The following is a 72,089-nucleotide window of genomic DNA, read 5'->3' on the forward strand; positions in this document are numbered from 1 at the left end:
GGTTCTGCCGTAAAACTTCGACGGGTCATAACTTCTTCGTTATAACTCGGATTTCGGCGTTCTTTATATGTACGGAAACCTTGAGACGTATTCTATAACTTGGTTAAGATTATTTATTCTAAATAATCTTTTGTCGAAAAGTCGTTTTCGACCCCTATTATCTCTAAATTGACTAGCTCGGATCTACGGACGTTACAATTATCTCCCCCTTAGGATGATTACGTCCCGGAATCATCAATGAAACAGGGCTCAAATGATGACTCCATACGTTATCTCTTCATCCTAAGTCATAACTTTGATGTTTCTTCGAACAAGTATCTAACTCTTAGACTCCTTGACTACAGGCGGTGCTCGATCTTGAATCCGCTCTCTATCTTATGTTAGACTTCCAATCATGATCTTCATGTCACGATCTCGATCTTTATTGGAGACTCCTTATTTAACAAACTTGAGATAGGTTTCTTCCTTCGATTATCATAATAGACCGATAGGTCATGTTCTAATGACCTCTCATCGTATGTTGCAATGCTTAGACTCAGGTCTTTTAGAGTCAAATTCCGGAACAGACTATACCTTCCTTCATGTTATTATCACATCTTAAAAGGTAGCATTTCTAGCTACAACCAACTGTCGTGATACCTGTACTGATCGCTTTGATTATCCTTCATTTCAATCTTCCGACTTAAGTCAGATGCTACATCGAACTTGGTTCTCTGAACCTCGTAACATACTCATCATAGTCGGACTCGATTTGATATGAACACTAGGGTTGGAATAACAATCATCTTCTTAGTCATTACCGAAACAATGGTAATGACATACCTGAACAAAACAGAATCACCTACTAGCTTCTCGGTAACCTTGTGACTTTCCCTGATCCAAGCGTGAGTCCTGTGCTTCCGGTAGTATATGCATCTACTACCTTTCACACCTACTCATACTCGTCCCAAGTATTGTCTCGCAGTCCCCAAGTCACCATACAAGAAAATCACATAACAGTTTAACACACCAGATAACAAAACGAAGGCTTTATTATTTCTTGAAACTATTACATAGGTGTTCGAGTTTACCCTATACTATGCCTCTAACAGGTTACATTATACGATACTATCCCTTGGTTACTTCATAACTCGATCTTTGGATATTAAGCCTTCACTCCTGAATCCTTGCATTGTTATCTGCTTCGTCAAGGATCATTTGAAATGCTCTCGCCTTTGGCTTTGGCGGCACATTTGGCTTTGTAGCCCCTTCTCTCTTTGGGCAGTCTTGCTTGAAGTGACCTTCCTCGTTACATGCGTAACATACCCTTTTGTTGAATGTACACTCGTTGGCGTAATGTCCATGCTTTCCATACTTAAAACAAGTCACCTTTTCACCGCATGTTCCAGAGTGTTTCTTTTTGCACTTCTCGCACCATCTTGCTTCACTTCCTCTTCCTCCTCCAGACTTCAGGAATTTGGTCTCCTTGTTGGACCTTGAAGATGCTTCAAACTTCCTCTTCTTGCCAACTTCAGCTTTCTCCAGACCCTTTTCCCTAATCTGAGTCTCAACATTCCTGGCTGCCCAGATGGCGGCTTTCAAAGTGGTTGCTTGCTTGACCATTGGACCAAAGTCCGTTGGTAATCCATGGGCAAACTTGTTGACCTTGGAGAGCTCATTTGGAACTAGGTAAGGAACAAGCTTCATCTTCTCCGTAAAACTTGCAGCATACTCAGTGACACTCATCCTTCCCTTCTTCAGATTTTGAAACTCATTGTTGATCTTTAGGAGATCCTGCTCAGAGCAGTACTACATTTTCAGTTGCACCACGAAATCTTCCCAAGACATCTTGCTTGCTTCTCCCTTGGGCATCGTGTTAGCTAGTAGCTTCCACCAGCTCAGTACTCCAGACTTTAACAGAGGGATCGTGAGAGCGGTCTTCTATTTGTTGCTACACTCGCAACTCTCAAACATTGTCTCCATCTCGGAGATCCAGTCCATAACTTCCACCGGTGTTGGGCTTCCATAAAGACTTGGGGGTTTTGATGCCATGAAATCCTTGTACTTGCATCTACGTCCGTCATTTCCTCCATCCTGATTGTTTCGTCTAACTATCGGTGGGTCGGCTCGACCAACCGTCCCACTGTAGTTCCCTCCTTCTGACTGCCCATCACTGAGCTCGGGCTGTTCAATAGGCACCGTAAGTTCCTCTCGATTTTGTTAAAGTAAACGCCTTGTTTCCTCCATCTGACGATCCAACATAATTTGGATCATCGCTTGTACTCCGACCATGGTTATTGGCTCAGCAGCGGCTACCACAACCGGTATTTGCTCAATCACTGGGGGTTGGTTTCTGTTCCCATTAGTATTCCCGGCTCCACTGCGGGTTCTTGCCATTTTGATCTATACACCGAATAAGGTAAATCTAGATCTTTATTTAGGATAGTCGTTTAAATCGTCCTTATCACTCCGAAACGTTTACATGTTAGTCCTAATATCGTAGTCGTACGTTTAAAATCCTAAACACATAAGGTTTCCAGATCCGGTCGGCAACAGACCATAGATCCGAACAAATAACAACATATGAGGCATAAATCATTTAGTACATAAAGCATATTAGGCATACTTTCCTAAATAAGCTAGTGCTCACATCTCACAATCATCGCTTAGCATTCTAAGTTTAAGTCTAGAAATGAATCCATATTCCTAGTTCGCTTAAACTAATGCTCTGATACCAACTATGACATCCCCATTTTCACGGCCAGAAAAGACCGATTTTGTTTATGCTTTATAAAAATCAGAGTACTTCTTTTAATAAAAATCTTGCGGAATTTGTTCCCAGAAAAACATGATAAATACATTATCAAAGAATTTCCGAAGAAATGTATTTTTATTCATTTTAAAACATTTGGGATGTCATCGTTAATACAGAAACATAAGCATAAACAGAACTTACATTCATTTACACTAGTGATCTACATCTCTTTTAAATCTCTCAGTGTAATGTAACTTCATATCGACACCTGTGATACAAATAAACTGAGTGGGTCAGGTTGGGAAACCTGGTGAGTACATAGGGTTTTCAACCCATAATAATATAATTATTATGTTTAAACATCAAACAATCAACCCAATTACCCATCCCCATTATCTTCTTTACTCTTAAGGATCTACCCTAAGAATCAATTATTCCTCGTTCATTCATTCCTAAGGATCATCCTAAGGAATCGGCATGAAGTCCATCGTTGTCAATGACACAGCTGTCAAGCACAGCTGCTAGTTCTATCACTTAGGCGCAACTGCCAGAATTGTGACATTCTATGTGAGGCGCAACTACCAGTATTGTCCTTCGAGCACAGCTGCTAGGGTTATCTCATTTATTGACAGTATCGTTTTAGAGAGTCCAATCGCAATACATGTCAATGGGTTTTTAGAGTACACCGGTGAACACATCGTTCACAACACCTACAGGTTGCGAGTCTGCCAGTGTTCCACTGGACTGTCTAGAATAGTCCGTGGTTGTCATCCATACTCTGCTAGATGACGGGGCCATCATTTGGGAAAGGATTCTCATATCGTCCACCTCTCACACTTACCTCATGGTCTATAACACCTCTCAACTCATCATCCAACTCATATTCCATCTATTACATCTACCCATGTTTTACCCAACATATTCTCGTAGATATATATATATACAGTTTAAATCATTTAAAACATGTATAAAATCGTTCATCCAGCATAGATAGCAAGTATACAGATAATATGCACACATAGCACGTACTTTATTTAAAGTACTTCATATCTATGTGTAAGATGAAAGTAACTATGCACTCATTTGAAAAGGTGGTGAATCTGAACTCAGGCAGCGCTTCGCTTCTTAAAAATAATTTCCTTCGACGAAACAGCGGGTTTTATAGAAAACCGGGTTTTGCTTGGAGCAGCGTTCCCGAGCCGAAAAGCTCTTCTTCTCGGAGCCGTCGAGCACTCCAGGGCTTCCGCCTCGTGCTAGGGAGGTTCCCTAGGCTTTTCGGAGGGTTTCGGGGCTAGATAGAGGTTCTAGAGAGAGATTAAGAGAAGAAAGAATGGGAAAGGTGTGAAGAAAATGAGGGTGGGAGAGGTTCTATTTATAGGGTGAAAAATGGTTGAACTTGGTGCCACATGTCACCATCTAGTGGCAAGACTTGGGGAGAAAGCAATGGCCAAGATTGTGCCACATCACCCATTTTCGCAGAGCACACTTCCAACTTCTAAAATCCGTAACTTTCACATACGACCTCCGTTTTTGATGTTCTTTATATCCACGCGTAGGTAAAAATAAGATCTACAACTTTCATTTTGACTCTGTCGGCTAATTCTCGACCGACCTTAAATTTAACAGTACGAGGAGATTATACTGTTACATGTCCGCGTAAAATTCATAATTTCTACATACGGACTCCTTTTTCGTCTGTCTTTTTACCGTTGAGTTCCTATTAATGAGATCTTCAATTCTCCTTTAGGTCACGTAGGCCAAAAACCGCTCGATCTAAAATTCAAGTTTCGGGTCGTGCACTGCTATGCCAAATCGTAGAAAATTCATAACTTCCTCATACGAAGTCAGATTTGGGCGTACTTTTTTTGTATGTTCTCGGTTTAACGTTTTCTATGACTTTCGTTTAGATCGCTAAGGCTAAAAGTCGCTCTATCGTAAATTCACTATTTACGTCTCCCGGTGCCGTGCCGGTTCTGCCGTAAAACTTCGACGGGTCATAACATCTTCGTTATAAATCGGATTTCGGCGTTCTTTATATGTACGGAAACCTTGAGACGTATTCTACAAATTGGTTAAGATTATTTATTCTAAATAATCTTTTGTCGAAAAGTCGTTTTCGACCCCTATTATCTCTAAATTGACTAGCCCAGATCTACGGGCGTTACAATATTATCCTCCACTCATTGCCTTCCTGCTACAACCAGTTCAAAATGACCTACCACATGAACAAGGAAGCGGTCACCCTGAGTAAACTTCAAGGGCTCCTGAGGACTGCTGAGAGCAACCTCAAGGACAAATCTATTGCATCATCCTCTACTGTAGCTGCTCCTGTGTTGGCAATTGGCCAAGGAAAGGGTAAAAAGAGGAAGGCTCCTTCTAAGAGCCACCAAAAGGGTAAGACCCAAGATGGTTCCTCTTCTAGTGGGACCAAAGTAGGTTCTGTTAAGCCCTCTTCTGACCCCAAGGAAGCAGAGTGCTTCTATTGCCACCAAAAGGGCCATTGGAAACGAAGCTTCCCTAAATATCTACAAGATATTAAGGATGGGAAGATAAAGCCCACCTTTGCAGGTATGCATTCAATTAAATCTAATAACTCATCACTTGATACTTCATGGGTCCTTGATACTGGATGTGGTTTCCACATTTGTTTTGATTTGCAGGGGCTAAGAGAAAGTAGGGAAGTGGAGCATGGGAGAATAAACTTGATCATGGGAAACAAGAAGTCATCACCAGTAACCAAGATCGGAGTTTATTCTTTAGTGTTAAGTAATGGGTTAGGACTAGATTTAAATAATTGTTGCTATTCGCCAGATATGGCAAGGAACATCATTTCTTTTCATGGATTATATAGACAAGGTTTCAGATATTCATTTGATAATAGCAATGGTTCTATTAATGTTTATTTGAATGGTGTTTTTTATTTCAATGCATTACCTTGTAATGGGATTTATGAATCTGTGTTGATTGTAGATAATTTAGGAAATGATGTGTTTAATATTGATTCGTCCAATAGTTTGGACAAAGCATGCTTGTGGCATTGTCTCCTTGGCCATGTTAACAAGAAACGCATAGCCCAACTCCAAAAGGATGGAGTCTTGGAGTCATTCGACCTTAGGGACGATGACGTGTGTGAATCTTGTTTACTTGGGAAGATGACCAAGTCACCCTTTACTGGTACATGTGAAAGCGGTGAGGGTGTATTGGATCTCATACATACTGATGTATGTGGACCCTTTAGATCCACCACAAGGGACGCTTGTCGCTTCTACGTGACTTTTACAGACGATTATAGCAGATATGGATATATCTACTTAATCAAGCAAAAGTCAGAAACCTTTGAAAAGTTCAAAGAGTTTAAGAATGAAGTAGAGAATCAGCTGGGCAGGAAAATCAAGATGCTTCGATCTGATCGAGGGGGAGAGTACCTAAGTCTTGAGTTTCATGACTATCTAAAAGAATGCGGAATAGTTTCGCAATTGACGCCTCCTAGAAAGCCACAATTCAATGGTGTGGCTGAGAGACGTAATCGAACCTTGTTGGACATGGTTCGTTCAATGATGAGTCGTTCTTCGTTATCAATCTCATTCTGGGGGTATGCCTTAGAGACTGCCGCCCATATCCTTAACTTAGTTCCCACCAAGAAGGTTGCCAAAACACCTTACGAGATGTGGACATGGAAAGCTCCCTCGTTGGCACATATCAAGGTTTGGGGTTGTGAAGCTTTCGTAAGACGAGAGACTCACGACAAGCTAGAACCTCGTAGTGAGAAGTGTTATTTCATTGGCTATCCACAGAAGTCTTTTGGCTATCTCTTCTATAGACCAAGTGACAATGTTGTCTTTGTTGCTAGGAGAGGGGTTTTCAGAGAAAGAGAACTCATAAGTCAAGGAGACAGTGGGAGTCAGATTGACCTTGAAGAGCTTCAAGAGTCAGGAGATGAAGGAACCTCTGACACTGGTGTTCAACCTGAGAAGGAAACTCCTGTTGAACCAATTGACCAGTCCTTACCTCTTAGACGTTCGAGTAGAGTTAGTGTTCCACCCCAGTTGTATGGCTTCCATATTACTACTGAAGGGGATACGTTTATTAGTGATAGTACACTAATAAATCTAGACGAACCTAATAGCTACAAGGAAGCCATGGCAGGCCCAGAGTCTGCTAAATGGAAAGAGGCAATGGACAGCGAGATTCAGTCCATGTATGACAACCAAGTTTGGAATTTGGTTGATAATGTACCAGGTCGTAAGATAGTCGGGTGCAAGTGGATCTTCAAGAAGAAGACAGACATGGATGGGAAAGTGCACACTTATAAAGCGCGATTGGTTGCGAAGGGCTTTACTCAAACTCCTGGAGTTGACTATGATGAGACCTTCTCGCCAGTTGCCAAGATAAAGTCCATTAGGGTAATGCTTGCAATAGCTGCGTTTCATGATTATGAAATCTGGCAGATGGACGTAAAAACCACTTTCCTAAATGGGAAGTTGGATGAGGATGTTTACATGAATCAGCCAGAGGGTTTTGTCGATGCCAAGCACCCAAATAGAGTGTGCAAGCTTGAGAAATCCATTTATGGATTGAAGCAAGCATCTCGCAGATAGAATCTTTGTTTCGACGAGAAGGTCAAAGAGTTTGGTTTTCTGCGAATCGAAGATGAGTCATGTGTATATGTCAAGGCCAGTGGGAGTATAGTGAGCTTCCTCATATTGTATGTCGATGACATACTACTCATAGGAAACGATATCCCAACCTTGCAGGAAGTTAAGTCCTGGCTTGGGAAGTGTTTCGCTATGAAGGACCTCGGAGAGGCTGCATATATTATGGGAATAAGGATAGTGAGAAACAGAAGTAAGAGACTGATAGGACTCAGTCAGGATACATACTTGGAAAAGGTACTAAAGCGTTTTAGTATGGAGAATTCCAAGAAAGGGGAGTTGCCAATTCAATGCAATACCAAACTGAGTAAGACTCAGAGCCCGAGTACGAAGGCAGAGATAGCTGATATGAGCCGAGTACCTTACGCTTCCGCAGTTTGCTCGATTATGTATGATATGACTTGCACTCGCCCTGATGTGGCCTTCGCTTTGAGCATGGTCAGCAGATATCAAGGGAACCCTGGTAGAGCACATTGGATTGCTGTCAAGAATATTCTTAAGTACCCACGAAGGACCAAGGAATGGTTTCTAGTCCTCGGTGGGAGTGATGACTTAAGGGTACGAGGGTACAGTGACGCTAGTTTTCAGACGGATCGGGATAATTACCGATCGCAGTCGGGCTGGGTCTTCACCCTGAACGGAGGAGCAGTGACTTGGAAAAGTTCCAAGCAAGAGACCGTAGCTGATTCAACGTGCGAATTAGAGTACATTGCGGCAAGCGAGGCGTCAAAGGAGGCTATATGGTTGAAGAACTTCATTGGAGACCTTGGAGTTGTGCCATCCATAAAGGAGCCCATGGAAATTTTCTATGATAATGAAGGAGCGGTTGCCTTAACCAAGGAACCAAGGGATCATGGCAGATCTTGACATATCGACAGGAAATACCATTTTATTAGACATCGGGTAGAAGAGGGACTCCTCGTTGTGAAGAGGGTATCGTCGGAAGATAACCCAGCAGATCCCCTTACAAAGGGACTGAGTAGGGTCAAGCATTTGCAGCACGCTAGGAGCCTTGGGCTAAAAGACGATATTAGTTTAGATTAGATAGGTAGGAAACTTGTAATGGATAATTTTGTATTCAACATTTGATGATTAAATAAAGGTGTGTTATTTATAAGAAAGTTACTATCTTGTGTTGATTATTTATCTATTGTTTCGATTTTGCATGTTTTGACTTCCTGAATAATAAGATTATTCGAACGGTCCACAATCGCTCATATGTTGGAAGTAGATATGAAAGAAGATTGTAATGAATTTGTTTGTAGATTGTCTGAAAGGTTTTAGACAGAGCAAAGGTTTGCTACAAAGTTTATGAGTGCTTATGAAATATGTTTTGAGCATTGGAATAAACCCGCACTTGCTAGTATCGCTTCATGAAAGTTATCACAAGTGATCGCAAGATGATAATATCATATAATCTATAAACCTAGAGATATGGTTATTGTTTGCTAGCTGATTATACATTGATAATGCGAAAACGCATCAGTAACTTGATGTTATAAAACGCATTATTGTGTGTGACTTAGCTAGTAAATGATAAAAGCATATAAGTCGAAGTTTTTCTGTTCCTTTTATTCTAAGAGAATAAAAGTGATATCTTGGCCACTCGATGATTTGGTTTGACTTATGTGCCGGGCCCGGTCAGGATGAAGTTGATGTGTTCAACTGAGTTCTATGTCGAACAAATCAGAGATCGAGGAACAAATGTTGAAAAACTAGTATTGTCAACATGATATCTAGAACAGAGGATTGTACGATCCCTTATCTGAATGACAGATTACTGATCAGAGTTGACAGCGGCTATTGAAAGCTACGATTGCTAATCGGATCCTGAAGTCATGTGTGAGATATAGTTACTAGACTTATCCAAGTGGGAGACTGTTGAATTAGTGTCTAAGTCCGTAACTGTATTTGGTATGTACTTGACCCGATTGTGCATGGTCCTTTCCGATTGTGCATGGTCCTTTTGGGTTGCCTTCACCAAAGCAACTTGATAAGGTAATTTAAGGAGAGAGAGAGAGGATATTATGGTTTATTAATATATTATAAGAATAATATATTAAAGGAGAAATCATATTTGTTTAATTAGTATTAGTCATAAATTAATTAAGAATTAATTTGGTGACTAAAAGAGATTAATTAAATAAAGAGGCTTAAACTGTCAAATGTGTGATAGTTGAGTTTTGGGCTAAGAAACCTAATGGGCTAAAGGGGGAACGAAATTATGATGAAAGGATCATCATATTTTCGTCTAAGGCCTTATTCCAGAAGGTTCCTTGGGCTGCTTGGTGGCTAAGCTGTCCATTAGGGTTTAGACTGAAACCCTAACAGCCTACAGTATAAATAGAGACCCTAGCCTTCAATTTTCGGCACTTGCTTCCAAGAGAAACCCTAGGGCCGAAAAATAGCATCCTCCCTCCTCTCCAAAAGTTGCCTTCTTGCTTGTGGTGTTTGTGACTCATTAGAGGAGTTACAATTGTGACTCTAAGCTCAAGAGAAGAAGATTCAAGCCACTATTTGAAGAGGTAAACATCTAGATCTAATGTAATAAGCTAATTTCGAAATTATGTATGCTAGATTAGGGTTTGCAAGTCTTGGATTCATTGCATGTTCAATAGAGAAACCTAGATCCAAGCATTAGGGTTTGTATGAGCACATAGGATTGTTCTTATGCATAAAACCCATCACATATGTCATCCATGGGTATACCATGCATGACACTATAAGCATCTACCATGTTGACCAATGACCCGTATGTCATCCATGGGTATACCATGACACTATAAGCATCTACCATGTTGACCATTGACTCGTATGTTATCCATGGGTATACCATGACACTATAAGCATCTACCATGTTGACCAATGACTCGTATGTCATCCATTGGTATACCATGACACTATAACCAACTACCATATTGACTAATGACCCATATGTCATCCATGGGTATACCATGACACTATAAGAATCTACCATGTTGACCAATGACCCGTATGTTATCCATGGGTGTTACCATGACACTATAAGCATCTATCATGTTGACCAATGACCCTGATGTCATCCATGGGTGTTACCATGACACTATAAGCAACAACCCTGTTGACCAATGACCCATATGTCATCAATGGGTATATCATGCACTATAAGCCACTACCATGTTGACCAATGTCCCATATGTCATCCATGGGTATACCATGACACTATAAGCATCTAACATGTTGACCAATGACCCGTATGTCATCTATGGGTGTTACCATGATACTATAAGCATCTACTATGTTGACCAATGACCCGTATGTCATCCATTCGTGTTACTATGACACTATAAGCAACTACCATGTTGACCAATGACCCCGCATGTCATCCATGCATGGGTATACCATGACACTATAAGCAACTACCATATTGACATGACTTGTACGTCTTTTATATATAAATTTTGGTTTAAACATAACAACATAAAGATGTATAGTTTATTATTATTTAATTATCGTTTATAATTTTAAATTAAAATTATGCTATGAACACCTCGTTAGTCTATGTTCTTTCTTGACGTTATATATATATATATATATATATATATATATATATATATATACACACACACACACTATAAATCTGGAACTACTTTAATAAATTTGAATTACTAAATATTTAGCGCTAATTAGCACAGCTCAAATTTTTCATTAGCGGAGCTTCAAAATATTTTGCAATTCCTTTCCCTCCAATCTACACACATTTAGATTGGATATTAGGATAAGTTTACTGATTAGAAATAGGGTTTACATTTTCTGTAATCATCATCTACGGCGACTAATTGATCGATATCTTTGTTCATTACATTTGTGCACTGACTTTGGCGATATAGGTTGTCACTCATCTAAAATTTATTTTTATTTAATTTACTATTGTTGTGATCATCGTTTCTTGTTCTCTGATAATCTTCATGTATATTATCAACTTAAATTACAACTAAATTGGTTTTGATTGTATTTAATAGTTTGCATGCGTAGTAATGCCTTCTTCTATAATTTATTTATATTTTTTTGTTTGTTCTCTCTGCTCATCAGTAGTTTATCATCTTTAATACATTGGTATTGACTATAGTTTTTTGTTTATTTTTAAGCAAGAAATATATCTAACTTGAAAGCAAAAGGAGCATCTGGTGTGAAGCCAACTAAATTCATTGCACCACATGTTTTGAACCGAATCAGGACTGCAATTGCAAAATTCATAAGCAAACAATTACAAGATGAATAAATCGACTTCCCAATATCAACAACCACATCCGATGCACCTATAACATCCAACACCAAAACCCCTAAACCTAAATCATTAACACCAACCATGACTACCACTTCCTCAACATCACTTACAACATCCACACCGTCCTTAGCAAATACATCTAAAACTTCATAAACTGGAACAACACAATCCTCAACACTTACATCAATAACCAAAACTTCAGCCCCTACATCATCTAAATCGTCCTCAACACTAACATCCACTACCACATCATCAACACCTATATCTACTACCACAACCTCAAAACCTGCATCTACATTACCATCCTCCACAACTATAGTAACTACCACATCCTCCTTAAGTAAAGGAACTACCACATCCTCAACATATACATCTATCCTAACACCTACCTCAAAATATACCCCATCAACAACACTTATCCCGGAATCTACCCCATCACCAACACAACCAACCATGAATGGATCTGCTGTGGAAAATGTAGAAGGTGAAAACAATTCCTCTAAATATTGTGGACCAGATGGACGTTTAACTGTTCATGTTTGGAAAAAAATGTGAGTTGCCAATCATATCTTACAACTTTTTCTATGTATAAACTTTTGGTTTACACGTACATATCAATTCAAAACTAAACCGATCACATGATTACTTGCAGGCTCATGCCACCAGGCCCTTGTGCATACTTTATTAGTCGTTCCTTTTTACAAAGAGTAGATCCACAAGGGTACACTTGGGGAAAAGTAACCAAAGAAATGCACGAATTATATTGGGAGGAGTTCCAGGTAGTAAACTATATGTGATAAATTGTTGCTTGGTAAGCATTTACATTTAAACTTATGTTTATATTGTTAATGTGTAGAAAAAATGTTGTTGGGATGAAACAATAGACTCGCTGGTGAGGCAAGCTTGGGCAAGGAAAGCGGCACAAAGTTATGGACAATATCTCTACAACATGCGGAGCCCACAAAGAAACCAACATGGCTTTAAACCAGCTTATATTCCACATGAAGTCTGGAATTCCTGGAAATTAAAATGGAAAACATATTAATACAAGCTAAAATCCAACCAGAACAAGAAAAATAGGTGTAACAGTGTGACTGATGGAGTAGCACAACCTACACATAACGCTGGATCCGCAAGTCATTTGAAGATAGCTTCTGATTTGGTAATTTTTTAATGGTACATCAATGTTTATATATGTTTATCTGTATTTTGACATTTTATGGTATTTATGCAGAAGAGGAAATTAGGACGTGCTCCACCCCATAGTGAATTGTTCCTGTATACACACACGAAGAATCACGATGGAGTCACTTTCACAAATGAAAAAGATAGACAAATTCATGTAATATTCATTTCAGTGCAATTAAATTTTTATATTGTAGCTAGTCCATAATATCATTCATAACTTTGATATCTTTTAACTTATATTATTTTTATTTTGTAGGCGGCCTATACAGAAAAACGGGAAGAGTTAGAAGCTGAAGGTGCTGAATTTGAGAAGGACAAGCTATTTTACGATGTTGTTGATGGTCATGACAAAAAAAGAAGACTTTATGGATTAGGATCTTTTGCAAAAGCAGTTCCCAATAGGAACGGTAAAACGGATGTATCTTACATTCCGAAAAAAAAATGATGAAATAGAAGAAATGAGGGAGCTTGTTGCTAAATAAAAAGAGCAAAACGAAGAGCTTAAAGAAATGATGAAGGGCCAAGAAGAACAAAACAATGCAAGAGTCGGGCAACTTGAAAAACAACTTCAAACGTCAATGGGTATTATTAATGTCTTTACAAATAAACAACAATAGTATGTCATAAAGTGTTGATATATGTTTATTGCAAAGTATTTATTTTAGATTAGCAACTTTCCTTTTTTCCATATAATAAATAATTTTTGTATTATTTTATGATATAATGTTATTTGATTTTTTTTTGTTATTTTTGTTTTTCATATATTACTACAAAATAATTTGGATCTAATTTATAAATCAATAATCCATCCGTCCATATGGAATCTTTAATATGGAATCTGATATATAATATACACCACGAAAATTGCTAGGGATTCATGACCACAAAATTTGCTAGGAAGTCATCAAACGGAAGTTGCTAGAGATTCATCACCACCAAATTTGCTAGGGATCCACGACCATGGAATTTGCTAGGGATTCATCACCAATGAATTTGCTAGGGAATCAACACCACAAAATTTGCTCGGGATTCATCACCACGGAATTTGCTAGGGAATCAACACCACAAAATTTGCTCGGGATTCATCACCACGGAATTTGCTAGGGATTCACCACCACAGAATTTGCTAGCGAATCATCACAATGGATTTTGCTAGGGATATACTACAACGGAATTTGTGATGGAATAACTACCACATAATTTGTGATGGAATACTACTACAGAATACACGACGGAATACCATCTACCATGCATTTCATTCCGTTGTCACAATTGCGACGGAATGATTGTTTCCCTAGCAAAGGCTCGCTACAGAGTTTTTTGGGACGGAACTCGGTCGTCGCAAATTCCGTCACTATTCATCCTTTGCAACGGAATTTCAGCTTTTCGCAACGGAATCCTTCCCTAGCAAAATCGCATTTTTATTGTAGTGTACCGATGTTAGAGTCCGATCAGGGTGGTCGTCGATGCTTAGCCACCAAATGGTGGCGGAGGTGGGGGCAACGACGATTGCGTTGTCCATGACGATAAGTGGTGGCGAGGTTGGATAGTAAGTTAGGATAGAGAGAGGCAGAGATGGATAATGGTGGAGGTTGGTCGCTGAGAAATTGTTGTGTGGGAAGAGAGATGGTGGAGACTGTGGGTGTTGCGAGGTTGGAGAGCGGATGCTACTGCTGGTGCGATGGTGGTTTGGGAGAAAAGCGGAGCATCTGATTAGGGTTTCTGTGTAGATGCTGCTTGACTGGTAGTTATCTTTGTTAATTTAATTTAATTAAATTGATATATAGATAATGAATAACAAGCATAACATGATCGTATATTGTGTATTAGGTTTTTTACCTCTTAAGATTCAAGAAATGTTGAATATGCTTTATATATATATATATATATATATATATATATATATATATAATTCTAATAAATGAATAAGTTTATTCTCCTAATGACAAGTGTCACCATATTAGAATTTCTCATTAATATTATATGTCACATGTCAACCTATTAATTATCCATTTTAAATTTGTCACTCTAATTACATTAAATTAATAATTAATTCTTCATTTCAAATTTCAAAATTTAAATTTCACAATCTAATTACATTAATTAATAACATTAGAATAAAAAAATAAATAAATGTTATAAGGTGATATAATTTCATGTATTCATTTAAATCAACAATTATGATTTTATATAACTAAAAAAAATCTCTTAATTATTAATTTATTTAAAATAATTTATTTGAAATAATTGATTAATAATTATTATAAAAGTTTAATTAATTTCATAACCGTGGTTTTCACGGGTTGGAACTTTACGTATTACATGGACCCTAGGAGGTCAGATATATTGTTCGGATGCAATGAGACCAACCGAAATCGACTGTATGGTTTTGGAAAAAGAGGGACTCGGTGAGTCGCTTAGGTGTCTCAGCGAGTCGAGTCGCGGTTTCCACCAAAAGTCATCTGGAAATTGACACATGTTGAGTTGAAGGAAAACTCAGCCTGTTGGGGTTTTTTATGGACTTGAAGATCAAAGGACTCGACAAGTTCAAGGATGAACTCGGCGAGTTCAAGGCAATGTCCCAACCACATGAAGACGGACTTGACGAGTTTAAGGAGAACTCGGCGAGTCATAAAATGAACACCATCATACGGATGAAGATGAACTCGACGAGTTCAAGGATGAACTCGGCGAGTTCAAGGATGAACTCGGCGAGTCAGAAACGACCCAAATTTTACAAAGAAAATTTTTCGTTTTTAATAGTCAACCATATTTCATAAAACATGAAGATCCCAATAGTCATTGTCAAACCATCAACATTACAATATTTTTTGTTTTCAAAACATCAGAATGTCCCCAAAACATATCAGAAAAGAGAGATAGAGTGCACGCTACATCATCACGCCTTGCCTTTGCCCTTGGGCTCCGATGTACCTGAAACAAATCCACAAACGGTAAGCTGAAAGCTTAGTGAGTCCCCCAGAGCATACCCCACACAAACCACATATCACATTAGCTAAAAAGCTACCTCTACCACATATCACATGTCAATTTAGCTATAAAAGCTATCTCTACCATTGGTACATATCAACTAGTTATACAAGCTATCTCTACTGTTAGCCACAAAGGCTATCTCTACGATTAGCCACAAGGATATCTCTACCATCAGCCATAAAGGCCGTCTCTACCATTAGCCACAAAGCTATCTCTACCATCAGCCATAAATGTTGTCTCTACCGTTAGCCACAAAGGCTATCTCTGCCGCATATCACGCATACATACATATCACACACCTCTACATAGCAAGTATACCAACTATCATAAAATGGGCCGACCTTGGTGCCTTAGACCCATTGGTATGGTGAGAAGACTCACCTCTCGAAAGTTGAACTGATAAGCTGAAGTCAAGTATATCCCACACGCTGCTCCTTCTCAACTGCCCATATTCGATGAATAAATAACTCAACATAATCCCAAGAATACCCCCGGGATCAACCCTAGTCAAAGTCTATAGTCAAGGTCAACAGTCCATATTGACCTTGACTCGTCGAGTACAATCGGCCACTCGTTGAGTTCCCTACTTAACTCTTCGACTCGACGAGTCGCTCGAGAGACTCGTCGAGTTCCTTGATGTTCACGGCCGTAAACCACCAACCGTTAACCCTTGGCCATGAACCCTTGGCTGTGAACCCTCTCGACTCGCCGAGTCACCAGAGGGACTCGACGAGTTCTCACGTAATCAGTTCTTTCCAGTGGGATTTAAGGTTTCAAACTTCAGATCCATACTCTCCTAGTGAAGATATCACATAAAGTTGCAAACTTTGCGTGCATGCATAGTCTCATATGGCCATAACAGTAAAACTAACATTCATACAAGGTTCTTATGCATGGAGAGGGAATGAGCTCAATAAAAGATGCAACTTTATGATACTTAGGGCCTAAAAAGGTCCAGATCTGGAACCATATCCTTATGCTAGGTCCAGATCTAAGCTTGCTTCCATTTCCTCAAAGTTGGTCACAACTCTCAAATAGAATTTATGCTTAAGGTAACAGATTCATACCTCAAATCAATGCCCAAGACATACTAGATGCTAGATCTAGTGTTTTCCCCTTGATACTTCTTCTTCAAGCTTGGAATCCTCCCCAAAATCTCAAGGATAAGCTCCCAATGGGTCTTACTTCACTCACAAGAGGGTGTGCGGCCGTAAACGTTCTTCTATGGTGCTAAGGAGGCTACTGGGACGGATAATGACGTTTATATAGGGGGCAAACCCAAAATTTAGGATTTTCTTTAAATAGCTCGGACTCGCCGAGTCGACCTTCGAATCGCCGAGTCGGTCCCGTTCCGCGTTTCATGATCTCACGACCCTACTCGATGAGTTGACCTCCCAACTCGCCGAGTCCATGCATAAATCCTTTCCAATTCAAACGAGGTGTTACAGTTGAAGAAGGTCTCGATGTTTTATTGAAGGAGAACTCGTCAAGCTCTTGCTAGACTCGACGAGTAGGGATGGGGTTGTAGCATTTTGTGGACGTGGGGACTCGATGAGTTGGTGGACCGACTCGGCGAGTCTGGTCAACCAGATGTTTACTTTGACCAAAGTTGACTTTGACCAAGGTTTTGACCTTGACTTTAACTTGGATTTGAGTTGACCCTTGTAGGGGTTATGAGTATGAAATGGTAATTTAGAAAGGATGTTGTGTAGGGATTGACGAGTCGAGAAGAGTTGATTTCCATACCGAGGGCAGTGCAGACACTACATGACATTGAGGTGAGTTACCTTCTAGTAGAGGTGGGTCTACGACCACAATGTCGGCCCACCAACATGAGTTGTCTTTAGATGATTGTCTTTGTGATAATTGTCTAGGTTTGCTACTACCTGATGTGTCTTACGTGCCATCATGATATGTTATATGTGATAGTGGTAGTAGGAGGGGAATAGTCCCCCGACTCGGTCGTTAAGATCGAAGGGTAGGTCAGTACCCCATATATGCCTGACCGTATGATTATGATATGTTATTGTGTGGTAGTGTTAGGGGTGAAATAGTCTTCGTTGCCAGTTGAGATAGACCGGATGGTAGGTCGGCACCCCAAAATGGCCTGACATGGGTAGGTCAGCACCACATAATGGCTTGACATGGGTAGGTCAGCACCCTAGAACGGCTTGACATGGATAGGTCGGGCACCCCAGAATTCCCTCGAAATATGTATGTTGTATGGTATGTGGTATGATAGGGGAACTCACTAAGCTTTGTGCTTACGGTTTTCAGTTTTGGTTTCAGGTACCTCTTCATCAAAAGGGAAGGAGCCGGCAGGGTAGCAGCGTATCGCACACACCTGATTCCGCATTTGAGATCCCTGGGATTGTACTCTGACATTATTACTATTTGACATTATGGTTTTTGAGACATGTAACTATGGTTTTGTGGTTTGATGTGATATCATTAGTGTTTTTCCTCTAACAATTTTATAAGTAGTATAATTAAAAACAAAAATTTTTGGTCTCGGTTTTTGGGATGTTACAAGTTGGTATCAGAGCCTTGGTTTGAGGGATTCGGGCACACCTTCGGGGTTGTATTGACTCAAACCGAGGGCTTGAAAGTTTTTTTTACAAGAAAATAGTTTTCAAAAATTTAAAAATAAGGAGTTTTGAGAAAGAACAAGGTGTGTGATGCGTGCGACCGGCCGAGCTCAAGTAAGTTTTCCCCAAGATACTCATACATGATATGTTATGTTATATGATATGATTATGAGAACTGCGTGCTAGATTAGGGCTAAGGATCTAGGGAGGATGCCTTGTATGTCTGTTATGTGATTATGAGAACTGCATGCTAGATTACGGCTAAGGATTTAGGAAGGATGCCTTATATGCCTATTGTATGGGCTTATTGAGCTATATGATAGGGCTGTTTAGTCAGTAGTATGATAGCCTGATTAGGTTATGCTTGGTTATGGTTACTCGATGCACGAATGTTGCTTGATTTGTGGTTATAGGGGTTCTAGCTAGCTTTAACTAACTAGTAAACAAATCCGTAATTGTATTCGCGGGCTAGTTAGGGAAGGATGGCAGGGACTCCTTGCACAGCTGATGGCCGAGAGTAGGTCAGAGAGTGCCCTAGGACAAGCCTAGGACGATGTTAGGTTGGAAAGCAATATTAGTTAAAGGGACTTGGTGAAGTCGAAGCAATCCTTGAGGAAAGTACGGATAGATGTGGAAGGTAGTATGTGTTGTATATAGTGTCTAAGTCCATAACTATATTTGATATGTACTTGACCCGACCCGGCATGGTCCATTTGGGTTGCACTTCACCCGAACAATTTACGGATAATCTTTTGAGAATAGTATAAGTTATGATTTATTAATATATTATAAGTTCTAATATATTAATATAAAATCATATTATTTAATTAGTGTTGATCTATAATTAATTTAGAATTAATTTAGAGATCAAAAGTATGACTAATTAAATATGGGCTCTTGTATTTATATAGTGTGGGCTAATGCTTATTTGGAATGGGCTAGGCTTGCATGGAAAGTCCATGGATACTCCATGGAGCTTTAACCCATGGATCTCATGGAAATGAAAAGACATGGGTATTAGGGTTTACATGGATGTAACCCTAATCCACCACACTATATAAAGGAGGCTTTGGTTCTTGAAATTGCACTAGTTGATGTGTGTAAACTAAGAGGGCCGATTTCAAGAAGTTTGTGACTATTCTCTCAAGTTTCCAAGTTTGTGGTGATTTGTGACTTCCATTTGAGGCATCCACATTATTGGTGTTAGGCTCTCAAACTCCAAGCAATCAACTACTACTACAAGGTAAGTAATTCTACTAGTTTTATTTGATTCAAGTACCCCATGCCATGCTAGTTAGGATAAGAACCTTGGAAAAATAATTATTTGCATGTATCTTAGTCAAACATAGATCCAAGGTTTCTAGGGTTGCATGTACACCATAGGAGTGTTAGAATGCTGAAAAACCCATCAGTATGAACCCGTACTACTGGAAGCAGAGGATCTGTACTCGAATCAAGGAGGGCTAAGATAGAACCAGGGAACTTTGAGAGTGTGTGAGACCTCTCAAGAGTATGTATGACCCTGACGTTTATGTGTTTTATTTCAAAATAGTGATTACGCGTCGTGGAGCAGGAGGTTCAGGGTCTGGATCAGGATCAGGATCAGGATCGGGTGCAGGATCCGAGCAGGTTGATGACGGGCTACGCGAGTTCATCGCGTATGAGATCACGAGAGGTATCCTTGAGGCGACCCCGGTCATTTTCGGGTCGATAAAGGAGGGGATTATTGAGCTGATGGAGGATCGCCTCCGGACATTCAGGAGTGACTTGGCGTCCAGCTAGTCAGGGACGCGCACACTGTCCTTCAAGGACTTCTGGGGGAGTGGTGTGCCAGACTTTCACGGGGTGAAGGACCCGATTACTGCCAGAAGATGGATCGCAGACATCGAGTCTGTGCAGTTGACGAGCTTCTGCCTGGAGGGTTCGAAGGTTCGCTTTGTTGCGGTTGTTTGAGAGACAGAGCTAGGGATTAGTGGGAGTCGGTTAGTGACTCACTGGGAGCCCCAGCCATCGAGGCTATGACTTGGTCGGACTTTGTGACCAGGTTTAGGGCTGAGTTTGCGCCAGCTGTGGAGCTTCAGCAGCTGGCCAGGGAGTTTCTTGACATGAGGCAGACTACTGAGACAGTGGCGGAGATCACCGCCAAGTTCCGAGAGAAGGCCTTGTTGGTACCTCAGTATGCAAGGGATGAGAAGATGCGGAAGACCCGCTATCATGATATGTTGAGGGCTGATATTCAGGAGCATGTCAGCTATTCAGCCTGCCCGACCCTGGAGTCCATGATTGCCAGGGCGAGGGAAGGGGAGATTTATTTAGAGCACCTCAGGAAGAGGAAGGCAGAGACGGAGCAGGTTACTGGGGTTTCAGGGAAGAAACCCAAGGGATCCAACACTAGGTCGAAGGGCTAGCCGGGCCAGAGCCGTTGTAGAAAATGCGGCAGGCCGCATGAGGGAGCTTGTAGAGCGGGATCATCGGGTTGCTACAAGTGCGGCAAGATGGGGCACTTTGGCAGGGATTGTACTACCCCTGCCCTTACTGTTCAGACATCATACCTGATTTGCTTTCATTGCAATCAGAGGGGCCATAAAAAGGCCAACTGCCCTAGGTTGACAGCAGCAGCAGCGGCGCCAGTGGTGGCGCCAACTCCAGCGACTACTCGAGTTACGGATGGCCGGAAGGTCAAGTCAGAGGCTCCAATGGTGAGGAGCCGAGCTTTCCAGTTGACAACCGAGGAGGCACGCCCCGCACCCGATGTAGTGACTGATATGATTTCTTCTCCCTAACTTTTATTATATGTCGCTTGTGATATTGATGTGCTATGTTATATGTTTTTTTAGGATCGTTCCATGTGAACGGTATCCCAGTTTAGGTGTTGTTCGATTCGGGTGCTACTCGATCATTTGTCTCTCTTGCGCTTAGCAAGAGGTTCCCAGAGTCTTCGGGCATGTTGGATTGCCCTCTAGAGGTCGAGATTGCAGACGACCAGGCAGTACGAGCATCAGAGGTTTTCAGAGATTGTGTTTTGAGGTTGTACGAGGAGTGCTACTTGGTAGACTTGGTTCCCATACCATTGTGGGGGAACAAGGTTATTATAGGCATTGATTGGTTGAGCTCCAATGGGGCAGTGATCGACTGCGCACAACAGTTGGTCAGGGTCAGAACCCCAGGTGGGGGAGAGCTAGTGATTCAGGGCGAGAGGCCACAACATGGACCAACGTTATGTTCAGCAGCGAGAGCTAGGCGCTATCTCCAGCAGGGGTGTGCAGGGTTCGTCGCCTATGTCTTGGATACCTGGGAGGCGGGTAAGGCGACGGTGAGTGACGTACCAGTGGTACGAGAGTACGCGGATGTATTTCTAGAGGAGCTACCTGGGATACCTCCGGAGAGGCAGGTAGAGTTCAGGATCGACCTAGTCCCTGATGCGGCTCTGATAGCCAAGGCACCGTATCGGTTGGCTCCTCCTGGGATGCAGGAGTTGTCTACACAGCTGCAGGAGCTGTTAGACAAGGGATTCATCAGACCGAGCAGTTCACCCTGGGGAGCCCCAATTCTATTTGTGAAGAAGAAGGACGGGTTGCATCGGATGTGTATAGATTACCGGGAGCTGAATAAGGTAACGGTGAAGAACCGTTACCCACTCTCGAGGATTGATAATCTCTTTGACTAGCTTCAGGGAGCATCTTGGTTCTCCAAGTTTGATCTGCGTTCAGGTTATCATCAGATGAGGGTCAGAGAGGAGGATGTGCAGAAGACTGCTTTTCAGACACGATATGACCACTATGAGTTCGTGGTGATGCCCTTTGGGCTCACCAATGCTCCTGCCGCGTTCATGGATCTCATGAACCGTGTGTGCAAACCGATGTTGGATCGGTCTGTGATAGTTTTCATTGATGACATCTTGGTCTATTCCAAGACGCAATAGCAACATTAGGAGCACTTGCGAGAGGTGTTGGATACTTTGAGGAGGGAGAGCTTTTATGTCAAGTTCTCCAAGTGTGAGTTCTGGTTGCGCGAGGTGCAGTTGCTTGGGCACTTTGTCAACCAGAACAGGATTTCGGTCGACCCAGCTAAAGTGGAGGCCGCGATGAGGTGGGAGGTTCCGAGGTCTCCATATGAGATTCGGAGCTTCCTGGGACTGGCGGGTTATTATTGGAGATTCATTCAGGACTTCTCCAAGATAGTCGTACCCTTGACCCAGTTGACAAGGAGAGCCATGGTTTTTCGCTGGGGGCCTGAGCAGCAGGACACATTTGAGATGCCGAGACAGAGATTGTGCAAGGCAGCAAGGCGCCAATCTTAGCCCTGCCAGAGGGCGTGGAGGATTTTGTAGTATATTGCGATGCGTCCAACTCAGGTTTGGGCGCGATATTGATGCAGAGGGGGCATGTTATCGCCTACGCCTCGAGGCAGTTGAAGCGTCACGAGGCAAATTATCCGACACATGATTTAGAGTTGGGGGTAGTTGTTTTCGCCCTCAAGATTTGGCGTCATTACCTCAATGTGTTCCGTTGTACCATTTACACGGACCATAAGAGTTTGAGGTACCTCATGGGTCATCCAAATATGAATATGAGATAGCGTCGATGGCTAGATGTGGTGAAGGATTACGATTATGAGATCCTCTACCACCCGGGGAAGGCCAATGTCGTAGCTGATGCGCTTAGTCACAAGGCAGCCCCGATCAGGGATATTTTGCTTGAGGATGACATTGGTGACTCCGTGCTGTTGGAGTGGTTCTGGGAGGCCCAGTAGGAGGCTATGAAGGAGGAACATCGTAATAGTGAGCGTATTGTGGGTCAAGTTTCCTCATTCGATTATGACAGCCGTGGATTGTTGACACTACACCGTAGGGTGTGGGTCCCTTATCATGGAGGTGTGCGCCATGTATTGATGGAGAAGGCGCACAAATCCAGGTTTTCTATCCATCCCGGGGCAACGAAGATGTACAGGGATCTTCGTCCGGATTATTGGTGGCCCTGCATGAAGCGAGATGTAGCTTGGTATGTTGAGAGATGCCTGGCCTGCAGGAAGGTCAAGGCCGAGCACCAAAGGCCTCACGGCAAGACCCAACCGTTGGACGTCCCGATGTGGAAATGGGAATATATCACTATGGATTTCATCACGAAGCTTCCCAGGACCGCGCGGGGAGTGGATTCGATTTAGGTCATCGTGGATCGGTTGACCAAGAGCTCCCATTTCATTCCGATTCAGGAGAGCATTTCGGCCGAAAAGTTGGCCGACATCTACATCAAAGAGGTAGTGGCTCGGCACGGGGTTCCAGTCTCGGTGGTTTCCGACAGAGATGTGCGGTTCACTTCCAGGTTCTGGAAGAAGTTTCACGACGAGCTGGGCACTCGTCTGCACTTTAGCACTGCTTTCCACCCGCAGACGGATGGTCAGAGCGAGCGGACCATCCATAATTTGGAGGATATGCTGTGAGCATGCATTAGACTTCAGAGGTAGTTGGGATACTTACCTTTCGTTGGCAGAGTTTTCCTACAATAACAATTATCACGCGAGTATCAATCGTCCTCCCTTCAAGATGTTGTACGCGAGGAAGTGCAGGACCCCGATATGCTGGGGTGAGGTTGGACAGAGAGTCATGGGGAGTACCGAAGTGGTACTGAAGACTACAGAGAGGATCCAACAGGTTCGAAGCAGGCTTCAGACTGCTCAGAGTCGGCAAAAAAGGTATGCCAACAAGCGTCGTTCGGACCTGGAGTTCCAGGTCAGGGATATGGTGCTCCTAAAGGTGTCACCTTGGAAAGGTGTCACTCGGTTCAGGAATCGGGGCAAGTTGGGCCCCAGGTACATTGGACCTTTCAGGTTTGTAGCCCGGGTGGGCAAGGTGGCATATAGGCTGGACCTACCAGCCGAACTCAGTCAGATTCACAGTACTTTTCACGTCTCCCAACTATGGAAGTGCCTGGTAGACGATTCAACAGTGGTGCCTTTAAAGGATATTCAGGTGGATGACAGCCTGAACTACATCGAGCAGCCAGTAGCTAGCCTCGACAGGAAGTCGAGGGATCTGAGGAACAAGAGGGTGGAGCTGGTGAAGGTGTAATGGCAACACTGCAAGGGCTCAGAATGGACCTGGGAACCGGAGGATGAGATGGGGAGCACTACCCAGAGCTTTTTCCGGATTCAGCAACAGACTTCGAGGACGAAGTCTAAAATAAGTTGGGGAGATTTGTAACACCCGGTTCTTGGTACGTATTTAAATTCAAGTAACTTCGTGTTTTGCACTGGGACTTGGTGAGTTGGAGGCCCAACTCGTCGAGTAGACTCGACTTTTGATCGGAGGGTTAAGTGACCTACTCGACGAGTAGGGATACCGACTCGACGAGTTGGTCTGTCTGGGCAAAACCCTATTATTTAGGGTTTGTACCCTATTTAAACACCTTAACTTGTCCCAACCCAACCTACATCATCCCTCCCAACCCAGAGAAACCATAAATCGAAACCCTAACATTGTTTGAGTGTTCTTGAGCCATTTTTGTGTGTTTATGTTGGTTGTGAAGCTTGAGAAGGAAGAAGGAGCTTGGAAGTTCAAGTGGAAGCTAGTAGATCCAGAGGTTGTGCCTCATTTCCAGCTCACTTGAGGTATAAAGCTGAAACCTTTACTATCTATCTCTTAGATCTCTAGTTAGGGTTAATTTCTACCTTTTCTAAGCCTTAGAAGTGCCATACTCGGAATTTTGTGGTTCATGGAGAGTATAGCTTCAGATCTGGAACCATTGAGGGTTCCCATGGCATAAAGGTGCCAACTTTATGTCCATGGGAGACCCATGCAACATATAAGCCTCTTTTTATGGCTTTTTGAGCCAAAACCCCCATGCATGGACGTCAAGATTGGAACTTTACGTATTAAATGGATCCTAGGAGGTCAGATCTATGGTTCAGATGCAATGAGACCAACTGAAATCGACTGTATGGTTTTGGACAAAGAGGGACTCGGCGAGTCGCTTAGGTGACTTGGCGAGTCGGGTCGCAGTTTCCCCCAAAAGTCATCTAGAAATGGACACACGTTGAGTTGAAGGAAAACTCATCCTGTTGGGGTTTGTTATGGACTTGAAGATCGAAGGACTCGACGAGTTCAAGGATGAACTCGACGAGTTCAAGACAATGTCCCAACCACATGAAGACAGACTCGACGAGTTCAAGGAGAACTCGACGAGTCATAGACTGAACACCTTCATACAAATGAAGATAAACTCGACGAGTTCAAGGATGAACTCGGCGAGTCAGTTGAAGAAGGCCCCGATGTTTTGTTGAAGGAGAACTCGTCGAGCTCTTGCTAGACTCGAAGAGTAGGGACGGGGTTGTAGCATTTTGTGGACGTGGGGACTCGACGAGTTGGTAGACCAACTCGGCGAGTCTGGTCAACCAGATGTTGACTTTGACCAAAGTTGACTTTGACCAAGGTTTTGACCTTGACTTTAACTTGGACTTGAATTGACCCTTGTAGGGGTTATGAGTATGAAATGGTAATTTAGAAAGGATGTTGTGTAGGGATTGAGGAGTCGAGAAGAGTTGATTTTCATACCGAGGGAAGTGTAGACACTACACGACATTGATGTGAGTTACCTTCCAGTAGAGGTGGGTCTACGACCACAATGCCGGCCCACCAGCAGGAGTTGTCTTTAGATGATTGTCTTTGTGATAATTGTCTAGGTTTGCTACTACCTGATGTGTCTTACGTGTCAGCATGATATGTTATATGTGATAGTGGTAGTAGGAGGGGAATAGTCCCCCGACTCGGTCGTTAGGATCGAAGGGTAGGTCAGTACCCCATATATGCCTGACCGTATGATTATGATATGTTATTGTGTGGTAGTGGTAGGGGGTGAAATAGTCCCCGTTGCCGGTTGAGATAGACCGGAGGGTAGGTCGACACCCCGGAATGGCCTGACATGGGTAGGTCAGCACCCCATCACGACTTGACATGGGCAGGTCAGCACCCTAGAACGGCTTGACATGGGTAGGTCGGGCACCCCAGAATTGCCCGGCAGTATGTATGTTGTATGGTATGTGGTATGATGGGGGGACTCACTAAGCTTTGTGCTTACGGTTTTCAGTTTTGGTTTCAGGTACCTCTTCATCAAAGGGGAAGGAGCCTGCAAGGTAGCAGCGCATCGCACACACCTGATTCCACATTTGAGATCCTTGGGATTGTACTTTGACATTATTACTATTTGACATTATGGTTTTTGAGACATGTAACTATGGTTTTGTGGTTTGATGTGATATCAGTGGTGTTTTTCCTCAAACAAGTTTATAAGTAATATAATTAAAAACAAAAATTTTTGGTCTCGGTTTATGGGATGTTACATTATTATTGTCATTCTGTCAGAATGTTTATTGAGTCGTATTCTGTAAGAATGAGAATGAGTGAAAAACGACGTGTAAGAACAAAAATAAATAAGAATTAGTAAGAATGCATGAAAATATCGATAGTTGTATGAGGTTGAACGTATTCACATTACTAAACAAATTATTCTATTAGTAATTCTTATAGAATAACACTGTCCACAGGTCCGCACAATAGTTGTCCATTTATATTATAACCTAGCCCCATATATATATATATATATATATATATATATATATATATATATATATATATATATATATATATATATATATGGGTTGGATCATTTTACTCATTTATGATTTATCCATTCTGAAATTCAAGACCGAATGATCATTTTTCAAATAAATATTTGGGTCGGTTATTAAGAATAGATAGAAACAAAAAATATAAAAGGATGTTTAATTTTTTCTTTTTAAAATAACATTAAAAAATGGTTAGATTCTTAAAAATATAAGTTTGTTGTGTATTATTTTTTTTAGAGTAAATTACTGAAATCGTCCCTGTGGTTTGGTTAAAATTGCATATTTGGTCCCTAACTTTTATATTGCACTCAGATCATCCCTGTGGTTTGATTTTGTTGTATTTTTCGTTCTTGTGGTTTGGTCAAAATTGCACGTTTAATCCCTAACTTTATGTATGTAAGGGACGAAAAATGCAACAAAATCAAACCACAGGGACGATCCGAGTACAAAAAAAACTTAGGGACCAAACGTGCAATTTTAACCAAACCATAAGAACGATTTTAGTAATTTACTCTTTTTTTTTTATTTTAATACATTCCGTACAAATGGCACACAAATCACTATTGGGAAATTAAAGTGATCTTCCAAAAACTAGGGTTTTAGAAATATTTGGGTCCGGTGGAGGTTGGAGGGGTTCAAGCAGCAAACTGATAGAAGAGGAATATGACGACTAGAATAGCTCCTGGTGTAGGGGCGAACTTGCTAGGTCAACACTCGGCGGAGAGGAACCAAGACGCCACTGCGTACGTCGGCAACCTTGACCCTCAGGTACTTTCACGCTTGTTTTCTATCATCTTTACTGTCGATTTGAATAATTTTTGTACTCGAAGAATTGTTACTCCAATGGCCAAGTCGAACGGGTCCAATTTCTGGAATATAGATCCATCCAATAAACAAAGGAGATACGTTCTGTACATTTAAGTAGATGATTATAATTTTTCCGTTGACCTAATCCTTTTGGAAAAATTCACCTTTAACAAGAACAGCTTTGACATGGTCTCTATAGTGAATAAGCTAAAGCTAGCAGGAAAGGAACAAATAAAATATCAAACGGGGTCTGGTTGTCAAACTCTTATTGCCATCTTCATTTATGTTTGCTTGTCACAATAATCGAACTTGGAACTAAAATTGAATTGACTTGAAATGGAAGCTACATTCACCTATTAAGTTACAAAGCAGGAATTTCAAAATGAACAAGAAGTTACCAAGGGCAATGTTTGATCTAAAAAAAGTCTGAGTGTGTATATCTTTTCAAACAGACGGATCACTTGATTTTTTCTATTTGATGGATGGATGAGCTTTATATCATACTCTTTGTGGTTTTTTTTTTTCTTAATATTCTTAATTTTTTAGTAATATTGATGTTTCTTATGTCTTTCTTTTTTCAGGCAACAGAAGAGCTATTATGGGAGCTATTTGTTCAAGCTGGTCCAGTTGGTAAGTTCCTACTTCCTATCTCTATAGTACCAAAACAAAACACATCTGTGGTTTAAGAAAAATCATTTTGTATTATCTTTTTTTTTGTGTGGTTTAATTAGTGCTTAAACAAAGCATACAAAGGTTAATCTTGAATTTGTATTTATATCTGTTCTTCTTATTCTTCAGTCAACGTGTATGTTCCTAAAGATAGAGTAACTAATCTCCACCAAGGCTATGGCTTTGTAGAGTTCAGAAGTGAAGAAGATGCTGATTATGTAAGTAGTGCTTATTGCTGTAATTCTTCTGTCAATCTAGTTGTGAATGATTAAGAGTCATAATAATTACAAAGATTGGCTAACAATTGGAATTAATATCTAAAGATGTTAAAATTTGCAGGCAATAAAAGTTCTAAACATGATCAAGCTGTATGGGAAGCCAATACGAGTGAATAAGGTAGACTTGAATGTTTCACAAAAGAAATTTCTTTAGGCTTCTTATTCTTTTCAAAGGTGCATAAAAATTCTTGAAAAATGTTTTTATTTTTTAAATTCTGTTTTCCACTGCAGGCATCACAAGATAAGAAGAGCTTGGATGTAGGAGCTAACCTTTTTGTTGGAAACCTGGATCCTGTAAGCTTCTTCATTATAACATGAATTTTCTGTGGATGAATAAATTTTTATGAGTTGTGACTTACTGCAATACTTTTTGCAGGATGTAGATGAAAAACTTCTTTATGATACTTTCAGTGCTTTTGGAGTCATTGTTACAAACCCCAAGGTAATTAATTATACTAACTCACCATGTTGTTTGCTCTTATAAAGGTATACATTATACTAATAATTCATAAATTTGAAATAACAAATTATTTTTTGCAGATCATGAGAGATCCTGAGACAGGGAATTCTCGTGGATTTGGATTCATTAGCTATGATTCTTTTGAGGCTTCAGACGCAGCTATCGAGGTACTTTCTATCATTATCTTAATGTTTTCTAAAATCTTGGATCTTTATATACGACATCTTTGATTAAAATATAGTTACAAAATAAGTATACTTGAAAGCTGATTGTTGCTAATTTTATTTGTGTGTTTTTTATTATCCAGTCAATGAATGGACAATATCTATGCAATCGTCAGATAACAGTGTCATATGCTTACAAGAAAGACACAAAAGGAGAGCGCCATGGTACCCCTGCAGGTAACACTTCCTTGTCCCTGTTTCTTTTTTGATAGCAATGCACTTTATTCCTTCCACTAATATAGGCAATGTACTTTATTTTTTAACCATAATTGCAATTTTTTTTACTGATAATAGCAATGTGCGTTATTTTATACATATAATAGCAATGTATGTGATTTTATACATTTTGTCAAAAAAGTAACACACTCATTTGGTAATAATTGATTGTTTGTGCAGAGAGGACACTGGCAAGCAGTAATCCAACAACCCAAAAAAGTAGGCCCCACACATTGTTTGCAAGTGGACCTCCGACACTTGTTCAACCAACCGGTGGAGCTCCGGTTCCTCCACGCCCGTTTGTCAACGGAGCGGTTCCTCCGGTCACAACTATTCCGGCCATCCGCCCCCTACCACCACCTGCACAGCTCTACCAACCCATGCAAATGTCTGTTCCACCACCACAATGGCAGCAGCAGATGGGCCAGCCTCCTCAAGGCATGCCACCACAACACCTCCAACAGTTCAGGCCGCCGCCCCCACCTACTATGTCACAACAACCTTCAAACATGCCTCAGCAGTTCAGGCCGCCTCCACCGCCAGCAGGTATGTCCGGTCAGCAAATGTGGAGGGCACCACCGCCTCCTCAACAGCTCACCGGAGGCCATGGTCACCCTCCTATGATGCAGATGTCAATGCCGCCACCACCACCCAATGCACAACAGCCACCTCCTCCCTCTGGTTGAAACTTGTATACTAAAATGTCAGATTTTTTTAGACTCAGAGGGATTTGTTTTTTGTTTGGTTCTTGTATGTTATCATATTATATTTTGTTACTATTTTAAGTTCCAAAGGTTTTAGGAGTTTAACTATTTTAGTTTGAGTTATATAACTTGCTTATTCCATTTGAATTATTGCTTTCATAAGAAGAAAAAGGCAATAACTATCTCATAAGTCATCAAAATATGTTATTATGAAAATCTTTACATAAGGTTAAATTGCTAAAAAGTACAGTATTTTAGTTTCAACGGACAAAATATGATCATATTACCTAATTTTGAATCCATAATCAAAATAATTATTAAAACCCCCAACATTCGACGTCTCTTAAATTAAAATCCCTTTTTATTTTCTTTATGTGTATTTGTTTAACATTAATCAGATTAAGTTTAACTTTATTTTAGTTATTGTTTGAGAATTACTTTTAACTTTTATATGTGATTAAACAATTATATTATATAAAAGATAAAAAGACATCGTTAAAAATGACAATAAGCTCATGTGATCTCATCCCACGTGTTGTTTTGCATGCCTTTTGATCACTTTACGTGTCCCAAACCTCTTTACCACATCAAAACCCTCTTTTCTTCTCACTTCTTTTTCTCTCTCTCTCTCTCTCTCTCTCTCTCTCCAAACCTACCTTGAAACCCTCAACAATGACCGATAGAAACAACGTCGTCGGACAACACCAACGACCACCAAGACCCACCACCAGCGGCGATGGAGGACCATTCATCCGCAGACTCCGTCAACACTCCCTCAACTCGACCCAACTCATGGGAATAATGACTCTTGTAATCTCCGGCGCCATCTTGCTCCTCCTCACCGGCGTCACCATCACTGTTGCCGTCGTCGGAGTCATCTTCTTTGCACCTCTCATCATCCTCACCAGCCCCATATGGGTCCCAATCGGCACTCTCCTCTTCGTAGTCGTCGCTGGCTTCCTCTCGGTTTGCGGGTCTGGTCTGGCCGCCGCCGCAGCCGTATCGTGGTTGTACAAGTATTCCAGAGGGTTGCATCCAGTCGGTTCAGACCGGGTTGACTATGCGAGGAGCCGGATTGCTGATACTGCGAGTCATATGAAGGATTATGCGAGGGAATACGGTGGGTACTTTCAGGGTAAGGTGAAAGACGCAGCTCCCGGTGCTTGAAGGTGGTGCAAACCGGTCGGAAACATGAAGAACAGTCGGACAGATGGCTGACCGGATTGTTCGTCTTTTATTTCGTATTTTTACGTTGTGTTTTTTTTTCTTTGTCCAGTGTTTGAAAAATCAAAATCATGTGTTGTGTATGCTATAACAATGTGTACCTCCTGCAGTAAGGGTTGTATATTTGACAAACTTCTTTATTTTGTGGTTAACAAGATGAAATTTGATTGGTAACAAATGACGAGTGGTAGTATAAAATTTTATAAATTGTGATCGATAATGTCATCGTATAATTTGTTCTAAAACTCATTTTATTATATAAATCAATAATAAATTAAACATTTAACCATAATAAAATTGAACGCAGGTAGCTAGGTACTGCGTAATATTAAAAGAAGCGTGTATCTAAGAGACCTTAGTGGAGTTGGTGTAATTTGTGTATATTTAATGAGACACATAAACACTTTGTGAAATTTATAAACATTTTCAGAATTTATGCCTATTTTTACAAAAGAAATAACACGTACCCTAGTTGATAGATTGATAATCAGAGGGTTCATTTTACAGTTTTTACTTCAAAACCTAAGATATGTTTGGATTAGTCACGGTTTTCAGACCTCATATATGCTCAGACTAGTTCTAGTGGCGAGTCTAGAACTGAAAATCACGTGGTTCCCTAACCAAGTTCAAGCGGGCCGATTCAATAGAAAAATCAGGTTCAACAGAGTTATTTCAACCGAAAAAACAACCAATTCGGTATGTATAAAATTGACGGTGAAAGGACCGAGCCCAATCCAGTCATTCCTTAAATTTTTTTTTTACTAAAATCAATTTATATTTAGAGTATGTCGGCTTAAACCATGCATTACCAAGCTTATGGTGTGGAAACGTGAAACGGAAAATAGTTATTTATAATGAAAACACTTCACTACTTTCTTCTTGGAATCGATATGTGACTCTTTCATGTCATAAATATAATATGAGTTATATCGTTTTTAATTTATAATATTTTTTCATCCAAACAAATATATTAAGGTATGTCCCTTAAAATATTTAAGATAGATCCAAAATATTTTTATATATAACTTGTAAAAAGTTTAGGTGGGTCACTTGATATATATTAGCTTCGCCCACTTACTGGTTCTCTTATTGTTTTCTCTATCAGTAATAGTTCCATAATATATAAAAAAAAGCATGTAATGTTTAATTTATCAAATGAAAAAAGAAATATATAAATGAAGGTTATATTCTAATTTATTTATATTTTCATTTTGTTTTCTTTCACTTTGATTGATATACTTTATTTATTTATTTATTTATTTATTTATTAATATAGTCAAACAAAGGTAGAACCCTTGAGTTACATTTGTTACACAGTAGTGGGCACTAGAGGTGCACAATCCTAACCGGTTATTATAACGAGCTCAAACAATTTTTTTAAAACCGGTTAAGCTAAAATTGAAACCGCATATGAAAAACCACAACCGTTTTTTTCTAAAACCCCCGAACTGAATTGGTTTTAAACCAGAAAAAAACCTAATTTTTTAACAAAATTTTATTTCCAAAAACCGAACCATTTATAATCGAAACCGGTTTTCCTATAACCGATATTTTTTAACCAGAACTGGTTTAAAACCGGTGTTGTGCACCTCTACTGGGCGTGTTTGATAACACAAGAGGAAATTTGATTGTACACGACAGAACCATATAAATATTTTAGGGCTATGCTGGAAAATCAATTTAGAAGTATCCTAATGACAAACTAGACAATTAAAATACTTTTATGATTTCAGAGTTATAAGGTAGTCTTACATGTTTGATTCTATAAAAAAACTTTTTGCATCAATTGAACTTTGCTGGAGACTTATGATTCTTAAGCCTCAAGGTTCAACATTAAATCTTCATACAAAAGACAAATTCATGATAACAACTGTTAAAGTCAAGCTCTCAAGTTAGGAAAATCTTCGGTTCCAGTTTGGCCTCATATTCACTCCTAATATTATTACTTTTTGCAATTAATCCATAAAGACTTCTTAATTTATCCATGAAAGTATTTACCATCTCCGGTTGGCATTGTTTTCAAAAACAACAACTGCCCATGCAACGGGATATACTCTATTGCAGGGGCGGACGCAAGATTTCACAGTAGGGGTTGCACAGGAAAGTCAGAGGCTGCACAAGAAAGTCAGGGGTTGCACGGTAGAAGAAAAAATAAAAATTTCGAAAATTTTCGAAAATTTTTCCAATGCGGCCGGAAAAGTCAGGGGTTGCCGGTACCACCATGGAATCCCCCCTAGGTCCGCCCCTGCTCGATTGTTGGCATCCAATCATATTATTTGTAACATTCATAAAAATCATGCCAAATTTAAAACTTTTAAAACATTTCCAAAACCATTAACCATTACAAAACTTGTTTTCAAAATGTATTATATCAGAGTATCCCAGAATCAAAGTCATAAAAAGTGAGGAGCTGTACGATCACGCCTTCGCCTTGCCGCGATCCCCTGATGTACCTGAAACAATAAACTGAAACTGTAAGCCCGAAAGCTTAGTGAGTTCCCCCAAAATACCCATACCACAACAATACACATATAATCATAAACAACATACTATGGGTCCAATCAACCATCGGGTTGGAATACCCCAGGCCCTCAACCATCCGGTTGGAATGCCAACATACTATGGGTCCAATCATCCTCGGGATGGAATACCCCAGGCCCACAACCAACAGGTTGGAATGCCCACATACTACGAGTCCAATCATCCTCGGGATGGAATACTCACAGCCCACAACCTACAGGTTGGAATGCCCAGGTCTATTGGCCTCCACACAAAGCAGATAAACCTCAACCGTTAAACGAACACGTGCACATATAACAGATAATCACATAACAGTCTATAGACAATACTTGATCTAACGGATCATACCACATAGCACATGAAACCATCCTATCTACCAGGATGCCGATCTAACAGATCATACCACATATCATATAATATTATCCTACCCTCTAGGATACTGGTCTAACAGGTCATACCACATACCATATAATATTATCCTACCCTCTAGGATACCAATCTAACAGATCATACTAGCATAACATAACCAGATAACAATCCAAAGGGTCGACCTTGGTGCCTTAGACCCTTGAGTATAGTGAGGATAACTCACCTCACAAGTAGCTCGGAAGGTAGTGTCAAACTCCTCCAGATGTAGCTCCAACTCCAACACCTATATTCACCAATGTCCTTTGCTATCAATATTCAATTTACCAAAATACCCTCAGAAGTCAACTGGTCAACCCTTGGTCAAAGTCAAAGTCAACTGTCACGGTCAACAGTCCATGTTGACCTCAATTCGTCGAGTACCCTTATCTACTCGCCGAGTTCCTTGCATAACTTGCCAACTCTCCGAGTCACTCGTCTGACACGCCGAGCCTAAGGCAATCTTCATCGGACTCGCCGAGTCGTTCATACGACTCGCCGAGTCCCTTCAGTCCTTCATCCATATATATGCTTTTTAAGCTATGCTAAGGCTCCATACTGCAGATCCAAGCTCCTAGGGCATGTTTATCACGTAAAGTTGCAAACTTTACGTGCATGCAAGGTGCTAATGACTTAAATCAAGCTAAAGAAGAGGTTCTAGGTAAAAGAGCTTCACCAACATGCTAAAGACCGAGACTTTATGATGAAAAGAGCCAATATGAGCCTAGATCTGAAGTTGCAACTTCAGATCTTGGTTCATCACTCGAAATGTAACACCAAATGCCCAAAATGGTCCCAAAACTCAAATATAAAAGGGACCTAGCTAGAAGAAGCTCGAGGTGATGACTTGATACCTTCAAATGATGATAAAATGAGGTAGACTTCAGATCCCTAACTGTTCCTTGCTCAAAGCTTCTTGATCTTCAAGCCTTTCCTCACCAAGATCCACCTTTCAAGCTTAAACACACAAGTATGGAGAGAAAATGGAGATTTAGGGTTTCTGGACTCACAGGGGTTGTAAGGGAAGGCTAAGGGGGCAAAGGATCCTTTAAATAGGGTGCAAAACCCCGGGGATTAGGGTTTCACCCTCCAGCTCCAACTCGCCGAGTCACTCTTCCGACTCGGCGAGTTGGTCACTTAAATACGTGGCCCAATCCTGCTCATACTCGACGAGTCAGGGCATCCACTCGTCGAGTAGACCTTGAAACTTGAAATTTAAAGTCATACTATCAATACCTGAGAATCGGGGCGTTACATTATTGGGGATTAACTGAATATGAGGTTGGAAAATAAGATGCCAAAGGTATTAGGTCCAGATTACATCGATAGAAAGAGATGTCAACAATCAAGTATATCACATTGCATGATATTGAAAACAAGGTCAACCGAAAATGGTGTGGACTTTTCTGAATAAATTAAACAGTCTTTAGGGTTTACTTGAAATATATATATATATATATATATATATATATATATATATATATATATATATATATATATATATATATATTGTCTTATTTTTTTTAGAATGACCGGATTTTATTGAAACCGGACTAACAAGAAACTAGACGGGAAAGAAACAAAACATTATATAATCACCATCTGTGTAACATCCTATTCCGAATCAATTTTTAGTATGAGGCTGTGGCCCGAAGACCGGTCATCATAAGGATTAGGGCTTTTTAAAAGGTAAGATATAGGCCCATTTGGGTGCGGGTGATGTATTAGAAGTGATCCGAGTGTTCGGTTCGTGTTTTGAAGCCTAGGGGTATTTCGGTAAAATGTCAGATCGGGCTTTTGTGGATAATGGATTTTTGTTCGGAAGGTTTTAAGAAAGGTAGGAGTTGATAGAAGTGTAGGGCTTCTTGTTACCTTTCCGTGGATATAAGGATCGTCGGAATCGGGTTTATAACGAAGAAGTTATGGCCTTCGGACGTTTTGTGGTTTTCAGGCTTAGCCGAGTACACGGGGCGTACACAAAGCGTACGCGGAGCGTACTAGTGAAGAAGGAATTACGTGGGGCGTACCTTGGATTACGCTGGGCGTACTGACCAGGATGGTCGCGAATGTTCCTCGGAGTACGCTGGGCGTACCGGATGTACGCTGGGCGTACGCTAGTCAGGTCAGAACCCTATTTAAGCTCCTTATCTCATAACCTAACCCTAATATGTTCAGCCTCCACCCCTCTAAACCCTAGAAATCGTCATATATCATCCATGGTGGCATTTTGAGCTTATGGAGTCCATTTTTGGGGTGTTTGGTCCATCTTCAAGAAGATGGAGTTTGATGAAAAGATGGGAATCAAGGAGGAGCTTATGGATCTGGCTTTTAGGACTCATTCTCAGCTTGATGAAGGTATAAAGCTTTGGACTTGATCATTCATCTCTTAGATCTACAATTTATGGGTTTTGGTTCCTTTTTGGTCCCAAGAATGAAGCTTTATGGTTTAAATCCGATTCTTAGGCTTAGGGTTTCCACCCTTGGTGCTATTTGAGTCCCTAAGACAGAAAGTTGTCATCTTGAAGGTCTTAATGGGTTCATGCATGAGTTAGGGTCACTTTTATGGAAGTAGAATGCCATTTTTGGAGTTTGGGTTTGTTTGGGGCATGCAAAGTCACCAAGTCAGTGACTTTATGGGTTTAGACGTTAAGTATAGCTCAGATCTATGATTTGGACTTGTTGGATCAAGTATTAAGCACTTAATGGATTTAGTGCATGAGCTGTTTGTACGCTGGGGGTACTATGAAGTACGCTGCGCGTACAGTCCATTTGCCCAGTACGCTAAGTGTACAGAAGAGGTACGCTGGGCGTACGCTCTCAGGAAGACTTGGGCCTTAGTGGACTTCGGACCTTTGGGCCCTAATGGTTTTGGGCCTGGATTTGTTGAGTGTTGGGCCTGAATGTACTTTTGGGCCCAAGTTGGAAAATTAGGCCATAGGTGGTCCATAAGTGGGCCTTTATGATTATGAGATATTGGGCCATTAGCATGCTAAATGTTTGGACTAGAATATGGTTGGGCCTTAGGGTAAGACCAATCAAAGGTTTGGGCCCAATTTGGAAAATTGGGCCATATGTTGGGCTTTGATTCATAGTTTAACTTTTGGGTCTTTGGATTGGGCCTTGAGCTTGAATCAAGCTAAGATAGGGGTAAAGCAGTCTTTTACCCCAAGAATGGACTTATGGTTATGTGTTGGAACCCAATTATTAATTGGGTATTATTTTGATGTTGACAGTTCGGGAATCTGTCATCCAGTAGTCCGGGTTTTGTCTGCGGGACTTCAGCAGTGTGAGGTGAGTTACCTTCCAGTAGAAGTGGGTCTACGGCCACAATGCCGACCCACTAGTAGGAGTTGTTGATTAGATGATTGTCTTCGTGATAATTATCTAGGCTTGCTACTACCTGATATGTTATATGTGCTAGCATGATATGATGTTGTGTGATAGTGGTAGTAGGGGGAATAGTCCCAGTGCCACAGTCGTAAGGACCGAAGGGTAGGTCGGGCACCCCAGAATTGCCTGGCAGTATGTTTATGCTATGTTATGATATGGTGGTAGTAGTAGTAGTAGGGGGTGAAATAGTTCCCGTAGCCGGTTCAGATGAACCGGAGGGTAGGTCGAGCACCCCATAATGGCTTGACATGGGTATGTCAGGCACCCTAAAATTGCCTGGCAGGCTAGGTCAAGCACCCGAGAATGGCTTGACATGGGTAGGTCAGGCAGCCCAGAATTGCCTGACAGTATGTTATTGTATGATGTGTGGTATGATGGGGGAACTCACTAAGCTTCATGCTTACGGTTTACAGTTTTGGTTTCAGGTACTCGTTTTCAAAGGAAAGGAGCCGGCTCGATCACAACGCATCACACTATGATTTTCCGCACATGAGATCTTTGGGATTATACTCTGATATTATTTTATGATAACATGTTTTGATTACTGACACTTGGGTCTTGACATGTGATGTTATTATAAATGTTTTTATACTGTTGGTTTTATAGTAACTTAATTAAATACGAAATTTTTGGTCTTGAATTTTGGGATGTTACAAGTTGGTATCAGAGCCTTGGTTTGAGGGATTCGGGCACACTCTCGGGTGTGTCTGGACTCAAACTGAGGACTTGATATGAAATTTTTCAAAAGAAAAATCATTTTTATAAAAAGAATTTTGAAAAGAGTAAAAGGAACTTTGAAAAAGAACAAGGTGTGTGATGCGTGCAATCACCCGAGCTCAAGTAAGTTTTCCCCAAGATACCCATACATGTTATGTTATCATATGAAATGATTATGAGAACTGCATGCTAGATTAGGGCTAAGGATCTAGGAAGGATGCCTTATATGCCTATTGTATGAGAACTGCATGCTAGACTAGGGCTAAGGATCTAGGAAGATGCCTTATATGCCTGCTGTTTGTGCTTATTGAACTGCATGATAGTACTGATCATTTAGTGATAGGATAGCCTGTTTAGGTTATGCCTTATTGTATGAGCCTTAGAATCTCATGCCAGTATAGATTCCTGATAAGAGGATATAATGATTTGATTGGAATATGTTGGTTAGATTTTCCATTGTATGAATGCTGCTTGCTTTCTGCTTCGTGGGACTCTTAGTAATGTGAGCTAGCTATTAAGTGAATATGCTAAGTCACATGTGGCACATGCTGGATAATCTCAGAGTGATAGATTTGACCCTATTGCGTAGCTCTCGTTTGAGTTTAACCGTTCTAGGGATGAGTCTTTTACTTGAAGGATTATCTGATCTCTGTTGCATGTGGCTATGTTCATAAGGTAGCTAGTTGATATTACTGGGAATCTTTCAGCAACTGAGGACTGGGTGGGTTCGGGAACCTAGGAAAGCCTATGATATGCTTTAGTAGATTTGGTTGCGCTGTTAGCGAGCATTTAGGGTATCAGTTTGAGAGGGCGACTTGGAGGATTCAGGATGATTCTTGAGGAAAGTATGGATAGGTGTGGAAGGTAATATTGGGCCCGTACTACTGAAAGCACAGGATCCATACTCGAATCGGGGAGAGTCTTGGAGAATCCAGGAAGCCTGTGGGATAAGGATTCTTGAGTATATTCGGATCCTTGGAATGTCAGTTCAGTACGGTGTTAAGCACCCAAGAATGAGATTCAGAATCTGGTTCCGGCTTAGGAGCAGGGCCTGGGCCAGTCGATGCGCGATCACAGAAGTTCATCTCATCGGAGATTACTTGCAGAGTTTTGGAATGGACCTCAGTGGTCTTTCGTTCAGCCAATGAAGGGATTTAGGGAGCTCTTGATAGTCGTCTAGGGGCCGTTCGGGTCAGATTTGTTGTGGGGTAGTTAGGGGCTCACTGGGAGCCCAAAGTCTGTGGATCCTTGGAATCCTTCAAGAAAGTGGATCCTATAGTTAGTTCCTGTCATCGAGATTGAAAGGAAGTTTTGCACCATGTCCTCGGAATGATCGAGGTATCTCAGGAGGAGGTGATCAGGATTCCTCCAGATGTTGCGGGTGTGTCATCTTCTACTGCTGCTAGGTGGATGTCGGGAATTTGTACCACATTGGAAGATTGGTTGAGTTTGGATAAGTTGAGACCCGGGTCGGTTTTCTGCTATTGTCTGGGTTATCAAGGACTGTTATATGCCATTATGCATGCCGAACAGTCCTTGATGAACCTAAAGAGGGACGTACCTTGCGAAGTGGGTTCCACGTGTACCGTTATCATTCCGAATCTTTGTCGGGATCGGTGCAGGAGTATTAATTAAAGGATATTGAGTCAGGATTAGAGCGATAGTTCTCTAGGGAAGTCAGAGTTTGGTGGTTCTATCATTGTTCGGGTATGGGCAACAAATGTCTATGGAAGAACTTCGGAGTTCAAGGCACCACCGCTGCTAGGAAAGGATTGGTAGTAGGAAGATGGTAGTGTTAGTTGTGGGTGTTAGATGCATAAGTGTTCGGTCATTGGATGTTCAAGAGAATTGTGGTTTTGCATGGGCTGCGTTCGGTTAGAATTCTGTGGTGCTGCGAGATTGGAAGTGGGAACTAGGATTCGTCAGCCAGAGTGAAGATTAAGGCCTCCAGTGCCAGCATGGGAGGTGAATTGAGGTGTCAGACTGGACCGGATTTTAGGAGTACTCTTCAAGATTTCAGAGCATGGGCGATCTTAGGGTTTAACTGGTAAGTGATCGCTAGCATTGGTAAGCATAGGAGGTCAACAGTGGACTATTAGGAAACAAGAAGGATTGGGAATCCTTCAATTCTCACGTGCTGTGAAGACTTAGTCGAATCTAAGTGGGGGAGAATCGATCAGGTATTCAGGAACATAAATAGGTGTTAGACTAGGATGAGTTTCGCATCCCCGTCGGGAAGGAAGGCGGCCGAGTGGCCGTCTTGATTGAGGATTGGGAGAGTTGGAAGTTTAGAAAACGTTCCAACTTTTGGGTTCACGTTTTCCTTGGCATCGGATAACAGGTTTTGGGAACCAGATTAGAGCTTCAGTTAGGACTTAGGACTCAAGTTCAGTTGAGTGTTAGTTCGAGTGCGTGTTCGACCCGGTTTGGACAAGTGTTGTAAGACTACAGGGGTAGCCGTAGCATTCACTAACAGTCAGATAGTATGGAAATTGTTGTAAGACTACGGGGGTAGCCGTTGTAAGACTACGGGGGTAGCCGTAGCATTCACTAGCAGTCAGATAGTATGGAAAGTGTTGTAAGACTACGGGGGTAGCCGTAACATTCACTAGCAGTCAGTTAGCATGGAAAGTGTTGTAAGACTGCGGGGGTAGCCGTAGCATTCACTAGTGGTCAGATAGTGATAGAATGTTGTAAGTCTGCGGGTGTAGCCGTAGCATTCATGAGGTTGGAAGATAGTGATAGAGTGTCGTGAGACTGCGGGTGTAGCTGTAGCATTCACTAGGTTGGTAGATGGCATGAGCATGTTGTTAGAACGCGGAAGGAACAATAGTAACCACCAGTTCAGGTGTAGCAGTGAGGGCGTGGCAAATCCACAAATTGGTTTATGGATTTCCCCAGAGGGATTAGATCTGGTTGAGCCAGCGATACGACCGTAGGAATGCCACTACATTTATGGGAAGAGGGAAGCAATGGATCGCATGAGGTCAGGTTGTGATATAAGGCTACCTTTAGTCATATAGCAATCACTTTCAGTCTTGGAGTTGGTGACGTCGGGATTCGACGTATGGATTTGATCGGATTGGATCGCAAAGTCGATAGAGCCATAGTGGCAAGATAACGGATGGCAACTACAGTTAGATGAGGATTTCATTCGGAAGTCGCGAAGGGTGACTGTATGGGAGCCTTTGGCTCAGTGACCAGGTAGGAACCCAATATTTAAGATGTTTGACAGACAAATTGAGATCGGGAAGGTCTCAGTGGGGTTTGGAAAGCAGCTGGGAGATAGTTCAGTATTTCAGGCAGTTAAATGTTTCAGGCAATTCAGTGTTTCAAGCAGATCATCGTTTCGGGCAGTTCCAGTGTATAGGGCAGTATTGGTGCTTTTAGGATTTCATGAACGGACGGAGTAACTGATCGATTGGGAAGTGATAAGTCACTCGTCGTGGGATTAAATAATCTCAGAGTAGTTGATTTGACTCTGTTGCGCAACTCTCGTATGAGTCTAACCGTTGCAGGGATGAATCTTCTACTCGAAGGATTATCTGATCATTCTGTCAGGTGTAAGTGTTCTGTAGCCGTTTATGGACAGTGACTTGCTCCCTTTTCAGCAGCAGCGTGATGGGTGACAGTTTGGTCTGAGAGGCCTGACAGGGAGCCGGACCACTAAGACATTAGGGTTCTGACTCCAGGGAAAGTCGGATTGGTTGTACTTGAGAGATCGAGGAGTCATTCTTCACCAAGTTTGAAGAATTACTCTAAGGATGGTTTTAGTAGATCGAGATAGGCCGATAAAAGAACAAAGTTGGAAGGGTTGTAATTGTTCGACTATCAGTTGAGAGATTGACAGAGGGTTGTTTCAGCAAGGGCGAGCTGTCGGGAAGCCAGGTTATGGTGGGTTTCAGGTCTCAGAAGGTGGAAGTGGGCTGTGATGATTCAGAAGGTTTCGGGTGGAATGTAAGGATAGGTCCTTAGATCTCAGGTTATGGGTTTAGACCCGAGTTATGTATATGGTAGTATTTCAATCTAGGGTATTCCATCGCGAGGATGATCGGACCCTATTATTGATTGGACCTGACGTGTTTGGTATTACAGCCCGAGGGTTGATTGGGCCAAACATGTGCGTGATACGAGGGTATTCCATCCTAGGGATGACTGGGCCCGTCGTAACTCGTAAGCATGCATGGTATTCCAGCCAGGGCTGATTGGGCCATGTATGAGTGTTCATGCTTGATAGCTGGTTGTTTATGTGTATTGTTGTAGGAGCTGAAGGACGCATCATCCTGTCAGCACTAAAAGGGTTCATCTCAGGAGAAACGAAAAGTTGGATCCCCGATACCTTGGATCATCAGGATTGTTGCCAGGGTTGTCAAGTTGGCACATAGGTTAGATCTTCCGTAGGGACTCAGTTAGATTCACAACACTTTTCACGTCTTGCCGTTGTGAAAGGAAGCATATTGGATGGGAAGGCTGTATTTATTCCGGATTATGGAGGTATGGACCAGATTGTTGGATGTGCTGGGAAGGTAAGGACAAATTTCGAGGACGAAATCTAATTCAAGTGGGGGAGAGTTGTAACATCTTGTTCCGAATCGATTTTTAGTATGAGGCTGTGGCCCGAAGACCGATCCTCATAAGGATTAGGGCTTTTTAAAAGGTAAGATATAGGCCCATTTGGGTGCGGGTGATGTATTAGAAGTGATCCGGGTGTTCGGTGCGTGTTTTGAAGCCTAGGGGTATTTCGGTAAAATGTCAGATCGGGCTTTTGTGAATAATAGATTTTTGTTCGGAAGGTTTAAAGAAAGGTAGGGGTTGATAGAAGTGTAGGGCTTCTCGTTACCTTTCCGTGGATATAAGGTCGTCAGAATCGGGTTTATAACGAAGAAGTTATGGCCTTCCGAAGTTTTGTGGTTTCAGGCTTAGCCGAGTACACGGGGCGTACTGACCAGGATGGTCGCGAATGTTCCTCGGAGTACGCTGGGCGTACGCCAGCCAGGTCAGAACCCTATTTTAGGGTCTTGGACCCTATTTAAGCTCCTTATTTAATAACCTAACCCTAATATCTTCAGCCTCCACCCCTCTAAACCCTAGAAATCGTCATATATCATCCATGGTGGCATTTTGAGCTTATGGAGTCCATTTTTGGGGTGTTTGGTCCATCTTCAAGAGGATGGAGTTTGATGCAAAGATGGGAATCAAGGAGGAGCTTATGGATCTGGCTTTTAGGACTCATTCTCAGCTTGATGAAGGTATAAAGCTTTGAACTTGATCATTCATCTCTTAGATCTACCATTTATGGGTTTTGGTTCCTTTTTGGTCCCAAGAATGAAGCTTTATGGTTTAAATCCGATTCTTAGGCTTAGGGTTTCCACCCTTGGTGCTATTTGAGTCCCTAAGACAGAAAGTTGTCATCTTGAAGGTCTTAATGGGTTCATGCATGAGTTAGGGTCACTTTTATGGAAGTAGAATGCCATTTTTGGAGTTTGGGTTTGTTTGGGGCATGCAAAGTCACCAAGTCAGTGACTTTATGGGTTTAGACGTTAAGTATAGCTCAGATCTATGATTTGGACTTGTTGTATCAAGTATTAAGCACTTAATGGATTTAGTGCATGAGCTGTTTGTACGCTGGGGGTACTATGAAGTACGCTGCGCGTACAGTCCATTTGCCCAGTACGCTAAGTGTACAGAAGAGGTACGCTGGGCGTACGCTCTCAGGAAGACTTGGGCCTTAGTGGACTTCGGACCTTTGGGCCCTAATGGTTTTGGGCCTAGATTTGTTGAGTGTTGGGCCTGAATGTACCTTTGGGCCCAATTTGGAAAATTGGGCTGTAGGTGGGCCATAAGTGGGCCTTTATGATTATGAGATATTGGGCCATTAGCATGCTAAATGTTTGGACTAGAATATGGTTGGCCTTAGGGTAAGACCAATCAAAGGTTTGGGCCCAATTTGGAAAATTGGGCCATATGTTGGGCTTTGATTCATAGTTTAACTTTTGGGTCTTTGGATTGGTCCTTGAGCTTGAATCAAGCTAAGATAGGGGTAAATCAGTCTTTTACCCCAAGAATGGACTTATGGTTATGTGTTGGAACCCAATTATTAATTGGGTATTGTTTTGATGTTGACAGTTCAAGAATCTGTCATCCAGCAGTCCGGGTTTTGTCTGCGGGACTTCAGCAGTGCGAGGTGAGTTACCTTCCAGTAGAAGTGGGTCTACGGCCACAATGCCAACCCACTAGTAGGAGTTGTTGATTAGATGATTGTCTTCGTGATAATTATCTAGGCTTGCTACTACCTGATATGTTATATGTGATAACATGATTTGATGTTGTGTGATAGTGGTAGTAGGGGGAATAGTCGCCGTGCCACGGTCGTAAGGACCGAAGGGTAGGTCGGGCACCTCAGAATTGCCTGGCAGTATGTTTATGCTATGTTATTATATGGTAGTAGTAGTAGGGGGTGAAATAGTCCCCGTAGCCGGTTCAGATGAACCGGAAGGTAGGTCGAGCACCCCAGAATGGCTTGACATGGGTAGGTCAGGCACCCCAAAATTGCCTGGCAGGGTAGGTCAATCACCCAAGAATGGCTTGACATGGGTAGGTTAGGCACCCCAGAATTGTCTGGGAGTATGTTATTGTATGGTGTGTGGTATGATGGGGGAACTCACTAAGCTTCGTGCTTACGGTTTACATTTTTGGTTTCAGGTACTCGTTTTCAAAGGAAATGAGCCGGCTCGATCGCAACGCATCACACTATGATTTTCCGCACATGAGATCTTTGGGATTATACTCTGATATTATTTTATGATAACATGTTTTGATTATTGACAGTTGGGTCTTGACATGTGATGTTATTATAAATGTTTTTATACTGTTGGTTTTATAATAACTTAATTAAAAACGAAATTTTTGGTCTTGAATTTTGGGATGTTACAATCTGGGGATTATGAAGCCACCCAAACCAATTAACATCTTTCTTACACCTATCATTACACCAAAGAAAATCTTGAGCAACAATATTATCAAAAACAACCTCCACTCTCGGTTTATCCTTACCAAATAACATGACATTTCTAAAGGACCAAATATGCCACCAACACACATAGAAAATGGCTTCCAAGAAAGTCTTGACACCCAACTAACATCTAAGAGCCTTGAACCACACAAGATAGTCTGCGTAAGAAGCAAGAGAAAGAACGGAGATGCTCCACCATCTAGCAATCAAGGCTCGAAGACCTAAAGCAAAATCACAGCTAAAAACACAAATGAGAACCTATCTCCAAATCTTTCTCGCAAATAGGGCACAACAAGAAAGGCACATCCAAGCCAGGACTATCTAGAATAACTATATTCGGAAGTTTATCAAGAGAAAGACGCCAAGAAAAGACGTTAATCTTGATAGGGAGAATCAGAACCCATCTGGTTGGCACGCTAGAAGCTGGGAGGTAAAGTCCGTAAATATAGGACCGGGTAGAACCCACCAAGAACTCTCACATACCGGATAAAGACCAACACCATCTATCTATAGTAGATGAAAGGGAAGCCGAATGAAGAAGAGCCAATAACCCTTTCCATTAGAAAGTCTCGGCTCCCCCATAGGGTCTCTACGAAAGGAAGGTTGCAATGAAGTTTGCTCCAATTTAGCTTTGACCGAAATAAGCTTATCATCCTCCAAATTAATAATTCTCGGAAATTATATCCTAAGAGAAAAACTATTCAACCAATTATCATCCCAAAGGCTAGTAGAAGCACCATCACCAATTCTTTTTAACACAAATCTAACAAATATACTCCCAAATTTTTAAGATGATCTACCGCGTTAAGAATGTCAATCTACTATCCAAGTAGAACTTCTAGTATTGGACATTACATCACTAAGACCAACTTTGTTACCATGGATTGCCTTTATAACCGAGACCCAAAGACACATAGGGTAGATAGAAATCTCTAAACCCACTTAAAAAGAAGAGTACGGTTTAAAGCAAACAAACTGCTCACACCCAACCCGCCAAGAGATTTATCAGAAATAATTTTTTTCCAACTAACCAGAGTATGCTTCTTTTCATCCATATCAACACCCACGAAAAATTAGTACACAACGTCTCTAACTTGGAGAGAATTCCCATGGGGGCTTTATAAAGCGACATATAATAAGTCAGAACCGCACCCAACACTCACTTAATAATAGTCAGTCTCCCACCTATCAACAAAGTCTTAACTTTCCAATTTGAAAGTTTAGGCATAACTTTTTACACCACTTCTCATCAAGCTTCCAGTCTATGCATATTACCTCCCATAAGAAGGCCGAGATGTCGAACATCCAATCTGCTTAGCCACTTCCTCCACCCTAACAACAGGAACATCAATACCAAGTAACTTGCTTATATGAAGATTAATCTTTAAACCATATGCAAGATGAAAACAATGCAACATTATAACAATATTATGAATATTGCCATCCGTCCATTCTCCCATGAAGACCGCATCATCCACATAAAATAAATGGGAAGAATATAAGACCAAAATGTAAATACTTTTCTGAAAATTTCCCTTCAAGTTATCTATATGACTATACCAAGATAGATAAGATATTTGAGACTTGAAGATACAAATTTATGAAGACAAATAACACTGAGCACTCCTGAACCTGAAAGTACAAATAACACTCTTGGATGACATTAATACACAAACTAATAAAAGGTATAGTATAAGGTTTGAAAATCAAAGCTCCATCATAACATTTTTATTAATTGATTAATTTATTTAAGGATATGCATATTTTCGGTACACAATACGCACCATAGTTGATGATGGATATGAGTATTTCTACTTGATATCGAAAACAAACTTCAAATTAGAGTTGTATATTACATCCCTACAAAAGCTTCTGGATATCAAAAATTAATTATGATTCTATGTTACTAGTAGTTTCATTATTTGTGGTTTAACTATTATTTTCGGTTTAAAATCAGAGTTTGGGTGCTAAAATCTTATTGTGTGTTTGGTTGTGGAAAACTGTTTTTATTTTCTAAGAAAATGTTTTCAGAAAATTGAATTGAGTTCTCATTTTTAGTTTTCAATGAAAATTTTAGAAAACGCGTTTGGTTGGATCCGATGAAGTTTTCATTTTCCATCTTAAAATTTTGAAAAACTTTAGAAAACTGTAAAAATCACTTTTCTAATTTACATACAATTTGGAAAAATAAATTTTTTTTTCATAGAAAACTTTGGAAAACTGAATGAACCAAACGCGTTTTCAAAATTTCCATTTTTCTTGAAATTTTTTCCTAAAAAGCTGAAAATTTTTCTACAACCAAACACACCCTTAGGGTGTGTTTGGTTGTGCAATATTGTTTATATGTTCTAAGAAAATGTTTTCAGAAAATGGAGTTGAGTTTTCATTTTCAATTTTCAATGAAAATTTTAGAAAACGCGTTTGGTTGAAAGCGAGGGAGTTTTCATTTTCCATCTTAGAAATTTGGAAAACTTTAGAAAACTGTAAAAATCACTTTTCTAATTTACATACAATATGGAAAACTGAAAATTTTCATTTTCTTGGAAAATTTTGGAAATTGAACGAATCAAACGCGATTTCAAAATCTCATTTTTTCTTGGAAAATTTTCCTAGAAAACTGAAATATTTTCCACAACCAAACGCACCCATAATTGTTTTCATTTTCTAAAAAAATGTTTTCAGAAAATGGAGTTGAGTTTTCATTTTCAATTTTCAATGAAAATTTTAGAAAACGCGTTTGGTTGAAAGCGAGAGCGTTTTCATTTTCCATCTTAGAAATTTGGAAAACAGTAAAAATCACTTTTCTAATTTACATACAATTTGGAAAACTGAAAATTTTCATTTTCTTGGAAAATTTTGGAAAACTGAACGAACCAAACACGTTTTCAAAATTTCCGCTTTTCTTGGAAAATTTTCCTAGTAAACTGAAAAATTTTCCACGACCAAACGCACCCTTAATGTTTTATGAAAAATATTGTTTACTTTTACTCCTAAACGATTTTTATTTAAATTTTGGAAGGCCCTGGTTGTAGTGAAATTTGAAACGCCCATAAATTAAGCGGCCCAAATATGTGTTGAAGCTCCTTAGCCCAGCCAAACATTAAACAACCGGTTCATGCTTTCACTGTTTATTAATTTCCAAAAACCCACTACATATTTTCTATTTTTATTGAGAAGGTCTGGAAGAGTATTTTATTTTTCATGGAAAGTCTCCGAAATTTCAGCTTAATCACAATTTAATTTTTTTAATGAAAAAAAAACCAATTGTTTTCATAAAAGGGAAATAAACCATCAAACGTTTACACATTTGGAAATTTAGACCGTATTTATTTTAAAATCTTTATATTATCCGCTTATTAACCGTAAAATCATTAACTTTTTTGAATGAAAAAAGATAATATATTATATAGCTATAAATCTTATTTTATTCTCTCTGGTTGATATATTATTTTATTTAATTGCAATATTATTATATTCTATTTTTTGGCCAAATGATATCATCTTATTGTAGTTTCAATGTATACTCTTATCTTGTTGTAATCTTATTTATTCTCGTTGTCATAATCTTAATATATTATGATATTTTTTTCGTTTAAAAAAAAGGATATCCTATTTTAATTTTACTATATTCTTTGTAAAATATTGTCTTGACTTAATGTAATCGTACTTATTGAAAAAAAGATATTATCTTATTGTAATCCATTCTTTTTGTCATATTATCTTAATATATTATGATATTGTATTATTATTTTGTTGTGATGATTTTATCGTGAATAAACTAATAATATAGACATTTTTCTGAAAATTACCAACTATAATTCAAAATTATTGTCTAAAATAATGAAATTGCAAACGATTGTTTCATATCCTTTTATGTGTTGCCGTTTTTTGTTAAAAAAAAGCCAAAACTTTGTCATAAATAAGGTCAAATTTATGAAACTTTACAGAAGATTTCACTGTTTGTTTATTCCAAACCCACTTTGTATTCTTATTGGGGAGGTTGACTATATGTTTGTATCAATTGTTAGCCGTATTTTATATATCATGGTATCAGGCCAAAATCTAAGCACCCACCCCCTATCTCTGTCGACTCTTTCCTCTTTTGTCAATTTTTTTTTAGTCGAATTCAATTTTGTTGGAAATTTGTTTTAAAAATCAAATCATAAAATTTTTTGAATTGTAGGCTATATAATATAACCTGAATTCAAATTAAAAACCAAAATTTGATTACAGTTTTCAATGAATTCAACTTTGATTTTTTGAATGGGGGTAAAAAGTTCTTACTGTTGTGCTCACAAAAAAATGGAGACAAAAACATGGAAACGGAGATAAGACAGAAAGGAGTTGTATTATAGAATTGATTTTTGTAGGATAAAAATGGGAGAGAAAGGGAAAGAAACTTTCAAGCATTTTCCTTTCAGAACTTTTACGGAAGACGGGAAGAGAGCCACAAAAAAGAAATCATAAACCATTGAATTTTTTTAATGACGAATATATTTTATATGAAACATATATGAATAGTATAATTATAAAACCTTCATATATCTTTTTTTAGTGTCATTTTTTTTTCTCTATTTTTCAAACTTGAATAATACAAATAAAGAATATATTTTTTCCCCTTTTCTTCCCATACTTATAGAAACCGTTAAACTAACATGATCAAACAAACTCAAGACTTCAATTAAATAACTTCATTAATTAATTGCAATAAATTAAAACACTCGTTGAAATACAAAAAAGGGCAATAAATGATAAGCTGCTGGCGTTGACGAGATGTATTATGTATATATGGCTGCTCCATGCAACTTTAAGGTAGGATCAACTCGTGGTTTACATCATTGACTTTCAAAGCTTTGAATTTCTTTACATTAGTAGTTTAACACTTTTAATCTGGGAAATTATATGATCTTCATGGTTTTATTTGGAATAAACTGTAATAAATAATGATTAATAATAAACTTTTTTTTAGAAATCAACAACTAAACTAAAAGACACTTCAAAACTCAAAAGTAGTTGTCCTGCTGCAAATTTAAACAGGTTCACCCTACCCAAAATACGGTTCGGGAGAAGGGCTTGCCTTTAGTGAAGATGCGAAGATTATATTTGACAGACTAACTGAAAAACTAGTTTGTAACTTAAAAAAATTAGCTGATAACTAATAAAGTAGCTTATCAATTAATAGGGTTTGTAAAAAAATAGTTGATAAGCCGATTGCAAATGTAAAATGACATAAATATACATTTAGATGCATAACAAAAAAAAACTATCACTAGATATAATTAAGAGCATTTTTTGAATATTTTTGAAAAAACTACATAAGCTTCTCAAAAGTTTTTCAAAGTAGCTTATCAAAAGCTAGTCTATAAGTTACAATAAACTATTTTTATGGTTTTACCAATGTAACACCCAGTTCCAGGTAAACATCACTTCTAAATATTTATTTAAATTTTAAGGATGAAAGCCTTAGTCACGACGTGAGCACATTTGTGTCACGACATGATGGTGCCCGGTGAGGAACGCACATCTCATTGACTATCACGACGTGACACATATGCCGGTCCCGACGTGACAACCTTTGCGTGAAAAACCCTACTTTCGAGGTTGGGCCCATATTTAAAGGAAGTGAGGGGCTAGGGTTTGCACACCCTCAACCTCCATCACCTCCATTCTCCCTCAAGAAACCCTAATCCTCCATATTCGATCTTTGGCCCCCTTTTGGTGATTTGAAGCCTTGAAGAAGAAGAGAAGGCATTTTGATGCATCATCTCAGCTAGCAAGTCACTTTTTCATCATCTTGAGTTGCATTAGGATTCTTGTAAGTCCTCAAGTTCTTGCATTTTTAGCTCAAGCATGTTAGATCTGGGGTTTGGTTCACTTTTCCCATGTTTTGGGGGAGTTTGAGTGTTGGAAACTCAAAAAGTTGGCAACTTTATGAGTTCTTGTGACTCCTTTATATCCCTTTTTCCTAGATCTTGATTATTAGTAAGCTTTGGGTTCCATGCATGGAATTTGATCTTATTTTCCATTTATTTTGACCTAGTTGGTGTTTAAGACCTGCATTGGACATGCATGTCTACAAATCTATGATTTTTATGGTATTTTGAGACGGAGAAAACCTTCTAGAAAGTTTGGTTGCTTGGCTTGAAGGATTAAGAGCTTAAGGCATTAAGTTGTTCATAGCTGTAACATCCCAATGATGAGGTATTTTCAATTTTATCCCTATGTATGAAGGAATATGGCATTTTGTCCCTTGTGCTTGAGAAAGATTGCAAGAATGGCCCATAGTGGCATTTTGGTGATTTTTTGGCCAAAGCCTTAGTACGCTGGGCGTATGTTGTGTACGTTGGGCGTACTTGGGCGGACCTTAGTACGCTAAGCGTACACCGTGTATGCAGGGCATACATGAAGGATCCTCAAACCCTAATTTTTAGGGTTTGGTCCATATATAAGCATCATTATCACCTCATTTCTCATTCCCTCATCAACCTCCACCTGAGAAAATGTCCCTCTAGCTAACCCTAAGTGAGAAGAGTGCATCTAGAGCTCATCTTTTTGTTTTGGTGATATTCTTGAAGAAGAAGAAGGTGGTGGGAAGACCTTGGAGCTTTGAAGTAACTTAGATCCGAGATTCTCTCCTTGCTAGCAACCTCCAGGAGGTAAAAAGCACCTTGCTTGATCATCTTATTTTATAGATCTAGCCATTTCTTCATTTAGGAGATTTTTGGTCCCAACTATGATGATTCTTGAGCATGACATGCTATTAATCGAATAAGTCATTCTTTTTCAGACCTAATGAGGGGTCTTGAGTCATAAAAATGTGGTCTTGATGCTTAGTTTTTCCCAATGCATGCTCTAGAAGGTCTTAAGGTGTTAAGAAGTTAGGATTTTGTGTATTAAGCACTTATTAGGCATGCAAAGTCATAAAGTTTGAAACTTTATGACTCTTAGTGGTATTTTGGCATTGGATCTGAAATTGGGATGTGAGAGCTCAATACATTAAGCTCTTATTGAGGAAAAGAGATTATGTGTGTACGACGTGCGTAACCCAGCGTACGCCACACGTACGGGGTTAACGACCCGACTCTGGTCAAAACCAGAGTATGCCCAGCGTAGGAGCTGAGTACGCCCCGCGTACTCAGCTGAGTGGACCGAGTTGAATCCTTGACCGTTGACTTTGACTTTGACTTTGACCAGGGCTGACCAAGTTTGACTTAAAGGTATTTTGGGTATTTTGAGCTATAGTTAAGCCTTGGTCTCTATTTGTTGAATAGGTAACCTATAGAATCAGTATTCAGAGCAGTGTATTGTTCAACTATTTGTCAAACTGTGAGGTGAGTTTCTTCTCAGTGTATCGTGGGTCAAAGGCACCAATGCTAGCCCACTAGATTATTTATCCTGGTTAGGATAGTGTACGTTAGTCGGTGGCTGATTAGTAGATCTGTATGATTATCTGTATTTGCTGGTTCTGTGTTTATGTTTATCTATTACATATGTCGACGTATTGGGTTAGGTTGAGGTTGTAGTGCTTTGTGTTGTAGCCAACAAACCCATAAGCATTCCATATATGATATGATTTCCCGAATGGCATGCCATAATCATACGGAGGGCTCGAGAGCATTCCAGATATGAGCTGAGGGCCCGAATGGCATGCCAGACTCATACTGAGGGCTCAGGGTAATCTAGTCTTTCTAGTTGCGGACCCGGTATATGCTGTTATATGTGTGTGTGTGTGTATGCTGGTACTTTGGGGGAACTCACTAAGCTTTGGCTTACAATTATTAGTTTATCATTTCATGTACTTCAGAGAATTGTGGAAAGGCAAAGGCATGATTGTATACAACTTCCTATTTATGTCACTGGGTCTTGTGGAAAACTCTGAGTTGAAATAATACTTTTGAAACAATGACTATTCTTGTAAACAATGTTGATGAATGGTTGATTTTGAAAAATTTAAAATTATTGTGATTTTTGAGTGTTACAAAGCGTTCTTCACGACGTGACGGGTTGGTCTTCACGACGTGACGATGGACTGTTTCACAACTGTTTTGTCTTCACTCTGCCACTATGTAACCAATAGGTGGTCACGACGTGGCGATCGAATGGATGACTCTTGAGTGTTGACTTTGACTTTGAACGTTGACTTTTGACCTGTCACACCCCCAAACCGAAACGGCGGAAACGTTCGGGGGCGGAGGACGTCATGTACAATATCACAACAATTGAATAATAGTAATCAAAGCAACAACAACCATTGTATTAATAGTATAATGATTACATTACATTACATTTGAATCATACACGATTGACTCCAAAAGTAAATAACAAGTAAAGACTTGAACTACTATGCTCCATCTTCTTGAATCCGGGCGTGTACCTGTCTACTAAAGTCCTGAGAATACAAGTAGGTTTTAAAAGAGTATCAGCATAAAGCTGGTGAGTTCATAAGTGTTTTGTTTTGGAAAACAGTTCTTTGATCTTTCGAAAAGTGTATTATGTTTCTCCAGAAAACCTTATATTTTCTAATGTAATAAATGTATAACCTTAAGTAAAAATGATTCATACAAGTTCCTCCTGCGAGTACTTAATGTATACAAATTATATACAATCCAGATCGAACAAACAATCGATTGTGTGGTTCTGCCCCAAGCCCACAACCAAACAAGGAACAAGAAATGGGGCGGAGGCCACACATTCCACTGGTTGTCAGATCCTCATGTACATAATCCTGAAGTATTCACTAGATACTTACAAAGTTAACTGTATTGATCCTTTGACATCTGATGAAAGTGTTTCTCAAGAAAATCCCTTATTTTCTTATTGAATGCATGATTAACCAATTCCTTTTTTATAACTACTTAGCTCATACTAGCTATGTATAAACCAATATCGAACAGACGATTGATTATGTGGATCTGCCCTAAGTCCACAACCAAAAAAGGAACAGGAAATGAGGCGGAAACCACACATTCCATGGTCTATCGGATATTCTTCATACATAGCCTGAATGCATAAACTAAGAAATTACAGAATTAACAATGAATATTCATAAATAAAATGATAAACCGATTATTTATAGAATGCTTATGTTTACCTTGGAAAATCCTATATTTTCCCTAAAAGTAAGTTATTGAATTATCCGTGGCTACCACCAGTAAGGTGTAATAGTCTTATTACATAAATTAAACTAGCTGAAAACGTAGAGTCCTATATCCTGAAAGTGTTGTTAATACCCTCCTATGATCACTTAGTACATACGAGTTATAGAAATCTGGATCGAACAAACAGTCGATTGGGTGATTCTGCCCTAAGCCCACAACCAAACAAGGAACAGGAAATGAGGCGGAAATCACACATCCCACTGCAAGTCGGATGTTAGTTTCAGATTACCCTGATGTACATACTAAGTCATCACATAGTTACTAACCCAGTTAACCGATAGATAAGTATACTATTACGTGGACGAGTCATTGTTTCACCTGCGGATTATTATAACCATACTATGGACGATCAACATTTCGACGTACTCGGAACGCACGTCGATAAAAATGACATTTGTCACCCTCGGTTGACTGTAGCAAATAGTCAGGGTGCAGGATTGTCACTCCCGTATAGATCTATACACAAACTCACGCTCTCCCTCCAGGAGACTCTGGTTACAAGGTGTCTCACACTGTAGTTCTCTCAACGAATCCACGAATAATACCATGAAAACCATTTTTGTTATTAACATGAATCTTTATAAAATAATATATTTTATTTCATAATTCATAAGTTCATTTCCTTAGTTTTGAAAACTGCTTTTGCAAGGTTTGTATCCTAACACGTTTTGTAAACCTGATTTCTATATTCGATGTATATTAATGATGGAAATATATTAAACAAAATAATATATTTGAACACAAGATTACTTGTGCATTCACTTGTATTCCCCCACTGAAAACATTAAAAACTCGGAAAATATAAGGGTATGAACTCACCTTATGTGTTAGGTTCGATTGAAGGTCCGCGTAAGGATGAGAAGTTCCACGAATGAACTCCCGAGACACAAACGAGTCCTAAATGACCTATAATGGCATATATAGGCATGTAATTAGTATTTTGGACAACTAACATGCAAGGAAACACCCTTAGGGACTAGGAAACACTTGGACTAAGTGTTAGAATCACAGGCGATTGACTAGAATGGGGTTTACGGCCATACGGGAGGGTGTACGGCCAGGGTGTACGGTCAAGTGAGTGTGTACGACCATGGGTGTACGACCATGGAGTGTTCGGCTCGATTACAACGCGAAGAACTTTAGCTGACACTTCCCTGAGCCCATAGCTTGATTGTACTGAGTTTTGAACCCTTAAACAGACTCTAAACAATGCTAAAAGATAACAGAAACGAGTCTGACTTTCAATGATCGAGGTAACTTAGAGACAGAGATTTCCGAGTTGTCACATGACCAAGTTTGACTTTAGGTCAAATTTAGGGTTTTGAGCTGTAGTTTGAGATTTGGTCCCTGTTTTCCATATAGGTGACCTATAGTGTTGGTTATTCGATATGTGATCAGTGTTGTTATCTTCTAAACTACGAGGTGAGCTTTCTCACTATACTCTATATTGCACTATGTGTAATTGTGTGTAGGATATTAGTATACTATAGTGATATGTTAGATTTGGTAGATATGTATGATTACCTATACTTGCTGGTTATTGATTATTGTTTGCATATGTCGACATGGTGCGGTTGGTTTGAGGAAATACTACTTTGTGTTGTAAGCCAACAAACCCTGGAGCAATCTAGTCATAAGCTGAGGGTCGGGATGGCTATCCAGTCTTATGATGTGGGCTACGAAGAAATCCAGTCATAAGCTGAGGGTCGGGAGGGGCAATCCAGTCTTATGATGTGGGCTCGGGGGCAATCCAGTCTTATATTATGGGCTTGGTATGCATGCATTACATATATATTGTTGTGTGTGGGGTATTTTGGGGGAACCCACTAAGTTTTGGCTTACAGTTGTGGATTTCAACGTTTTTCAAGTACTTTAGATGATCGAGGAAAGTCGAAGGAGTGATCGTACACATCCTCCTGTTGATTTATGTTTTGAGAGATTATTTGATACTCTGATTTTGTGGATTTGATTTGAAAACAATGGTTGATTATCTTATGGTTTTTGTGAAAATGTTTTATAAAAATGGACAATTTTATCATGGTTTTTGGGATGTTACAAGTTGGTATCAGAGCCCTGGCTTGAGAGAATTGGATGAATGCTTGTGTGATTCCAGACTAAAACTATGGATCCGCAAAATATTTTTCATAATTAAATTCAAAATAATCAATTGAGAGGATGTGATGTGTACAATCAGCCGGAGCCCAAGGAAAGTTATTCCCCAAGATACCCACACTAGTTTTATGTGTATTGATGATATGTTAGAAATGCATGCTAGTTTATAGGTTAGGGATCTTCTGGAATTGCATGATAGAACTGCCTGATTTATGATGCTTGATAGCCTTGGGGGATTTCTTGATATGCTATATGGAACTGACATTATTACTATAGTTTCTTAGTGTATGCATCATGGTTATACATAACTAAGATTTTATAGCCAGAGAATGTTTGATTTAGCCTTATTTCCTGTTCCTTGTCTGGTTGTGGGCTTAGGGTAGAATCAATTATTCGACTATCTATCAAATCCAATGTTATGTATGATTAGCATACACAAAGCGGCTACAGGCTTAGTGGAAGTTTTATGAGTAGGTAGACAGTTAGCGTAAGGAATGGTTAGCTACTCTTGAGAAAGTAGACATAGGATGTGTGCATATCCTAGTTGCTTGGGTATTGTGGCCAGGGAAATTCATGACGATCTTTCAAGACAAATACGGGTAGGTGTGGAAGGTAGTATAAGCCCATACTACTGGAAGCACAGGATACGTACACATGTTGAGGAGGTCGCGATTTCCTAGGATCAAGTGATTGAATGGTGATGTGTTAGAATATAATGTGATTTTTTGACATGTTCTAATTTATTTTCAGTATGGCGATCACGAGAGGTTCAGGATCAGGAGCTGACGGCCCGAAGAGGCCATGATTGACTGATGATGAGATTCACAAGATGATCACCACCCAGGTAAATATGGCAGTGAGGGAGGAAATCCCGGAGATGTTTGGGTCTGTTAAGACCGCCATGATTGAGCTGTTCGACGAGCGTTATGTCGCTGTTTATGAGGCTACTACTGCCGCAACCATTATACCCGTTGTTGCTGTGGGATTTTGCGGGAGAGGGATAATGCAGTATTGGGACTTCAGCAACATGAAGCCCGCAGAGTTTGACGAGGTCAAGGAACCGATCGTTGCCATGAGGTGGATATCTGATGTGTAGGGTTGTTTCTTCACATGATCGTGCCTACAGGACCAGAAGGTCAAGTTCGCCTTGAACCTTCTTCTTTTGGGGGTGAAGGATTGGTGGAAGCTGGTGACTTGTGCCTATTCTCCTGCGGGGAAGGCCACAATGACTTGGGAGTAGTACACGAAGATATGCCGTGCTGAGTATGTTCCATTGGTGGAGAAGGAGAGGTTAGCCTAAGAGTACCTGTCGCTGAAGCATATGACAAATTAGATGACGAATATCACCAATATGTTTACTGAGAGAACCCTTTTCTGCCCCGAGTATGCTGCTTCAGAGCAGGTTTAGATGTCATGTTACTTGAGAAAGGTCAAGACGGAGATTCGTGAGTTTGTGTCGACTCATATGTATAGTTCCTTCTCCGAGATACAGTCATTCGCTCGGAGGAGGGAGATTGAGATTAGGACCCAGGAAAGAGAGAAGAGGCAGACCCCAGTTCAAACACAGCCAGTAGCGAAGCGGTTCAAGCCTACTGATTCACGATCTGGAGGCCAGAAGGGCCGTACTTGTGGAAAGTGCGAGAAGATGCGTGAGGGAGCATGTCGTTAGCAACAGGATGCCACAATTATGGCAGGGAGGGTCATTACACGAGGGAGTGCCGTTAGCAAGCTCCAACGTTGAGCACTATGATTTGTTACCACTGTGATCAGGTTAGCCATATGAAGGCCAACTGTCCCTTGCTCACTGTCAGGCTAGTGTAGGCACAGACTCCGACTGCCCTTCGGATCACAGACGGACATCATGGGACGGCTGGGGCCCCGAAGGCAAAGGGTCGTGCATTTCAACTTATAACAGAGGAGGCTAGGGATGCGCATGACGTCGTTACTGGTATATATGCCTTTATTATTCTGTCAAGTTCATTTTATATGCTTATGTTTGTATTCCATATAGGTACCTTCTTAGTGAATACCTTACCTGGTCTTGTGCTTTTTGAATTGAGTGTGTGTCGGTCTTTTGAATCTCAATCCTCTAGTAGGGATTTCAATATGACCCTTGGGGATTTGGAGTGTTCGTTAGGAGTTTCCATCGCCAACGATCACAAGGTTTCTGCTTCGAGTGTTTTTCATATTGTATTTTGGAGATTTTCGGCGTGCCTTACCCGATTGACATGATTCCCATCCCTATAGGGGATGTATGCGTGATTGTGGGTATGGGTTGGTTGATCAGGTTTGGAGTTGTGATCGATTGTGAGAGGCAGTTGGTGGTGGTTCAAACCCAAGTGGAGGAGAGCTAACAATTTTTGGCGAGGGTACCAGGATTGGTTCGAATTTTTGTTCGGCTACTAGGGCTAGGCAGTATCTCCAGCATGGATGTTCAGATTATCTCGCATATGTGGTTGACACTCGAGTTATGGGGAAGGTTGTGATTGCATATGTTGGGTTATGAGCATTCTAACACTCCTAAGTGTACATGCAACCCTAAATACCTTGGATCTATGTTTTCTCTATTATACATACAATTATGAACATCCAAGGTATTATCCTAATCTAGCATACAAAATAATAAATATAACAAGATAGAATACATACCTCTTTGATGTAGAATGTCTTCATGAAGCTTGAGTGCCTAGTGCCCCAAGTGTGACACCTCAAATGGTTCACACAACACCAAATACACTTGGAATAACTTGAGAGAAACTTGAACACTCCTTGAAATCGTCTAGCCCTCACACTCACACATTAGTGCACGATTTCTTGAGCCATGGGATTCTTTTATATGGTGGCTATTAGGGTTACACCATGTAACTCATAACTTTACCCATTCCTTATGCTCCATGAATTTTAACCTCCATGGAGTATCCATGGGTCACCCCATGGACTTAGTCCAACATAAGGAATCTTGGATCACAAGCCCACATATATAAGAATGAATGATTTACACAATCAACCCATATATTTAATTAGTCTCCTTTTGATCACTTAATTAATTCCAAATTAATTCTTGATCAATACTAATTAAATAACCTTATTAATATATTAGAACTTATAATATATTAACCAACCTTAAGTGTTATTTCTCTCATTATAGTCTATCCAAATGCATGATGCCATGCAACCCAAATGGACCATGCCGGGTCGGGTCAAGTCTTACCAATTATAGTTATGGACTTAGACATTAATCCAACAGTCTCCCACTTGGATAAGTCTAAAACTATTATTGCGTATGACTTCAGGAACCGATCAGCAATCGTAGCTCTCAAAAGCTTCTGTCGAACTCTGACCTTGTCGATGAACTCTGACCTTTGTCAATGACTTTTCCATTAGATAAGGGATCATATATTCCTCCATTCTAGATATCATATGGACTGAGACATGGATTATCAATCATTCTCTCTGTCCATTTGTTGTTTCCCGATTTCCGATTCATGATGACTGACTGATTGAACAAATCAAATCAGTCCTGGCTTGGCCAAGCACTCACATGTATCATCTTTAAATCATCGAGGGGCCCACAGATATCGCTTTTATCCCGAAGGTAAAAGGAATGGATAAACTTCGACTCATATGGCTTGTTCTACTACTTGTTGAATCATACACAAAGGCACGTTTTATAACATCGAGTTACCAATGCGTTTTCGTGCAATCAATGTATAACCAACTCATAGTAACAACTCATATCTCTAGGTTTGAAGAATATAAGATATTATCGTCTCATGAGCACTCGTGGTAAAATCCATGAAGTGATTCAAATAAGCGTGGGTTGAATCCAATACTCAGAACTTATGAGCACTCATGAGTGTTGTAGCACCACTTTGTCCACCAACTTGGACCTCTACAAACCAACCCATGACAGTCTTGATTCATATCTACTTCCAACATATGACCGACTGTGGATGGTTTGAATAACTTAATCATTCAGGAAGAGCGACTTAGTTATTCTGGAAGTCAAAACATGCAAAGTGAAACACAAGAATAAATGAATCAAATATGGTATCAAACCCTATGAATATAAATAAACACTTTTATTTATCACCATACTGATTACTCATTATTCATTGTTTCGGTTTTATCAACTTTATACTTGAATTTAAAACAATAGTTGTCCCATGCTCCAAGCATGTACACTATGTTTTCTAAACACTAGTCATGCCATACACCAAGTATGCATACTATGTTTGTCTATGATCTTTACTTTGTAAAATAGATCAATTGAACATCACTCCAATGATCCTCTTTTCACAGTCCCAAATCCTTACTGCAAATGCAAGAATTCCAAATTCATGCCATTTACTGAAATCTGTTAGATTCTAAACTTATATGCATTGATCCTCTTAATGATTATGCACGAAGTCAGAAAGACTTGACAACAATCATTACAGAGCATTCCAAAGGAGATCAGCTCCTTGGAAACATCCTTCTTTCATTAAGTTTCCTAATCTTACACAGATTGAATAATATCTAACTTTGAAACATTTCCATATTCCATTTTGACTATCACTTATGAACAAGAGTTGCCTCCTTACAGATTATGTCAATATGGTCCTTCCAGAATTAACATTATACTTCCAACTGTCCTTGAGCAACCAATCTTTGGTAAACCTTAGATTGTCCTCGACAATTGCTTAATCATTTTAGTCATATCCAATTCTAGACCTTTTCCCTTCATAATGCCCCAGGCATTTGGAAAATTTTAGAAAGGATGAATATAGCACATGTAATCGATCCTATATCCGAAGCATATGGGACACGATTCATGATGTCTCACATAAAGACTAAACCAGTCTTTTGCTATAATATTTCCATTTCAATTTGCCAAGTTCTCAAAATTCAGATTATGAAAAGGGATGCCGTAATCATAATCGAATTTTAGAACGCAAATAATGGACCCATATATAGAATTTCGTTATGTTGAGCCATTCCAACATGAAATTCCTATATATATCCTTGATTAAATACGATTAAAATCTCAATCTAAGCTTTTAGAATTGAAATGAAGTATAATTTCCTCTCCCTTAGTTATAGCAAAACAACTTTTTCAACCCCTGCAACCTCACGAATTGAAACTTTTGTTTTCTATAATTAACATTGCTAACTTGCAACCTTTGTCATAATTATCATGCTCCCACTAACATGATGATTATTAGCATAACACTTATGCTCCCACTAGCTTTGACATGTACTCAGAAATCAGCTGACTTTCTTACCAAAGTTCAGATTTCTGATACTAGATTGTTTTGATAAAACTTTATCAAAATCATACACCTCTCTTAGATAGCTCACATGTGTGTCTAAACAATTTTAGAACTATGAAAAGGGATGCCATAATCATAGTCTCAATTGTTTAGACCTTTTCCAATTCTCACAAGTCCATGTTAGTGTGCCGGTAAACCACACACGCTCCACTAACGACTTTGAGAATGCAAATATCACAATTTCTATCTAGCTAAAATCTACTTAGTGAAAGTGTTTCCTCACCATCATTTTCATGAATCGGAGAGAAACCTTATGACACTTAGATTTAATAGTGTATGTGTTCTTATCCATGTGAATTTGTCAAAACCATAATCACAAGACAAGGTTAGTGACAAATCCAAACTCATATTGATTAAACTTGTGCAATCTTAAATTCTTGCCATTTGGCAGCTCAGGTGCCTGCCATTGCTTTCAAGTAGTTGTGCAACCAATTGAGAGCTCTCAGAACTCCTATGCAAAGCCAAATTGAATAGGCACAAAAATTTCAACACGATAGGTTATAAACCTCAAGTCGTGTGCTAGTGAAGGACTTTAGGTTTTATTCTTGATTAAGTCTTGAAACTTTCAAGAGCTTTAAGACTCCCACTGTCCTCTTGACATATAAGACTCCCTTGTCAAATATTCAAGAGATAGTGAGGATTCTTTATCAAGACTAACACTTTACACAATTGGCCTAAGTTGGTCTCTGTTTTATCCAAAACATCACAACTTACCAATTTCAAATGTACAAGAGTAGATAACCTTTTACTCTTACATTTGACTAGTGTTAACAAACCCTCTTTAAGATATGTCACTCAAGTTACAATCTTGGAGTATGACTCTAAGAATTGTTTTGGAACGAAGTATGACTCATCTTTTTGATTTAACCATTTCAACAATTCATGACTCCTCTTCTTAGTCATAAGAATGCACTAAGATGAGTTTAGAGGACCAATTGTGATATGGTATCTTAATCATTAAGATGATCATAAACATGATACTAAAGTACTCTCCCATCTTTTCAGATTTGAGAAACTTTTATCTTTCTGCCATACTTTGATTCTTCTTATTCGTTCTGTCTCACATTGAAACTTCTCCAATGCTACAGACTTATACTTAAACTTATAAGTATAACCATATTTACTGAACTTAAGTAAATCATGACGAATAGTCTTCTTGATCTTTTGTGGTGGACTTGACCAGTGCACAAGAATGTGTACTCGATCCCTTAGTCCTTTCCTTATTCACATAAGGAATTAGTCTTAATTTTCCAAGCTGAAAGTTCTCATTCATCATACTATACAACTTGCATGATTCCAAGTTTCGGTCCAATTGAACCTTGGGTGATGAGAATCTTTCCTTATTTGGTAATATTAGACACTACCACAACCGAAAGAATCAAATCCATTTTTCCAATATTGCTATCAATGGAATCTTATAAGCAACAACTTTTCACAAATGCCATTGTAAGGATACTTAAAATAAATAAAATCAAAACCTTTTTCTTTTATTTTAAAACTTTGCGGAAAAACTTATCCTTACAATCCATATGAAAACCTTGTTGTTATCTATTCCTAAGCAATATAAATATCATAACTCTTAAGTAATAGCCCAAAATTCTGATCACCGAACCATGCGATTGAAATCCATCTTCGCGATCAGAATCAGCATGTACTTAATAGAGTTAGACAATGGACTTTACCTGAAGTAGAGCCAAACTTATTGACTTTAACATCCTTAGGTAAATTTGGCAGCTTCGTAACCAATGCCCCTTCCTTTGGCAATAGTTACCTATGGACCCTTGATAATGGGACTATCTCAGACTTCGCCTCTCTCTTTACCATTGGGTCAACCGAGTTGACTATGGCCGATCCCTTTCCATTGGGAAGAGAGAGCTTTACTGGATATCCAATGTCATCATTGTCAATGTCCATAGCGTTTTAGGAAGTTGATCTTAGCAAATAGATAATATCATTAAGGGTCTTGTCTTAGTCTGTTTCATAGGATTCCCAAAAGAACTCACTATGTGACTTAGAAAGTAGTTGAGCCACCAACTTTCTCAAGACTTTGACACCCAACTCTCCCGGGTTGTCAATATGTGACTACATCTCCAAGATATGATCACACCTAGACCTTGCCTTGCCAATAGGGCTTGAGTGACCTTAAACTTTTTAGGAACTTGTGGGTTAGGGAGAATAATTGGAGGAGGTGAAAGAAGTATGATATCCATGGGACATCATCTTCATTTAGGAAAGCTTGTTTCAAGAGATTTGGGAAGATCATAAATGTCTAGACCAGACATCTTTTTGGGAGATATTCAAGATAGTTGATTTAAAGTCCTTAATATGACACCCAATATGAAATATTAAGGCTAGGACCCAACAAACTATTTTATAACTTAGAAGAGGGATGACGTAATCCAAACTATAAAATATTTGAAGGTAGGTGAATGACGATTCACCAATTTCCACCATGAAAAACGAAATAATTTATTAGGTTTTAATTGGATTTGAAAGTCCTAGATCTTTGAGATTCATTGAACTGTTCAAAGACATGTTTCAATCTCGAGTGTGCCCTTCAGGTTTTGTGACTGGGATGTCGAGGATCACAAAACAAGGTGTGAATAACCATGCAAATATACTTGGTACCCTTAATATTTACCCCTTAATCAGTGTGCCGGTTAACCACACACGCTCCACCGATACTATGATAAATATTAAGTTACCCTTTGCCTACCTTGTTAAGTCTAGGTTAGTGTGCCGGTTAACCACACACGCTCCACTAACGACTTAAGCAAAGTGCAAAGTGTAATTTCATGTGTTAGCACCAAATTCACATTTTCCTAAGTAACTAAGATTGGGTATTAATAAGAGTTTAGTTACTTAGTATTTATCATTAATACTTTTAATGAGAGGAGAATTATAGTCTTTGTCCTACCCGTTCGGCTAACGACCCTCCACCAGTCAAGGAAGCGGTGGGTGAGAGTGGACACCCATTAAACTGCCATTTTATAGGCAGTAACCTTATACCCCCCTTATAGACCGGCTTCGTGAATGAGGCCTACTAACGGTAAGACTGACTTGCTCTTATACATATATTTATTATTAACTTATAATACTATAAAGTATAAGGGTTGAATTTTAACTTTTAAAATTCTAAGGGCTAACTTGGAATTAAAGTATTTATGGGGAAAACTTTACAAATTCCAAAACTTGAGGGCAAGTTTTGAAACTATTCAAAACTAATTAATTCCATAACTTATGAGTTTAAAGTAGTTTTAATTTAAAAAAAAAAAACTGTTCAAGTTCCATAACTTGAGGACAAGTTATGGAAGACTTTAAACTAATTAATAAAAAAAAATAACTTTTTTATTATTGTAACTTATGGAACTAATTAAGGTTACATTTTTTTTTAATTTAATGAAGAGACTCTTGAACCTCCATAACTTGAGGGCAAGTTATGGAGTCATAAAACCATTTAATTAGAACTAGACTCTTCATTTTGTAACCTTTGCCAACTTTTATGAGTTTTATGATTCTTAAATGTGACTTTTCATATAACTTGAGGACAAGTTACAAAAACACATTTTAGAATCAACTCTTAGATTAAAATGGATTGAAAACACATAATCAGTTAACTTTTCTATTAATCTAATAAACTCATATGAACAAAGATAATTCACATCAATTTTTTTTTCAAGTAATTAGCATAACTTTTAAACTAATACAATTCGATTTTTCAGCTAATTTTGCAAGTATAACAAGAAAACAAGCCTTGGCTCTGATACCACTGTTGGGTTATGAGCATTCTAACACTCCTAAGTGTACATGCAACCCTAAATACCTTGGATCTATGTTTTCTCTATTATACATACAATTATGAACATCCAAGGTATTATCCTAATCTAGCATACAAAATAATAAATATAACAAGATAGAATACATACCTCTTTGATGTAGAATGTCTTCATGAAGCTTGAGTGCCTAGTGCCCCAAGTGTGACACCTCAAATGGTTCACACAACACCAAATACACTTGGAATAACTTGAGAGAAACTTGAACACTCCTTGAAATCGTCTAGCCCTCACACTCACACATTAGTGTACGATTTCTTGAGCCATGGGATTCTTTTATATGGTGGCTATTAGGGTTACACCATGTAACTCATAACTTTACCCATTCCTTATGCTCCATGGATTTTAACCTCCATGGAGTATCCATGGGTCACCCCATGGACTTAGTCCAACATAAGGAATCTTGGATCACAAGCCCACATATATAAGAATGAATGATTTACACAATCAACCCATATATTTAATTAGTCTCCTTTTGATCACTTAATTAATTCCAAATTAATTCTTGATCAATACTAATTAAATAACCTTATTAATATATTAGAACTTATAATATATTAACCAACCTTAAGTGTTATTTCTCTCATTATAGTCTATCCAAATGCATGATGCCATGCAACCCAAATGGACCATGCCGGGTCGGGTCAAGTCTTACCAATTATAGTTATGGACTTAGACATTAATCCAACAGCATATGTGTCAGTGGTTAGGGAGTTTATAGCTGTCTTCCCAGAGGAATTACTCGGTGTGCCTCCCATGAGGCAGGTAGAGTTTAGGATCGATCTGATCCCTGGTATGTCTCGATTGCTAAGGCGTCGTATCGACTCGCACCACCTGAGATGCAGGAGTTGTCCTCTTAGCTCCGGGAGTTGTTGGGCAAGCAGTTTATCCGACCGAGCAGTTCACCCCGGGGAGCACCGATTATGTTTGTGAATAAGAGGGATGGATCTCACTAAATGTACACAAATTATCATGAGTTGAACAAGTTGACGGTGAAGAATCGTTACCCACTTCCTAGGATTGATGATCTTTTCGACCAGTTTCAGGATGAATCTTGGTTCTGTTGGATAAGGTGTCTAAGTCCATAACTTATTTGGTATATACTTGACCCGACCCGGCATGGTCCATTTGGGTTGCACTTCACCCAAACTAGTTATGGATAATTTTATGAGAGTTGTATACTTACGATTTATTAATATATTATAAGTTATAATATATTAATATAAAGTCATGTTACTTAATTAGTTTTAATCTTGAATTAATTATGAATTAATTTAGTGATTAAAAGGAAGACTAATTAAATCATGGGCTATTATATTTATATGGTGTGGGCTAACACTCATTTGGAATGGGCTAAGCTTATATGGAAGTCCATGGATGATCCATGGAGCTTTTACCCATGGATCCTTGGAAGAGGAAAAGACATGGGTTATTAGGGTTTCATCCTAACCATGTACACTATATAAACAAGCTTATGTTGCATGAAAAAGACACTAATGTGTGTGTAAGTGTGGTGGCCAAAATCAAGAGTTAGTATACTCTCTCATACATTTTCCAAGTTTGTGGTGATTTGTGATTTCCATTTGAGGCATTCACATTATTGGTGCTTGGCTCTCAAACTCCAAGGAATCAACAATCAACAAAAGGTATGTAATTCATCTAGTTCTTTTATGGTTAAAAGTACCCCATGCCATGCTAGATAGGTTATAAACCTTGGAAAATAATATTTTGCATGTATCTTAGACAAACATAGATCCAAGGTTTAATAGGGTTGCATGTACACTTAGGAAGTGTTAGAATGCTCAAAACCCAACAGGTTCTCCAAGATTGATCTGAAGTCTAGTTACTATTAGATGTGGGTCAGAGAGGAAGATGTGGAGAATACATCGTTTCGAACTCGTTATGGTTATTATGAGTTCGTGGTGATGCCATTTGGGCTCACTAATGCACCTACAAAATTTATGGATTTGATGAATCGGGTATGCAGACCGATGCTCGACCGATAGGTCATTGTTTTCATTGATGATATTTCGGTCTACTCCATGACCAAGGAGCAACATGGGGAGCATCTTCGAGAGTTACTTGGAATGTTGAGGAGGGAGAGGTATATGCCAAGTTCTCTAAGTGTGACTTCTGGTGAAGAGAGGTCCAGTTCTTGGGACACCTCGTCAATCAGAACGAGATTCTGGTCGATCCAGTCAAGATTGAGGCAGTTGTGCAATGGGAGGTCTCGAAGTCCCCATCTTATATCAGGAGTTTTCTATGGTTAGCAGGTTACTATCGCAGGTTCATTCAGGATTTTTCCAAGATTGATATTCCTCTGACTTGCTTGACCAAGAAGAGTGTGGATTTCTGCTGGGGGCCTGAGCAGTAGGTTATATTTTAGACTCAGAGGAAGAAGTTATGTGAGGCCCCGATATTGACCCTTCCAGTGGGTGTTGAGGATTTTGTGGTATTTTGTGATGCTTCGATCACAATTTTAAGGGTGGTACTCATGCAGCGAGGTAGGGTTATTGCGTATGCTTCCAGGCAGCTGAAGCCTCATGAGATTAGGTATCCGACACACGATTTGGAGTTGGGAGGAGTGGTGTTTTCCCTCAAGATTTGGCGACACTATCTCTATAGGGTCCGTTGTACCATATACACATACCACAAGAGCCTGGGATATCATATGGATCAGCCGAATATGAACATCAGGCAGTGCAGGTGGCTTGACATGGTCAATGGTTATGATTGTGAGATTCTTTATCATCCAGGTAAGGCCAATGTGGTCGCCAACGCTTTGAGCCGCAAGGCGGCTAGTGCTCTCGTTCGAGGACATTGTTTGAGGATGACCGTGTACTCTCCACTCCTGAATTTTATTAGGGAGGCTAAGTCTGAGAGAATCAGGAGGGAGAATTGGAAGAAGGAGAACATCATGGGCCAGATTAGCAGATTTTTCACCGATAGTCGTGGGCTTATGACCCAATGTGGGCGGGTTTGGGTCCCAGTTTCTGGTGGGGTTCGACAGACATTGATGGAAGAGGCGTATAAGTCCAAGTTCTCGATTCACCCTTGAGCCACAAATATGTATCGAGACTTGAGACTTAGCTATTGGTGGATATGCATGAAGCGAGAGATAGCTTGGTATGTGGAGAGATGCTTGACCTGCCGGATGGTCAAGGCAGAGCACCAGAGACCGCACTACAAGTTTCAACCCTTGGAGATTCCCATGTGGAAATTAGAGCAGATCACCGCTGATTTGATAACCAAATTGCCAAAGACGATCAAGGGATTTGATGTCATATGGATTATTGTTGACCGCTTGACCAAGAATGCCCATTTTCTTGCCATCGGGAGAGTTCTTCGGCCGATAATTTGGCTGACGTATATGTACACGAGATCGTTGCTCACCACGGTGTACCGAATTCCATAATATCTGACTATGATGCGCGTTTCATGTCTCGTTTTTGGCAAAGGTTCCATGAGGAGTTGGGTACGAGACTGCACTTCAGCACTGCTTATCACCCTCTAACTGATAGTCAGAGTGAGCGGACTATTCAGACGCTCAAGGATATGTTGATGGCTTGTGTCATTGATTTCGCCTACCTCCCCTTAGCAGAGTTTCCTTACAAAAAAAATTATCATTCCGTCATTGGTACACCTCTGTATGAGCTTCTATATAGGAGGAAGTGTCCTACTTCAGTTTGTTAGGGAGAGGTCTGTTGGATTAGGTGTCTAAGCCCATAACTATAATTGGTATGTACTTGACCCGATAGTAGCATGGTCCTTTTGGGTTGCCTTCACCGGAGCAATTTGATAGGATGAATATTTGAGAAAGAGGTTATTTGTGATTTATTAATATTATATGAATAATATATTAATTGAGAATTCATATTATTTAATTGGTATTGATCAAGAATTAATTAGGAATTAATTTAGTGATCAAAAGAGACTGATTAAATTTACGGGGACTGATTAGGTAAATCAGTAATACTTTTAGTTTGGGCTAATGATCCATGTTGATTAGGGATGGACTAAAACTATATGAGAGTCCATGAAGGTTTAGTCCAAAGGGCCTATCAAATGTGAAGAGTCATGGTGAATTAGGGTTTACAAGTTAAAACCCTAGGAATTCCACACTATAAAAGTAACCCCTAACATCCCAAAATTCGGCCATAAGAATTCCAAGGTGAAACCCTAGCCGATTTTGTGCTTCCTAACCTCTCTCTCATAAGCCTCCTATTGCTTTTGGTGTTTGTGACTTATTTGAGGTATCACATTTGAGGTACTAAGCTCTTGAAAGGCCAAGAATTACAAGCTACAACAAATAGGTATTCATCTAACTAGTTTTTATGTTGTATATCTCCAATTGCATGCTAGCTAGGGTATATGCTTTGGATGAATTGAAATTGCATGTATAACTTGAGAAAACATAGATCCAAAGCATCTAGGGTTGTATGTGCCCCATAGGATTGTTATAGTGCTCAAAACCCTTCAGTGGTATCAGAGCCTAGGGTGTTTTCTGTTATATTGATGCAATTGTATTATTTCCAAAGCTGAAAAAAAATCATTTTTTGCCTCTGACTGCTAGATTCGACGAGTCCCATGAAGGAACTCGACGAGCCCATGCCATGAACTCGACGAGTTGGATCATCTGTTTGCAGATTTTCGAGTTTTTTGGCCAGTTTTGGATTAGGATCATTACCACAAACTGTTTTGACTGTTAAAATTCGATTTTCTTATAAGGTAATGATTATCCTCATCCAACTGTATGATGATTGTCAAATTTTAAGATATTTACTTGATTTTGTGAAAAACTAATTATTTGTAGAATTTGATTTGAATCATCTTGCTATATGAAATAAGATTAGGTCAATTTTGTGATATAGTTAATTATATGATTAATTTAATTGTTTTCAAATTGATCCAAGAGTTTTGAAAAGTTTCAAATTTGCCCTCACGTTTTGAAATTTAAAAATTGATTAAAAGGTTTTAATTTTGAAATATTTAAATTCTAAAACCTAGAGTTTTAAAAGTGTAAAATTCAACCCTTATACTATTATAATATTAAAAGGTTAATACTTATATGTATATATATATATATATATATATATATATATATATATATATATATATATATATATATATGTATAAGACAGTCAGTCTTACCGTTAGTAGGCCTCATTCATGAAGTTGGTCTATAAGGGGGGTGTAAGGAAATTGCCTATAAAATGGCGATTGAATGGGTGTCCACTCTTACTCACCGCTTCCTTGACTAGTGGAGGGTCATTAGCCGAACGGGTAGGACAGGACATTAATTCTCATTAAAAAGTATAATGATAATTATAAAAGTAACTAAATGTTTTTCATAAAATTCCCAATCTTAGTTACTTTAGGAAAAATGTGAAAATGGTGCTATTCCATGAAATTGCACTTTGCACCTTCCCAAGTCGTTAGTGGAGCGTGGTGTGGTTTACCGACACACTAATTTGGACTAACAAGGGTGGCAAAGGGTAGCTCGATATTTGTCATAGATCAATGGAGCCTGTGTGGTTAACCGGCACATTGATTAGGTGATAAATGACATCGAGAGTAGCAAACACAATTGTATGGTTATTCACACCTTGTTTGTGATCCTCGGTATCCCAGTCACAAACTTGGAGGGCATAATCGAGATTAAACATGCCATTGAAAAGGTTAAATGAATCTCAAAGATCTAGGATTTTCATAAAACGTAATTCTTTTAAATTTTGGTTTTGGGTGGTGAAAATTGGTAAATTGTCATTTACCTCCCTTCAAATAATTTGCAATTAGATTACGACATCCCTTTTCTAAGTTGTGAATTATTGTGTTTTGGTCCTAGCCTTAATATTTCATTTGGGTGTTATATTAAGGAATTTCTATCTAATGAAACTTATATTTCTTTTCAGATGTCTACCTCAAACAACGCTTCAAACTCAAACTCTTCCGGCTCTTTCTCCCTCATGAACTTATGTGGGAGGGTCATTTTCGATGGGTCGAATT

At 39.6% G+C, this 72,089-nt stretch overlaps 2 protein-coding genes across 2 annotated transcripts; both read left to right on the forward strand.

The window, feature by feature from the left end:
• Positions 1-27,601: 27,601 nt before the first annotated feature.
• EMB2444 (RNA-binding (RRM/RBD/RNP motifs) family protein) lies at positions 27,602-30,528 on the forward strand. Its single transcript, XM_079053506.1, has 9 exons — positions 27,602-27,810; positions 28,431-28,479; positions 28,648-28,736; positions 28,858-28,914; positions 29,028-29,090; positions 29,173-29,238; positions 29,337-29,423; positions 29,564-29,657; positions 29,877-30,528. Exons 1-9 carry the CDS (start codon positions 27,706-27,708, stop codon positions 30,380-30,382), a joined length of 1,116 nt encoding a protein of 371 aa, XP_078909632.1. The 5' UTR covers positions 27,602-27,705; the 3' UTR covers positions 30,383-30,528.
• A 448-nt stretch (positions 30,529-30,976) lies between these two features.
• LOC145115677 (oleosin G-like) lies at positions 30,977-31,802 on the forward strand. Its single transcript, XM_079052026.1, has one exon. The coding sequence runs from the start codon at positions 31,073-31,075 to the stop codon at positions 31,565-31,567; it is 495 nt and encodes a 164-aa protein (XP_078908152.1). The 5' UTR covers positions 30,977-31,072; the 3' UTR covers positions 31,568-31,802.
• Positions 31,803-72,089: the final 40,287 nt, after the last annotated feature.

Source organism: Lactuca virosa, chromosome 5 (assembly GCF_052849685.1).
Source record: "Lactuca virosa cultivar CGN04683 chromosome 5, Lactuca_virosa_CGN04683_v6, whole genome shotgun sequence".
Taxonomy (NCBI): domain Eukaryota; kingdom Viridiplantae; phylum Streptophyta; class Magnoliopsida; order Asterales; family Asteraceae; genus Lactuca; species Lactuca virosa.

Coding starts and splice junctions, on each gene's coding strand:
- EMB2444 (XM_079053506.1), top strand. CDS start 27,706: ATGACGACTAGAATAGCTCCTGGTGTAGGGGCGAACTTGCTAGGTCAA. Junction 29,091..29,172: donor TTGTTGGAAACCTGGATCCT/GTAAGCTTCTTC, acceptor TACTTTTTGCAG/GATGTAGATGAAAAACTTCT. Junction 29,658..29,876: donor GCGCCATGGTACCCCTGCAG/GTAACACTTCCT, acceptor TTGTTTGTGCAG/AGAGGACACTGGCAAGCAGT.
- LOC145115677 (XM_079052026.1), top strand. CDS start 31,073: ATGACCGATAGAAACAACGTCGTCGGACAACACCAACGACCACCAAGA.